The following is a 60066-nucleotide window of genomic DNA, read 5'->3' on the forward strand; positions in this document are numbered from 1 at the left end:
ATGCAAAGCTAAAAATTGGCGCTAGCAAATGCTTTTGACGCACGCCTCCGTACTGTACTGCACATCACTCAGTCCAACTCATCAATAATGCATGACCAGCCACCAGCCATGAAGCCATTCAAGTGAAGATGTTCTGCAGGTGGGACTTGGCGTTTAGACACTGACTACTAGTTACAGTTCTAGGATGCTGATTGGGCGAACTTGACTTTATCGCAGCCCCTTTCCGCCCCTGTCTTGGCAACCATTTCACCCCGAACACCCTTCAGCATCAATCTGGCAGAACACCGCAAACTCCTCACAACACCCTGCAGAACACTTGAACTGGATGCTGCACCTGCCAGCGCATGTCTTGGCATCTAGGCACACGCCAAACCCCGTGCTAACCACCCGCGCTAGCACTAGCGCGGTTTGCATTTCTATATCTACCTGCCATCTGCGCACAACTCGCAAAATCTTTTCTTTTTTCTTCTTCTTACACAACCGACCTGAGCTTTGCCCACTGCCCAGTCTTGTACTTTACTACTGACCCATAGGTGATAGTTTCTTGGTAAGCATGTCCCTCAAGCCACTCATTCACCCCCTTTCCCTTCCCAAGCTCAGCGTCGGTGGGCTGCTGGCTACGGTTGGATGTGCTAGGCCTTACACTACTGCCTGGGATGTTCTTCCGTGACTGTACCACAGCCTTTTCAGTATCCCAGGCGGGCAGACTCCCCTGAAGTCCAAAGGGTCAGATACTCGCTCTGAACTCTGCGGATGGTGAATCTCCACTCTGCTTAGCCTTGCCTCACTTCTACCTCACTTTCACCAAGTTTGGAGTTGTGGGCCGGGTCGTCTGGGTTTACTCTTTCAACAACACCATCAGCACAGTGTTTGACATCGCACGGTGTTTGGGCGGCAGTATACCCAAATCCACCTCTACCCCGAGAAACGTGATTTCAGCGTGATTGGTTCGATCCCGACACCTGGACAGTACACACTGTGATGACCCAGTGATGGCGAGCAGGCCGCTTACTTTTTGAAGGCGTCTTTGTTACGTGGCCGTCCATGGAGCGTGCTGTCCTTTTTTTAGGCTTCCCAGTCTCCAAGGTCTGGCGGGTTTCCATGACGGGGTGCGATTCCACTTGTGGGGATCAACCACGGCGGTTGCACATTTTGACGGGCGTGCCAATTCAACTTGGTGGTCTCTACGGACTTCTCTCTACGGATAGGGGTCGGCTCCTCTGGGCCGGGCCGGATCCCGGGAGCCCTGCGAGTTATGGCCTTGTATCACTGATATGAGGCCTGTGCCTTTGGCACATCGCTAATTTTTGGAACACTTTTTTTTATACCACTGTGGTGATGGATGTATTCGTACCTCTCACCACCAAAACTCTTTTTTTTTCATCATCTACTTGGGCTGGTCTCAGGATTTGGAGAAGAAATCTCGTCTTGGTAGGAAGCGTCTTTGCGCTGCCTCAATATGCTTTCTATTACTCGTTGGATCTCGTCGCTGTAACTCACAACGACCAATAGCAATGGACATGCTCCACTGCCGAAGGAGGCGCCTTCATATGATATAATAGCAATCCTCAACCACCGTCTAATAAATTTCTCACCATCATTATCTCCTTTAGGACCTACAAGTATAGCAATCCTTCGAGCAAACAATCAACACTTTCCATAAGTTATGCCTCGGAGGGAAACAGCAGGGCTCTTGTTGCACGCATTCTTGCCACGCTCATCAGTTTTCACGACCAATTCAAGGAACCAGCACCCCTGTTCCCCTCTGATATTGTCTAGTCACACATGCCCAGGAGTCGTCCGTATTTCAAGTGGCTTTAATCCCATCTTCTGCTCCAGACATTCAGGCCAGGACTGCGCATAGAAATCGTTCATCGTTATTGTCTTCTTTATCTTCAGCTGCGTCCGTGCTCTGACAAAGCATAGATCTGTTCCCAAGCCTGTATGGATAGGCCCCTCGTGATCCCAATAAACCTTCAATTGTTGAATATTTTTAGCCTTGCAGCCGAGTTTCTGAAAAAGCTCTCCCCAGCGCGTAGCAGAGGATGCACCAGAGTACGCGTTCAGGAAGACGTGGGGTTGGTTATGTAAGCGCAGTCATTCTTGTTAAGCCACCAGAGGAGGTAGTCCGGTTGGTGGAGTAATGAGGAGAGAGGTGGTTGAGAAAGACGGAGTTTGGAGTCGATGACACTATTGGATGAGAGAGAGAGAGAGAGAGAGAGAGAGGAGAGAGTCTGGTCACTGATTTATGGCCCATTGGAGAGGCATGGTGTGGAATATGGGGCTGAGGAAGAAAGGTATCAGAAGGTGTGGATCCCGCGTAGGTGTTGTGCTGGCATGGAGGATGGGCAAGAAGGGCCAGCATGTAGTACCATGAATGGATGGATGGATGGATGGATGGATGGGACTTGATGCATGGATGCATGCACACTCTGAGGATGGAAGCAGGATGGATATCGCCTCCATCGCCTCTGCTGTTTCCCGTCTTCACAGCCACGCCAACCTGCTTTCTCCCTCGCTCGCTCGTTCGGTATGCGAATGACAGGTGCGAAGTCTCTTTCTGGTGACCTACACTGCAGCAGGAAGCTCGCTTCACCATAACCCTTTTCCCGCAAATCTCCACCTCGTTTCACCCCCACACCACTTGAGACCGAGGCGGTCCTTCGATCTCTCTACGCTTTTCGCCGACTCCATCCCCTTTCCTCATCTTGACCGAAAAATCCCATATCCCACAACCGTTGTACACACGAAAGAGAGAGAGAGAGAGGTAAGAAGGAGAAGCCGATTTTTCCCCAACAGCCAGACGTGGCCCTGACATGACACGTCTCTCCGAAGCAGCGCACACCTCGCCATCAACCTCGCCTCCCTTACCGACACAGGAGCTATACCCCAGGCAAGGATGCGATTCAACCTCCTCCCAATGGAGATCCAGCTCTACATCCTTAGCCTCCTTGATGATAATATACTTGTCTTCCTACAACGTGTTCATCCATACCTCGACCGCCTGATTGGCAGCCTCATGACGCGACTGTGGGATGGATGGTGGACGTGGAAGCCGCCGTTCAAGGATTTGAAGGTTAAGCATCTGGATGAGCATGAGTCCGGGTCGGACGGTACGGGTGAAGACGATTCTGAGACGGACGATTCTGAGAATGACGACTGTGAGATCGACGACTATGGCTATTAAATGGGGAAGGGAGGTTCAGATGTAATAGCTGAAGAAGGTTCAGGGGGCAAGGAAGAGGGTGGTGAGGCGGAAGAAGCAGAGCAGGGCAGGTTCTGACGTAGGGAAGGATAGTTTTTGGGCAGATGGGGGGGGGGGCGATGGACCTGGCTGGAAAGTCGAATTGCTTTGGAAAGAGTTGCCAATACGATCAGTGCACCTAGGTCAGAGTTATAGTGCACAAAAGCATGGCTGAAGATCGCCCACAAGGTAATACGCGGAAGGAAAGGTGGTCCTAGGAAGATCGGTGAATGAAACCACGACGAGGCATCACCAAGTCCCAAGGGCACATACAATTCCAAGGAGTACTCCAAGATCATAACTGTTCTCTCGCCGTGAGATATTCGTGCACGTCTCTATTCTTCTTCGAGTTGTGACCTCTCCTGCTTTTGACCTTGATTTTCTTCTGTAGTAGGCAGCCCTCAGCGAGCAAACACATCTGCCTATCTCTTGTTGCTGGTAGAAAGGCTGCCTCACGAACTCAAGCTGCTCGTGCCGTCTTCACATCACCATAAAACCTCATGTGAACTCGATCTCCGACGAAAAAGCGTGTGAAGTGCAGATCAACATTCAGTGGTACGCCATCTGACGAACATCACTTAGAGACTGCTCGTTAATACATGCTCTTGTCGATAGTCATCTTCCGACCAGACCAAATCATGGACCACGACTCATTTTTTGACAGTTCGCAGGCAGAATCGTAAGATCTACCTTACTCTCCAGAGCCAACAAGTCGAAATCGAGCGCTGACACAATCTCTCGCAGTTGCAACATGCCGGACAGGATGGACACCACAAAGAAGAGTCTCACCTCACTTCCTGATGAGCTCCTCCTGGACGTCGTCAGCTATCTTGATTCCAAGTCTCTCAAGAATCTGCGAAGCACATGCGCGCGATTCGGGCGATTTGTCAACCGAGCAGACATCATCAAGCGCGAGAGGAAGGAGAAGCTATCACGACGTGTGAACAGAATCTATTTCATCAACTGGATGATGGGCACGGAAAACAGTCTAAAGGACATCGAAGAGCGGATTGAACAGCTGATCGAGCCAGCCAAAGCTTATTGTGAAAGGCTGATTGCGATTTGCAAGGACAAGGAGGATCTCCAAGGGGTGGAAGAGTTCACTGCATACTTGGACAATCAAAGGATAGCCGAGGCGACCTACCTACTGAATGTCTGGATTCTCCGTTTCGTTATGCAGAAAGACCCAGCGGATCAAGCAAGACTGGGACGGACGGTGGATGGTTCGTTGCGCCGAAGAATTTCAGACATCAAGCGGAGTATCAGAAAGCTTCTTGGACAGGCAAAACGTCGAGGGAAGTGCTACATGAGAAGATTGGGAGCCCGACGATCGGAATGAAGATGCGAAGGCATGGCGAGAAATGTACCAGTCTTCGTGAGTAGGGTCCAGGTGGTGCTCAAGAGGCTGTGATGTTACCCATGCAACTCTCCATGGTCGGACATTTGCTTGGCCAATCATTGTTGCAATGAAGCACTTGCTCGTGGTCCTGGCCATAACAAACCAGTGCTAGCTATTCTATCCAAAAAGATTCAACTTGGTGGTAGATTCACTCCTCTGCTTCAGTCAACCGGCACAAAGCTGCGCAATCCTCTCTCTTTACTGCCTGGCCCCTCCTGTGCGCAAGCAAGTAAATACCACATGGGTCGAGATCGGGTGCATCGTCTATGTACATCGCAGATGCTGAAGCCGGCTGCACTGTGGCTCAGATTCAGAAGCCGCAGCGTTATAGGTTCATCTTGCTCGTAGTAACACGTAGATAGACTGCTGTGGATGGATCCTGATCTCCAGTTGAATACACGTTATATACTCAGGGCAATACAAGGCAAAAGCGCAAGCGAGAGCCACCTCTTGCCTCACGCCCAAAAGTCGGCCATTACAATCTCAACTTCGTCTATCTTGAGCCGTTTCGTACTCCTCCCGCCATCGACAAACACGGTCAAGGATTGGTGGAGCGTGCCCGTCTATCGAAGGGCAATGACCAAAGCTCAAATGCAACTCTCGATGCATTGCGCAAAGCGCTTGAGAGCCATATTTCTGGTAGACTGAAAGCCACCTGGTACACTAACAAGGTCGACAACAATTGGAGCAAGCAATTAGATATCACTGATTAATCATCCCATCGCCTTATCGAGGTGTCCGGGATGGGCATCTAGAACTGTGGGGCGAAGAATTGAGGGAATCGTTCTCAGAAGTCCAGTGCTGTCTAACTCTGCCGGCCCTCAAATCTCAACGACTGACGACAAACCTCGGACGCCGACCGATGTTGACCTCTTGAACACGCTTCCTAACCAGCAACCTCTCCTTGATTGTCCGACTTTCCGGACTTGCCTTGGCAGGTAACCACGGAGAAGTTTCACCGCGTAGGCCTTCGCTGGAGATCGTGCGATATGTGATACCATCCTTGGTAATGTCTTTGGCTCTTTTCGAGGCAGGACGATTCGATCTCGATTTCCTTTGCGCGATAGAAGTGACTTTTGGCTCTGTAAAAGGCAAACGTTTGTCACTACCAGCCTTGAGATTGCCATTATGCGGGATCAGGCTGGACACTGGCTTCTCGTGCTTAATGGCTTCTGGCGCAGCGGTTTTGAGCTTCGGCTTCTTGGACTTTGGCGGTTTGGGAGTGGGAGCATGAGGCAGGCTCTGTTTGTAATTTGTACTGAGCGTCTCAGGAACACCATCGTCATCACTTGCAGCGTCCGGATTGTCATCCAATTCTAGTTGAGCATTCGCAGATTCGCGCTCGCCGGCTAGAATCGTACCCTTTGAATCTTCGCCTATTTCGGACTCAGGGCTCTCACTTCGAAAGCGTTTGTGAACAGCACGGCGACCCTCAGCTACTCCCGAAGTACTTTCACGGATAGGAAGTGGCTGGGCTGAGTCCAGCTGCTTGCTCGCATCAACAGCTCCGATAGCACCGTTCTCAGCAAGCGACGCAGAGCTTGGAAGCTCGATATCTGTCGGAGACGGGCGAGACTCCGCACCAGCACTACCCTCCGGCCTCAAAACCGTAGGCAGACAGTCCTCCCTTGGGCTGTTGCTCTTAGCATCATCCATACTATTAGTAGATTCTGCTGCAATCTCGAGCTGTTTCCGTAGAGCCTCGGATTCACCATGCTGGAAGTGAGGAGAAAGCTCTGGATGCCGTGAATCAACATCGATGGTACGAGAACGGAGGCTCAACACATTGAGATCCTCGACTGCATCTCCTGACACCATTGTGGCTTGAGTGACTTGTGGACTTTGTAGGGATCAGGAAGGTGGCAGCAATATTTAAATTGGATGTAAGGGGAAGCTACGCCTCGCCCGTGGGCCTTGAATTTTTCGGCGTGGTGGAAGACCTATCGGCACATCTTCGGGCCATAAATCGAGCACGCCTAATAGGGGAATTGAGGAATATAGAAGCAAGAAGAAAGATATATACTGGATCGATCAAGAGATACTATCCGCATGCTGAGCACATATGACTACATACTTATACCGCTTTCTTCCCTTGCGCTAGCGCTTCGAGGCTCTTGCTCTCACCCTTCTGATCCCGTGTCTCTGGTAAGAAATACCTCGACACCGGAGCTCCGATGGCCATAACAAAGGCAAGGACCATCAATATCCAGCCCAGCGATCTGCGTTTGCCAGCATCCTCCCCTGGAAACCGTACATGAGCGATAAACGCTTGACCTACAATGCTCCCTAATTTGCCAGCCGCGGCAGAGATGCCGTGGCAAGTACACCTGTACCTCGTTGGGAATATCTCGGCGGGAATGATATAGGTAGTTGTATTCGGGCCAAGGTTGAAGGCAATTTGACATAGCACGTAAAGCATGATGATGATGCCTTTGAAGTCTGAGAAGAGAAGTTTGCCGAAGGCGCCGCCAATGGTGAGGAAGAGAATGGCTAGGGCGATGAAGCCGTAAAATTGAATCGCTTTGCTGGACCAATATTTTATTGCTTTGATGATGAGAAGTGAGCCGACCATCGTGCCAATCGAAGTAAGCACAAGAGACTGTGTGGTGTTGTCTAGCAAGATGTGGTATACGGCTTTGGCGGTTGGGTCGTTAGGATTGTGCCAGAGGTTCTGACTGATTTCGGGGGTGCTAAGTCCCAAACCATAGAAGGCGAACTGATAGTGTTAGCTTCTAGACTACTCAGAATAAGATGAATTGACATACATCGAGACAGAACCACGTGGACGAGGTAGCTACAAGATAGATCCAATTCTTCTCCTTGATGAAGAAGTTGTTCGCATCCTCCCAAGATGCTTGTGGCGGTTGTTGCTCGTTCAGTGGCACAGGCTCCACGGTATGAGCGCTTAAGGGGAAGGATCCGGTACGCATAGTAACAGTACTTACCCCATTGCTGTCGATTTGGTCATCAGTAGGTGCCAACGTTGGAGACGGTAGTGTATGCGGGCGACCACCTGCATTCAGTGTAGAGCTTTGAGTCGGTACGAGCCCTTGGCTGCCGTCGCGGGCAGGCCTCGTATCTGGAGAAGGAGAAAGAGAAGGGGAAGGCGAGCCTTGGACTGTGGACTTCGGTATTGCGTGCTCAACGGGAAGTAAAACTTGCGAATTCCGTCCGTCTTCTAGCAGCTCCTGGCTTTGACCGAATACATCGCCATGGTAGTATTCTTGTGTATTCTTGGACGCGCTCTTAAACGCCCCGACAACATCGAGCAGATAGCGAGGACTCTCGGGGATGGTTAGGCGGAAGAAGAGTGCTACCACCGCTGGTAACGAGCCAAAACCGACAATCCATCGCCAGGCACTATCAAGTGTTCGTATGCACACATCGGAGCGACATTTATCGTTGTCTGTTGGTATGAAATTGTGGGATGCCGTGATCACCACAAGGGAGACAATCATACCCGAAAGTTGACCGATGGGTTGGCAACAGAAGACAGAAGCCAGCATACGAGTACGATGCCTCCGAGGAGCGAATTCACTACAGATGACAGCACTGAGAGGATAGTCCCCCCCAATACCTTTGTAAATGGATGAGCATAGGACATTCAATGCAAGGAGCGGGAGAACTCCTACCTATGCCCATCGTAAAGCGCCAGAAGAGGAGCCAACCAACGATGTCCATGCTTTTTCTCTCGCCTGTTGCACTCATCGCGACACCAAGGGTAGCAGAGATAACCACAAGCAGCTCCAGACCATACATTTTTCTTCGGCCATAAATATCTGCGAGGACTCCGAAAAGTACTTGGCCGATCAAAGTCCCGGCCAGCGTTGCACAAATCAATGCCGTCTCGTAGCTTTGTGGGATCTCGCCGTCCCAGTAGACAAACCCCAGGATTGGCAACACGACATTAACTGCAAACAGATCGTAAGCGTCGGTGAAGAAGCCGACGCCGGCAACAAAAACAACCCATTTCTGGAATGAGGAGTGGTCGATAGTCCAGTATACATAGTTCCGCCGACTAGTTATTTCCTCATCATCAGCGCCTTCAACAAAATCTTCGACGCCTGCGGTAGCCTTGTAGAACCAGCGACTCAGATTCATTGCGGTTCGAAGACCGTGTCGCTCAGACAACGGCTTTGCAAAGGTGATTGACACGAAGCCGGTCTCACGCAACGCAAATCCGAGATATGATGGGTGTCTACTTGAGCACTTGGGAGACGTTGATATATATCCATAATTCTACACGAACGTCAACAGCACGGACGCAGGGAGAATTTTGGTAATGATCAAGTCTTTTCACAGCCTTGCGAGGCAGCACCGCACAGATTTGGAGGCGAAGCAAGCTGTGCCATAGCGCTATGAATCAAGTAAGACACGCTTTGGCCTCGCTCTATTCTGGTAAATCATTCCTTGAGACCTCGGGGCCCTTCGGCCCTATCGTCACATTTCACTTGCGTCTTGGAGCCCCGACGGAAATCGAAACAGCGTCCTCTAGGGACAATTGTCAAACGAAAGGTCAACGAGGTTCTTGATGCCCGGCCATCAGAACAGGTTGTTAGGGGATCCGTAGCACTTAGCGTGTATATTAGTTGGATAAATAGCTGCCCTCGAAGAGGTTCAAAGAGGACTAATGAAGCTAGTCAATATCTCTTCACCAACAGTGAGGCTGAGCAGCGCCCCTGCTCCGGTGAACCAGGGACGGGCATTCGGCGAGCTCTCCACACGAAGTCCTTGACAGAAAACCACGCAAGTCGTACTACGGTACCTGGCATAAGTATTCGGAGTACGGCGCTAGTATATTTTGCACTAAAACAGCTTCCAAACGTAACGCCTAAGCCTTGAGCAGTTAGATGGCACTGATGTGACCAATTGACATGAATAATCATCAAAGAAGCTTGTAGATATTGCTGTGGCGCTGTATCCGAACTAGCTGCTACTAGCACCGTGTTACGAATACTTATGCCCCTTACCGTAGTATAGTACCGCATTAGTGTGCATTTATTGTGCATGAGGGGTGTCATGGCTCCGGCCCCTGTTCAAATTCCTTTGCCCACTGCCAGCAACGTGCTTCCAGGCTCGCTACCAACTGGTGTGAGCAATATGTGTATGTACAAAATGCGAATCTATTGAACCCAGAAGTCTGAGAAAAGTATGCCAACATGAAGTGCGCTCGCTCAACATCAGAAATGTACCGTTTGACTGGCTGGAATTCCTGTTTCAGCTCTGCCACAAGCTCAGGAACCTCTCCCTTTCTGCCAAAGCCATGAACTCAATTTTTATCCATTGCAGCTGTGGAGCTTCTTCTGTAGAAGTCCGCAACGACCGATCACTCCTTGTACCGGAGCCGATACTACTCCCTGAGCTGGCCCTTTCGGGCTTTTTACTAAGTTTCTGATCTAAGAAATTTAGCCGTACAGTAGGGTTTTTCTTGTCTATCTGGAATTTAACCTCAAATGAGGTTTCTGAGAAGCACAAGTCAGCAAAGAGACCACAAAAAACAGAGATATGGTAACGTACTCGGCTCTTGTATGTATATTTTGGGCGATCTTCGTCGGCTGTTGGTGTAGAATAGGATCAATGGTACCCGTGTATACCTGTCTCTCCATAGACGCAAGGTCTGAGTGACACACTCTTTTTCCCTGTTTGATTCGACAGATGTTATATCCCATGAGTCCTCAAGGTCACACCCATAAATCAACTCCTGGAATGCTTTGTGATCTGCAGAGTTCTGAAAGACGTATCTCGGCTCTCTCTCTGCACTTTCGGTAGGATGCGTTACCTTTATCAGCCTATGATTTTGTGGTTCTTTGAATGTCACCACGTTCTTCGCTTGGGGGTTAGCAACACTGTGCGATGTGTGAGGTACAGCTATCCCAAACGCGGGTAGATCATGGTAGAGATATGATCCATCTGCGCGCTCAGCTCGAAGCGACAATCCACAGTCCCTTGCTCGCCGACGTTGGCTGATCTTGCAAGACCAGGGTCTCTGCCAACCTTCGCAAGTAACTTGGGCCTCGTTGCAAAACGAACTCCAATCTATGGCCGCGGCCGGCAGTCGGATGCTAGGAAGCCTTGTGCCTGTATCAGGATCCCCGGCTGGGCTGCCGAATAGTGGCGTTGTCACAGCAGTGCTGGGACTAGTGCCTTGCCGGGTCATTGGTGAAGATGACTCCAAAAGCGGCGAGCTCATCGAACTTGCTGAGGGGCGAGGTTGAGGTGGAGCTTGACTGGCCTCTAAAGTCGGACTGAACTTTTCGATGCTGGTCCTTGTCCACGAACGGCCAACCGTGCCCACTGAGTGGGGTTGAAGGGTAGGGCTTCTGGAGGCATGTAAACTGAGTCTGGACTTCGGGCTGATAGACATATCTGAGATGCCGCTATCATTGGTATCATGGGTATCATGGGTATCACGCCTGGTAGCCTGCCGGATGACACGCCGGTTGTACTCGCGCTTTGAGCCGTTTCTGGCCCGCTCCAGTATATGCTCGACCTCTTGAAGCACTGTTTGGAGCATTGTCAAGTCCAAATCGATCGTTCTGGCTTCGTCGCTTTCGGGGAAATCCAAATCGTTTTCAACCGCACTGTTCTGATGTTGCGAGTCCAACGAAGCTTGTTCGTGCTTGAGAACATGAGTAAAGCCATCAAGCTCTTTCGCGACCTCGTCTAGCTTTAGCACCACCGTACCGTCTGTACAGCAGCCAGCTCCGAGAATCTGCGCAGTGGCGGCTTCAGGCTCCTCAGTGATACTTCGTACCCTCTGCAGCCGCCTCAGCTCGTTCAAGGTCTCCTGAGTATTTTCGATGATCTTCTCATGCACAGCTCTTCCTTCGAGTGATGCTTCCCTTTTGCCGTTAGTGTACTCTCAATAAAGTCAACGAAGACCTACTTACAAGGTCAGGTAACTGGTATAAAGCCCAATAACATGCGCATGACCGTGTACTGCGGTGATCAGCCTGCTAATGGTGCCTCTCTCCTCTGTCGTCCATCCTATGGTCTTGAAGAACTTCGCGACGGAGTTGCGACGGTCTCCAAGGACTGAGTATTTCGACAGGAACTCCTGACATTCTTCAAGAGTAACTTTGAACTGATCGTGCCCGAAATAGAGATTTTTGCCATGTTTCTTGAGCAGACTATGCAGCAACTCGAGGCACGTGTGAAACCTTCCGAATTCATCACTAAGCAGTTGAAATTGGCGTGATGAGTTCTTGCGCGCATCGTTAAAGGCCTGGTAAATTATATAGGAGATCTCAATGAGCTTGAAAAGATCCCCAGCACTCCATCCGAAGGCTGGCATAACCATGACGTGTTGAAGAATCTATGTTGTCAACAAGGACTTATGAACTGAGCTTCGACGCTGCCTGATCATGAGAGAAGTCAGCCGGGATGGGCATTATTTCTCCCACCAGTTTGAGCCATGTTGGCCAGCGCCCCGCCCTATTCCATTGCAAGGCTGTGGCGGAGTAATTAATCAAAAGGCCGTGACTTCCCATTTGCACCAATCGCATACACTCAATGTGATGCCTAGCCGAGGGTCTCCTCGTGCATCTCTGTTGTGATTCAGAATTCTTTATAATCAAATGCCTCGCTGATCTTCATGCATCACTCTGACAAGGTACGCACGGAGATTATTTTTGGCTTGACGATTTCATAACACATTAGATAATCTTCTGCTTACTACGGTATCAGGCCGAATTTTTGTACTCCCCCACTATGAAAAGGCTACTACTCATAAATAAACCTACTATGTAAAACTGGGTGTAGACGCCCACGTCATGCCCAGATAGGACTAGTTTCAAGTCTGATCTGCATCTCATTGGTGTTTGACCACTCGTTGACATCGACTCAAGCACATCAACAAGATACCTAGTAAGTACAGCATCCTATGTAGCACGTCTGATATAATGATGAGCAGAATTTGCAGATCTTGTAGAATTCGCCAGAATATGCTGGTAGAATAGCGACAGGGATGTTGCCAAGGATATGTATGTACCAAAGAGAGCGTTTTGTACTACGGTACAGAGTCGTGCACCAAAAGTAGTAGTGCAAATACGCTAAGGATATATGTGCCAAGAGGTGCACTCTTGACAACTTGGATCATGTCATTTGACTCGTCCCCTATAAGCTTTAGGCCTGCTGACGCCTTAAACAGTAGGGATTTGGATGACCTTTGGCCCCTAGGTGTTTGATTTTGGAGCTAGTATGCCCTAGAATAGTGGTTGTTTAGGGGACAGAGTAGTGGCATTTCCTTTGGCATTTAGGCTCGCTATAGGCTTCAGCCCCTGGAATGCTTAGAATGACACTACACCAATAAGTGTCAAGACAAATTTATCTTTTTATCTTGGTAAACTCTCTCTTAGCGTACTTGCACTACTTTTGGTGCACGACTCCTTACTACTAGTATCCGTGGCCCAATGGGTGGATCCCTCTGGGACCCACTTGCAGGGGGTACCCCCCTACAAGCCAACGCGCGCAGCGCGTGGCTGCCACCGTAACGAGAATATCACCGTAACGCGAATTTCGAATGGTACATTCAACTTCAAATGGTTATAGAGAGCTCAGAAATAGCCAAAATAGGAAATCAGTAGTCAGTATCTTCTAGAGGGCCATTTTCAATAGTCCACTGCAAATTTGCGTTACGCCGACGCTCATCATCCAGCTCTTTTAGTAGGGTTTGTTCCCGCTTCAGGGCCCTTTGCAGCTGTGTACCCCCCTCTTCTTCACGTTGTTTAACCATATTTCGGGCTTGTTCTGGGTATAAGACCCCCCCATTCTGTAGCTGACGTTGAGATCTACTCCTTCGTTCTTTTCGTTCTTTTTCAGCTGCAGTATATGTTGCTAAATCCTTGCGTATTTGTGTGGCTGTTTTGCTCTGAATAAGGGCTCCTTTGATGAATTTCTCTTGTAGAACTTTTTGACAGCTTGGAGTTGCGTTTTGTAATTGAATAGCATGCTTTTCGAGAGATCGAGTCGTTAGAGGCGTGCTAGTAGGCCAGACTTGAGCTTCTGGAGGTGTAGAAGGTCGAGATAGCGAATTCAGAGGAGGAAGAGGTTGATACTCTTTGATTTTTTGGAGCATAATAGCTGGGTTATAAGGAACAAGTCCGCATTCTCGAAAACCAGCTAGAATAGAGCTTTGTTTGAACGTCATTTGACGGATACTTTGAATAGCATTAAGAAATTCGATCTTATCGAATTTGCTGCATCCTTTTCGAGTTGCTTAATCTACAGCCTGCGCGTGCTAGTGCTTATAGGGTTGAAATAGAACAACGTCAAGTGGCTAAAGGATATAAGAGGTATGAGGAGGCAAGGCGAAAACGTGGATATTATTGAATTCGCAGAATTCGAGGATCTCTTGCGTAAAATGACTCTTATATCCATCACACAGTAGGATACGATGAGCTCCTATACGCGTTTGTCGACTCTGACGTTCAAAATGCCGGATATACTTATACGTAAGTTCATTATTCGTATATCCACTCTCTGAGAGGCCAACAAGGACTTCTCCTTGAAGCTCATGATAGAAACGCTCTAAATGGACCTTCCCTGGCAGAATCAACATCTGATTAATAACAGCTCCGCCAGCACTGATAGCTTCGATAGCTGTTACATAGTCACGGTTGTTATCTGAGGGTAAGTAATGCCTCTTTGCGCGTAAGGCAGTAACTATCTACTGACTCTTCCCTACTCCTATTCGAAAGCCTGTTTCGTCGAAATTCCAAATATCTGCATTCTGTACAGAGTATCTCTCTCGAAGCTGTCGAAAACGCTCAAACCAGTTTGATAACACCTCTGGATCATGAGCAAGCTTTCGTTTGAGCTCTATAGGCTTTTGCTTTACTCTATAGAGCTCAGGATGCCGATCTAGAAAGCGTCGAGCCCAATGTTGGCCTACAAAAGGCGCAGAAATATTATTGGTATGATCCTCTGCGAGAATAGCATTTGCTACACTGCTGATCTGATCATACCGCACAGAATGGCCAATTTCATCCAAAGACTTGATGTATCGCAAAAGAGAGGCCTCTTGTATTGCTGATAGCTTGTGATTAACAGGCTTTCGAGACGTACGAGGTCCTACGCCCTTGATTCGACGATATAGACGATTCTTATGCACCCCAAGTTCGCGCGCTTTTGCTGCAATGTTCAGACGCTCCCCATCCTTCTGCTCTGCAAGGAGCTCTCGTACGCCTTTGGCGACTAAGTCATCGATGTCTGCGTTCGAATTCGGCATATTGTGGAGGAGCTATACTCAAAAAACTACAATGGATATAGGGCCAAGAGCGAAATTCGCGTTACGGTGATATTCTCGTTACGGTGGCAGCCACGCGCTGCGCGTGTTGGCTTGTAGGGGGGTACCCCCTGCAAGTGGGTCCCAGAGGGATCCACCCATTGGGCCACGGATACCAGGCATAAGTATTGTTAGCGCGCTCTAGTCATAACAGCTTGGAAATGCCAAGATAGAATGCCACAGAATTGCTCGATTAAGACTAGCCAATTCTATTCAGATCGATTGTGCATTCTATTGGTATCTGCCTGGCACCTTGCTGACATTGATTCAAGCAGCTGTACGGAGTAGAAGATAAACTTCTGATAGAGCATTTTAAGCAGCTGTTATAGCCTCTCGTAGAGCATCACAACTCTGGAGACTATCATCATAATGCTCTAGAATCCAAGCCTTTATCCAATTCCAAATAAACCCGTAGAATCCAAGCGAATTTCGTCAAACTCGTTGACGACGTAGAATAAGATAGAATAAGGCTGGTAAGCTTGTACGAGAACAGTTAGCTTACAGATTACATAAAAACTTTTACACCCGGGTCTCTATGGTGAAAGACTTTGAAATTCTTCTAATTGACTGCGTGTTAATGCACCTATCAACTCTTGATGCTTACGTGAGTCTTTCTTTGAATAAATCTTGATTCAGCAAGCTTTTTGATCATGTAAATATAGTAACACAGAGGCCACCAAGACGGCAACTCCGTACCACGTCGTTTGCTTTTACAGGCATCTCGCCTCTTCTATTCAGCTTTCTTGCATGTCTCGTTTGTTGGGGTCTCAAAGTTGCTAAAGCACTGATCTGCCTCTGCTGGCAATATTCTGGCACATGATTACAACATCAATGTGGCGGACTATAACCGTCAAGCTCTATTATTTAATCATCTGCATGTTCGCTTGTACCTGCTTGTTCCCAAGCATGCCGCATGGTAACAAACAGATTTCCCACTCAGGTCATGTGTGTATCTTAGAAGGATCAAGCCTTTCGGATGGATACCGATGAGCTTCTGCAGCCTCCTCTGGGAGGAATGGGCACAATAAAGATGTCCGGGAAAAAATCAGCACGCCAAAGAATGGTGAACAAAATCAGATTGATAATGAAGTTTACTTGACAAAGGAAAGAAGCTAGGTTGCATGCCAGCTACTTAATCTTGTCAAACAGAACCCTGGACGAAGCCTGCCTATATCAATCGCAGGCTGCAGCATAAGATGCAGCGGAACTTCTTTGTGAGATGCAATCGAACAAAGCTCATGAATCATGCACTCTGCCGTGGTCTTAGGCTATGCCGATTCCCTGCTGTTGAATAACGGAATGATATGGATATATGAGTTCAAGGCTGGAAATTCAAAAAGATATTTAAGTCTACCTGCCAGTTTTGTACAGACTTTTGATTTCTCTACCACCGCATCCGACGAGTTACTCCTGATATTTCAGTCACATACGCTGCAAGCCCTGCACAACTACGAATTCTACTAGCATTCTTTCAACCACTCCTGGGCTGCTCATCATGGGTATTTGGCTTTCCACAATGAAAGCGAAGATGGCGAATGACAAGAAAGGCAACCAAGAAGAAGCAGCCGAAGCCTTACATATTATTCAGGAGCTCGTCCGTTCAACGAAGCATCAGTCCCTTAGAGAGTCATGGTGAGCCACCTGGGCCAATGGAAGCTGCATTGTACACTGCTAACGCTCGATAGTGAGAAGTATGACTTCCTCGACATACCTGCTATCTCAAAAATCTGTTGCTTTGGTTGGGCAGAATGTCCTATTTCTCCTACTCCCGAGACGATTGCTCCCATATTGAAACGCAGAATCTCCAAATTCTCGCGGGGTCGTGTCGCTGAAGGGATCTACAACTTGGCTCAACATGCAATTAGCGAGCTTCTCTCCCGGTCAGATGGGTCGTTTCAATCTCGAACTTACACGTTAGTAAAGCGTAGCGATGTGTTTGAGAGAGTCTCAGATGAGCTGACTATTGAACTTTAGGGCGCTCAACCACGATGGTTATGGTGGCGTCACCAGACTCGATATCTTCTTCTTCGTCTATCGCTTTACCAGCAAGACTCTTCGATCTAAAGCAAGTCCTGTCATTGCCTGCGAAGTCTTGGAATCGGCTACGAAGGACGATCGGCTCAACGAGAGTACGCTTCGAGTACTAGTGGGCAAATGTTTCCGCCATTCGAAACCTGAATTGGTCCAGTTCATCTATCGTGAGCTTTACAGCGCGTTGTTCCGTGCGAAGAAACATTAACTTGGTCCACGATACAAGTTGACAACAAAATTCATCGTACCCAGCCTAGTAAAATGGGAGTTGACAAAGGTGTCTCCGTTTCAAGTGCCTAGTGTAGGATGATTTGGAGGGAAGAGGTAGAAAAGGTTATAGAGTAGCGAAGAATAAGAATTTGACATCAGTAGCATTGTTGCATTGTCGTTCGCACATCCGAAATTAGTGAAGCTCATTGTGACTTTATATTCTGAGGATACAATGACCGCTTTCCCCACAGTTTGAGATCTGATGAAGGGTGCGGCACAACAGTGGAACTTCTCGCAGAGTTGTAAGCTACAGATTGCAACATCGAGCTCGAAAGGAAAATGCCAGCGGTCAAAACTTCTTGCGACTCCGAATGCCAAGAATATACACAACCCTGAGCCCTAAGCACCAATCGGCACATCAACTTTGGTGGAGTCAAGAGTCAGGACCTCAGCACACCTGCAACCCAAAGAATCTAGTTCAACAGCAAAGCTCCATTCCATCGATAAGTGCACAACCATGTAAGTAGGGCTAGATTGTCTTTCGTCGAGGCAGTATCCATCCTCGGCCGTTCCCACTACTGCACCGTTACAGGCGCTCAATCTACAGCAATCTTCATGACGTCCGCTCAGACGCTCTCATCAGCGAACTGTCACTGACCTTCAATCTCAACGTCTAGGGTGAATCTAACGACACAGAAGCGCCTCGCCGCCGCGGTGGTCGGCTGCGGAAAACGCAAGATCTGGCTCGATCCCAACGAAGTTAACGAAATCTCCAACGCCAATTCTCGCCAAACCATCCGAAAACTCGTCAGCGATGGTCTCATCATCCGCAAACCTGTTGCTATGCACTCGAGAGCTAGAGCTAGGGAATTGAATGCTGCAAGGAGGATGGGGAGACATAGAGGGTTCGGAAAGAGGAAGGGTACCAAGGATGCTAGGATGCCGAGGTGAGCGTTGCAGGACACTATGATGAAGGACCTGTTGGGCTCCTGTGGATTATCTGGCTGATGTTCTTGCTACCCTCAGCCAAGTTCTATGGATGCGTCGCCTACGAGTCCTCCGCCGTCTCCTCGTCAAGTATCGTGCCGCTGGCAAGATTGACAAGCACCTCTATCACGAACTCTACCATCTCAGCAAGGGTAACACCTTCAAGCACAAGCGCGCTCTGGTTGAACACGTAAGCTCGTTCGCTGAGAAGAATCTTTCTCGAAAACATTAACGTAATATTCTTTTTCAGATCCACAAAGCCAAAGCCGAAGCCGCCCGTGAGAGAGCACTCAAGGAGGAAATGGACGCCAAACGTGCCAAGACCAAGGCTGCGCGTGAGAGACGACAGGAGCGCATCCAGACGAAGAGGAATGCTCTGGCCGGCGAGGATGAGCCAGCTGCGAAGGAGTAGTTTAGTGAAGTCGACGACAAAGTGGGTGAGGAGGGCGTGGTTAAGGTCCCGAGCACTAAACAGGAGGCAGTAGTCTCAAGTTCGAGGATCAGCGAAGCAACCTTGGTTGTAGCGGACAATGAACTCTGTTATGAGAGAACCGTTGCTTGCGATCCGGTGTCTTCAAAATCTTTTCGAAAGCGCGAAAGGGGATAGACAGGCTAGGCTACGCTACTAGTAGTCTAATCGCAACGACAATTCAAACGAACGAATGCTTCCATGGCCAAAAGTCCTGCCTGACAGATTTTATTTCCCCTTGACACCCTTTTTAAAGAAGCCATGACGGGTGCCTTACGCGCGTCACCACCATTGGAGAAAGCTACGTCTTGAGCGAGATTACTCGACCACATGACGGTAAATGCTGGTAAGGCGGAAGGAACTCCTTCTGCCTGCTTCCAGAAAATCGCGTTAAGCATGATCCGGGCCCCCCTCCCTTCCCTTCTACTTTATATGCCCCCAACTTTTAATTCAGAAGTCACCTCCATGATCTGCATAGTACCCGTAAGTCGTTCCGAATCGTGCTCGATTGGCTTTCGACAGATATAAGAATGGCTCCCCGGGTTGGGGGATTCAAAAAAGTCGTCGTTTTCGGTAGATTAGGAAGGTAGTGCTAAAGAGAAGGAGATTGAGAGGGGAATAAGCATTCATGGTCATTCTGTACCCTTTTCAGTAGAGGTATAACTAATATGCAGTTTCCAAAATCTCAAACTACCACGATGACATCCGTCGTCCAATCCAACGCCATGACGCTCCTGGTCCGGCTTCACAACCGGAGGAACCAGAGAAATCAACCCCTCAGTTACCCATTGATACCTGCGACGGTAGAGGTTTTCAGGTTTGATGCAGATAATCAGATGACATTCTCATTCTCCATCCTGTTTCTTTCCGCCTGCTCAACCCCACTCAACCAGCTCCGCACACTCTTGACTGTTCCATCGTCCCGAGACTCCGCAGCACCAACACCACCATCATCTTCGACCTCCAGATCAAACGGATTGCTCTTCCTCGCCACACCATAAACCCTACCTCTCACAGAGGCAACGCCTACATGGGTGGAAGGCGGTCGGGGCGGATAATCATCCAAGACGCCGTTGTACATGACTTCCGTTTCACCGGGACCACTGAGTGGTCTTGTCGAAGCAGGTTGATGTTGCGAGTGATTATATTGAGCGTTGGCGGTAGTGGGTGAAAAAATCAGGGTTACGCTTTCTGTTTGTTCGTTTCTGTTGGAATTCTTTGATTGGAGATGTTTGGGTATTGCTGGCATTGCTGGGACAGCAGCGCCATTGGACGCTTCGGGTGGGTCGACGAAGGGATTGCGCATGTAGACCGAGGCATAATCTGTACGGGATGGTTTGTCATTGTGGCCGATGCCGCCGGCTGTAGGTGGTGGAGCGGGTTTGCTGGTGGCGACCGTATTAACGGTCATCCACGAGTCGCTACGCTTTGGGCCCATTTTTTTACGCGGGTTCTGCGATTTCATGGTGCCTATCTTTGCCGCGCCGAGAGGAGCGAGCGGGGAAACCATTTCATCTGAAAAGGGATCTTCGTCGATGGTCTCGGTGGTGGGGTTGAAGCGGCTGGATGCCAGCGCTGGGTCGGTAGGTGAGAAGGGATTTTCTAGGTCCGCTGTGGGAGCTGGCAGATCGGGATTAATGTCTGCTGGCAAATTTGAGAGTTTAGAAGCGGTCGATATATTTCGTTGATGAGAAGCAGCTGAACCCAAGCCTGGCACTTTTGGAGCAAAAGGTGACATGGGACCCAAGCCTTTCAATTGGAACTTGTCGGCCTCTGGCATGAGGAATTGTTGGGTCAATGGTCGTCCACTCCCATCAACAACATCTTGAGGGTATGGAGTTGTTCCACCATAGATGTCGAGGAATGACTTTCTCGAGTTCGATAGCCTTGACGCTCTGTCCATCAAAGCATTGTCCAGCTGTGATGGTTGCGATGGTCCATAATCCAATCCAGCAGAATTTCCCATTAGCTCTGCAGAAGGATCATAGTTTGCAATATCCTCTTGCGTTGTCCTATTAATCGGCCCGCTAATGTTCAATTCGCCCTTTTCTCCATCGCCTGAGGAAGGCGTATCACTAGCATTGCCCTGCTGCTGCTTCTTCCGGCGCAGGAACAACCATAGATAGACGATGAGGGCAACAACAATCAGGAAGCTGATGATAACCGCTACGAGAGTTCCAATCGCCCCTGGTCTTGTGTCTGGATTCAAGAATGCGTTGCGGATAGTAGCTAGACCACCGGCAGTTTCTCTGGTAATGGGAGCGGTGGGCGATGGCCCACCGTTTATGGTCCCAGTCGGCCTCCGTGATGCAACCGCGCTTGTGATCAGTGATGTTGCTGTGCCGATTGCAGCTGAAGCAGATGAGATAGCGCCTGGCCCATCAATGATCGTATCTGTTGGCTGTAATGATGCAGCGTCTGCGGTACCCATAAACTCCTTCCCAAGGCCAGATATACTTGGCCTGGAAGGATCTGATGCATCTGGTCCTGAATCAAGAGCGTCGCTGGGGGGAGAGTTGGAAATATCTGCCAAAGGATCCTGCGTAATCTGTGCAGAGAGAGCTGAAACAGTTTCTGCAGCATTGGCTTGATTGTTTGCACCAGAGCCTGCAATTTCGCTTTTCGCACTTGGTTCATTGTCTATAATGGCACTGCTCGTACTGCTTGCGGCAATGATATTGTTTGAATCGCTATTCTGGTTCAAGTTATTGTCTTGGGTTGCAGTTGGAGCAGTGCTACCAATAGCAGGAGGGCTAAAGGCACTTCCTATGACACGGTCCGTGGAAGAGGCATCTGTGGGCTGTGGACTAGGTGGTACAGGTGCCTGACCAGCAGTATTTGGTGGCTGTTCCTCAGCGGAACTGGTAAAGATGGCAGTGGCAGATGTCTGCGTCGCTTGTGCGCCCAGTTGACCTGAGGCTCCTGATGTCTGCTGCGAAGGTTGACCTGCATTCGTTGCAGTAAAGAAAGCTTTGCTAGTTATCGCGGCATTGGTTCTTGAGGCGGCGTTTTCCGAGATAGCTGGAGGAAAGGAGGATCCCAGGCCCGCCGGAGGAGAGCCATTTGCTGCAGTAAAGGAGCTTCCTATGCTTGGAGGAGACGCTTCCACTAGAGGTGATGATGCTATCACAGACGCAGCAGTCCCAGTCGGAGGTGCAGCATTTGCATTTTGACTGGTAGTCAAAACAGCATTCAACGCGTCGCCAGTGTTTGCAGCCACGGCGGTAGAGATAATTGACGAAGACGCGAGATTTTCATTGCGGTTGTTGCCGTTGTCCGGTACTACTGGAGGAAAAGCTACCGCTGATGCTTGGCCGCCTACTGCCTCATTGTCAACACCCAACGCATCCGTGGCAATTGCATTTACAGAGGATGGTGTAGTAGTGGGGCTGGGAGCCAGCTGAAGTAGCGAACTGGACCCATTAGCTGTATCTGCGTTGGCTGCGTCTGCGTTGGCTGCGTCTGCGATTGCTGGTTCTAAATCTGCTGCGTCTGTAGTGACTAGTTCTGCGTCGGGAGTAGCTGAGCTTGTTATGGCGGCAATATTATCACTATTTGCTAACGTTGAAGTGGCAGTACCAACTGCTACCGCTGCACTGGCAGTGGTGGAGCCAGATACAGCTGCATTCCCATTGTTAATTGAATTATCAGGAGGGAATGATATTGCTGAAGGTTGACCTCCTATTTGTTGAGCGTCTGCTGATGGTTGAGCGTCTGCTGATGGTTGAGCGTCTGCTGATGGTTGAGCGTCCACTGGTAGCTGGGTAGCTGTTGAGGGTGGTGTAGATGAACCCGAAGATTGCAGGATGGACGTGCTTGTGATTGCTGAACTCGATGTCTGCGAGGAAGACTCAAGAGCAACCACACCGGCAGCTGAAATCGATGGTGATGCTACTGCTTGTAGAATAGAAGTGAGAGCGGCTAAATCCAAGCTGGAAGGTGTAGCTGTCGCTGAAGGAGCTGCTTGTAACGAAGATTGTGGGCTCAAAATCGAAGATACTGGTGACAACGCTTGCGAGAAAGATGGGGCAATCTCCGGACTTGAGGTTGAAGTCGGTAGAAGAGGTTTTGACTCAGACGCGGATGGCACACCTGACGCACTCGACAAGACATCACTAATTGCCTGTGGGGTTGCTGCAGCCTCCAGAATTCCTGCAGCCTCTGCCTGTGCAACACTTGATGCCACTGGTTCTGAGTCCAAACCTGCAGGTAATGATGTTTGCGCTGGCTCTTGCTGGTCGTCGGAAGCTTGTGCAGACACATCGTCTGTTGGTAGACTTGAGGACTCGCCAGATGCGGGCGCTGGATCGCTCGTTGGTGTTGCCCCTGTAACCTGTCCATCACTCGATATCTGCGACGATATAGTGGCCGGGTCACTCGTGGGAAATGGAAGTGGTTGCGAGATTGAGGTATCAGGTGCGGGAGAGGCGGTAGATATTGGAGCCGGAATTGCTGATGATATCGATTGCGAATCGATTGTGGAGGCCGCTGACGGCACCGGCACCTCCGTACTCAGGATAGAGGATGGTCCCACGGGTATTCTCCCAATTCCTCCTACGTCTTGTCCATCTGAACCTTCGCTCCCCCCCTGCTGGCTAGCCAGCGTCGAATTAGAAAACGGTGAAGCTATTTTGACCTGCGTGTATTATCTATTAGATGGAGCTAAGAGAAAAGAATGACTTTATAGCGCATCTGCTCGACAGATGGCTATAATTGTTGTAAAAAGAAAGAAACATGGACCAGCCAAGGAAAAGCGAAGAGGGAAAGGAAAGAGAAACAGTTGCAGAAGCCACGAGTATGGGACGAAAAGGAACCTAGTGGTGGATTGTATGGAAGGAGTCGTAGGCATGGGAGTGGGCGTCATCATCGTTGAGTCAGTTACCGTCGATAGAGAGGGCATAACGTGGAGTGTGAGGAATGCAGAGAAGGTCTTTATGCACGTTTCAAGTTCGGCCCAGGCATAGTCGTGGGGGGACACGGCTGTTTTGGATGGTATACGATGTTCTTTCATGCTAAGAATTTTTAACTAATGTCTTGAAGAGTAATGACTCAGTCTTGTACAGTACTGAGATAGAAGTGGTCTTTTTGCAGCCAAAGACCCGGATATTAGAGGTAGAGGAGGTAGAGGAGGTGGAGAAGGTGGAGAAGGAGCAGCTGGAGTGAGCCAATAACTTTACGACGGTCGTTCTCGGCTTAAACTCCCCGGCTGGCCGAGAAGCCCTACGTAGTAAGCAGCCCTGGAAGGAATTCTATCCTCTTCTGCGCTGGCTGCCTCATGGGCCCTTGTGCCCTAAACCGTAACCAAAATTTAGGCTTCTCTTCTCAATGCTCAATTCCAATTCATATACGGAGTAATTGTGCTCTATGTTAACTACGGGACCCGGAAGCAGAGCACCACCAAGACGGCATCGCGGCAGCGGCCAGCGGGTTGTGAACCTTCTTTATTGTTGTGGTTCTGCAGGCGTAGAGCTTCGTTGAGCCCTCGTTGGAATCAGCTATGCGACCACTCACGGCATATAGTACTGATCAGACCGCAGGTCAGATGGGAGCATGAAGCCGGTGGTATATCTCCAACACTATCATCATACTTCAAGCATTTCGACCTGGTGGCCACAAGGAGAGATGGCCGTAGCTTGAAACGAGGCCACCGGACATCATCCTACACACTAAGCGTCAAACAAGTTTCGCCATGTTTGGTGGCTGGGCTCACGTAGGTAAGCAAGATCAGCCACATTCTTGACGTTCTCTGCTTCCCATCCATCTCTCACCTCGTTCCACGGTCTTGTGCTTTTGGTCGTTAGTTACCTGTATCCACATATGTTTTACGAACTATGGAGTCACGGACAGATACAGTGAGCTTATATTCCGTTGAGTATTTTCGAGATCTGCTTGAGCTACAGCTTACATTGAACATTGGCCATTTGGCTCTTCTCTTGTGGCAGAGCATGGGATGAGTCTTGTTTGTCGCTAAGTGCTCTGTTCCGAGGGAGATATTCTACTTCTTACAGGAGAACACTGGCGCTTAATTACAGATCCATTCATCTGACCCTCTTGAGACTTTCCCGACTATTTTCCTTTGGTCTTTCCTCTCGAAGTGAAAACCAGTCTCTGAATCGTCTCATGCCTCCTATCTATGCAAATACCTCCTTAATCAGACCTTCGGGGCCTTTGTTCCTGTCCGTCTTTTCTATAGTGTGCTTGAGTCTAATCTGACGAGAAACCTTCAGCCAGCCTACCGGAGGACTTGACGGGAAAAGAACGAGTCCCACCACCTGCTCCAACCCAGCTTGATTTTCCTAGCTATACCCCCCAGCATTCACCCAGTCCACTCACCACAGCTTCATCTCGAGATCTATTCCATCTTCTATGCTCTATCAAAAAACCTCAAGACATAACACCGCAATACCTCCAAATCCTAAGCCTCAGCGTCATACCCAATGCGTCCTTCCAAGACCTCTTACCACACGTTACGGAACCAGTCCACCAGGGTGGGGAACATGTTCCTCCTCCCGATCGGCTCCAGCAAACCGTTCAAGAACTCCGAATCAGCCATTCAGACGCCTTTCGCGAAGTCGTCCGTCTTCCTCCACTTCCAGGCCACGCAAAGCCTCGCTTATCACGCACTCGCAAATTCTGGACCGGTCTGCAGAGGATGTCGCAGTTCTGGGACTGCAGCATGGACAGATACTATGAAGTCGCAGACACTGAAGACGACTCATCGAGCTCGTCGGGCTCATCAGACCCTGACATAGAGATGTCACAGAGTGACCAATCCCCTCCAGACAGGCTGCCAAGTTCTTCTTCCCCCGACGGCCCGCAACCGGCAAAGACAAAGCAAGTCTATAAAGGCCGCCGCTTGAACGACGGCTCGGCCATGCCCTCTAACTTTCGTGACGAGGCTGTCTCTGCCCTCGTCGAATGCGTAGTATGGGCCTTCAACTGCCAAGTACGGGCTCCGAATCTTCCGCCTCGCCTCCAAGTACGAAACCTTCTCTTCCCAGTCCGACAGAGTTTCATTGTAGGTAGATTGCCAAGGGAGAGAGAATTGGGTAGACGAGCTGTGCTTGAGGGCCCAGTCATGGGGATTTGCTGTCGGATGGAGACGATTTTCCGACCTGACTGTATGACCGCAAATGGTGAGGTAGGTGGTAGTAGTGGCTACGGTATGAAACTCTCAGAAGTGGTGGATGAGTGGAGGGGAATTCTCGACTTGGCCCGTGAAGTTGGCGTCATGCTTCTCCTAGCCCAGGAGAGAGCCAGAGAGGGAAAGGGGGAGGTCAAGCCCGGAGAGGGGAAATGGTGGACTGCCACGCCGAGGTGGGGTGGTGGACCTGGTGGGTTGATGGAGAGCGAAATTCTTACTGCCGGGAGAGATGTTGTGGATGAGGACAAAATAGCAACACCACCACCGTCAGAGAATGCGTCTGCGGATGAATCCGTGGATGGAACCACTCCCAAGCCAAGCAGCACGGAGACCCTCTTGCCCAGGGCTGCCACACATCCTCCTGTACGGCCGAAGAGAAAAGCCATCCGAGACATCAGCGACAACAACGAACGTGGCGGCGTACAACACAAAAAAGGAAGCAAACCCACTCAAACAGAGAAATGGAAGACCTTGCGTTCCGGCCCGGGAATCTGGGATGCAAAAATGAGGTACATGCGGATTGGCGCTCCAAAGTCAATATCACAAGCGGCATCACCATCGCTGCCACCGTCCCCCGCACATGCAGAAGACAAGGCGGAGGAGATAGAAGATCAGATATTCATGGTCACATCCATCAACCACCATGTCGCTCTCACGAGCATGCAGGTCTCCGAGGCCCATCTGGCGTGGTTGGCTGGAGAGGAGCGAAAAGACGAAGAGCGCGAGCAGGGCCTGCAGCTGAAGCGGACGAGGTGGTTCGATCTGTTCGACGAGGCGGATCGGGTGGAGTTCGTGCAGGGATTGTGGGACGTGATGGCGTGGTTGATGAGAGAATGAGTTGATAAGCTGTATTCGTCTGCTTGGGATGCGGAATGGGATGGATGAGATTGAGATGGGCACGAGCATCGGGGATATTGGTAGAAACAGCAACAATATGGAGTTTTTTGTGAGTGCCGCTGAGATGGCGTTGCCGGGGTTGTTTAGTCATTGACTGCTGGGAAGGCTCAGATGGTGGAACACGAATTAATATAGAAAAGGCAAGATATAGTAGAGGTCTTAGATGAGAAATGGGTCGAATGAGTCATATTTCTTTATTGGTAGACAGCAATTCAACAGTCTCGATGGGCGGATATAAATGTTGAATGTTTGTCCATATCTCTCATTGCTGTCACGCACGACGCAATCAACTCATTACCTTCAAGTCTCATCGCATCTCCACCAACCCACCCCAACCCTCAATACAACAGCCATTTACTTGATCCACGGCTCGGCAAAAGTCCCAACCCACTCCTCCACCTCCCTCCTCAACAACAAAATCTCCCTCTGCTCCTCCCCCTCGCCCAAGTATTCCAAAAACGCCTTCACACTGCCCGGATTCTTCCTTCCCTTCGCCTCCGCCTCACTCCTAGCCGCCTTATCAACCTTCAACGTAATGCCAACCGCATGATCCACAATCTCTGCCACTCTCGCAAAATCCGGGGGTTGGAACCCTCTCGTCGTCATGGCGGGGGAACCCATCCTCAACCCGCCAGGCTTCATGGCCGATTTATCTCCGGGGACGGTGTTTTTGTTGGAGGCCAGACCGCACAGTTCGAGGACACGTTCTACCCGCGCGCCGTCGATGCTCTTGGATTTCAGGTCGACGAGCACAAGATGGTTATCCGTGCCGCCAGAGACGATGTTATACCCTAGACCGCCTGCGTATTCGCCGTTGCCAAGGCGTTCAGCCAGCGCCTTGGCGTTGGCGAGGACGGTCTTTTGGTATTCGGTAAATTCCCGGGTTTGGGCTTGTTTGAGCGCGACGGCTAGGGCGGTGATGGTGTGGTTGTGCGGACCGCCTTGATGGCCAGGGAAGACAGAGGAGTTAATGGGATTTTCTAGGTCGTAGAGTTCTGGTTGACCCTTTTTGTCAGTGCGGCGCACGCCTTTGCGGAAGAAGATCATGGCGCCGCGAGGTCCGCGGAGAGATTTGTGGGTCGTCGTGGTGACGATGTCGGAGTGGGGGAATGGAGAGGGAATTACGGACGCGGCGACTAAGCCGGAGATGTGAGCCATGTCGGAGAGAAGGTAGGCGCCTACTGATTCCGCGATGGAGCGCATGCGTTGGTAGTCGATGAGGCGGCTGTAGGCGGAAGTACCGGCGACGATGATCTTGGGGCGGTAGAGAGTTGCAAGTTCTTGGAGTTTGTTGTAGTCGATCAGGCCAGTGGTCTCATCGAGGCGGTAGGGTAGGGTTTCAAAATATTTGGAGATCATGGAGATTTTCTTGGTAGCTGTTTGATAGCCATGAGATAGGTGACCACCATGTGGGAGATCCAGACCCATTATTCTGTCATGGCTTGAACAGATGGCAGAGTAGGCATAAAGGTTTGCTGGCGAACCAGATAAGGCTGGAAGCGGTTAGAATTTGTTTCGGTCAGATTGATTTGCTGGCACCCACGTTGGACATTGACACCCCATTCTTCAGGGTTGAGTTTGAAGGTTTCCAAAGCTCGTTGCTGACAGAGTCTTTCTGACATATCGATGAATTCGTTGCCTCCATAATATCTAGCACCAGGATATCCCTCGGAGTATTTGTCTGTCACCATCAGTCTTTGTAAAGATCGAATGCAGAAGAGGCACACTTTGCATTATACTGCCAAGGGCATCCAAAACTGCTTGGGAAGTGAAGTTTTCAGAAGGAATGAGGTTTATAAAATGCTTTTGCCGCCTCTTCTCCTACTGGAAGGTCAGAAATCGGAAGATCCAGGGTTTGGCGGTCCAGTCGAACCTTCTGTAGAATCTCCCAGATGGCTGGATCTGCCTCTTCAAGAGTTGCCGATAATAGCTGCCAGTCACTCTTAGTGTCCATCATCAGGGATGGTATCTTTGTCCTCACTTTGTGCGGGCCATCCGTATATGCTGAGCTTGATGCTTGTGTTGATGCAGGACGCCGCCTTAATTTAGTGATCGCCTGACATGGTAAAGCATTGTGGTAATGGCTTATGAGCGGCCTAGCCAATGGTCTTGTCAAGAGCCTTGCCACCTTCGGACAAGCCATCTTTCTGCGACGTGAGCTACCTGCTCATTCGGCCTGCTCTGACGCACTGAAATGAGAACAAGAAATGGCAAATACGAGGATAGAAACAGGCTTCCCCCAAGAAGCGTCTTGCTCGAAATCCAGAACAGGTCGAGGGATTGAGGGGTTAGCTTCTAACGCACAACAGCAAACAACCTGTAACAAAATCAGGAGTAGGAGTAGGGATATGAATAGGAAGAAGTGGTCATATCACACAGCACCTAGCACGCAGACCGAACAATTGGCCTGATGTAGTCGATGATGTTCATGTTCGCAGTTTGTCCCGACCTCGGATGCCAAGATGCCAAGATGTCCGTGATCTGACTCGCATGACTTTCCCGATTAGGGCTCCACCCTTGGAGCAGAGACAATGACAGACCTCATCCCAACCTCCTTTTCTTCATCACAACTAAATCCAAGATGACGAGAGCCTCACAATCAGTTGCAGCACTCACTCTCTAGACCTCGTCTAGACGATGTGGGCTATGCTGAGATGTCTCAAGCCCATTCACCACCTTTGCGGGACAATATGAATGAATCTGATTGGAAAAGTTGTGGTCTGCCCCTAGTATGCTACCATGTGTGCAAAGACAATATGTTCGCTTTGTTCTTCCTTCAGCCCTGGGAATGATTTGGATCATAAAGTAGTAGTCATCCGATGGACTGTACCACAAGCACCTTTCTTTGCTATGCTTTCAAGCTAATCAAGGGTTGTTGGTCTATCGACAGCTTCCTCTTTGTTGCCGCCACAATAATCCTACACAAGAAAGAGAAGCACCATGGGAGTCTTTGTGGATATGGAGATCAAGCCCCAGCTCCTTCTTGACTGTGAGTCCATTTGATGTGGCGGCAAGAAGAATTGATGAGTCGCATGGAACATAAAATACAGAGTAAGACATTGCAAGCCACAGGCATAATGATTACCTTGCCGGTAAGTTCGTTGATGTGGTGACCATCGTCCCTTCCAATTGCAATCCTGACCTTTCCTTCCCTTCCGCTCCTCCTCCTCCTTAACCTTCACGTCACCTCATCTGTCCAGATGCATCGCAATCTTTGATGAGCCCATCACACAAGCAAAAGCCCCATTAAACTGTCCATGGCAGCTGGCAGGAAGTCACCTTGTCTTCTGAACAAGTTTGTGAACAAGCAATTCCCGAACACAGCCTGTGCCTGGAACCAACATTCACCTGTTCCTCTGAGATTTCCTCCCGGATTTCCTCCCTCAAACATGCACAAATGGCGATGCCCAGACCTCCGCACGGTCCATCCTGATCGGTCACCACTATTACTCATGGTCCTGCTTGCTGTGTTCTGCAACTTCCTCGTGAATGTATTCACTTCACTGCCTATCTAGCGTGGTCGGGTTGATCTACACCTCCTCAGCCTACTTATCTGCCTCTCCCACACCGGTAGCCTCTTCCCTTCGACGTCAATAACTCCGCCTGTCTACCTTCGTCCTGTTGATCTATTCACCATACCGCACTTGTTACTGTTGACAGTAGCAATCAACCGCTTTACACAGCACTTGAATCGTGAGTACTTCATACCAATAGCTGCCGATCTCTCGCAACACTGTTTGTCTGCGTGCCTCTTAGAGATTCGGCCCAGGGCTCACCAATAGCCCGCTGACTGCCAGCTGATAGCTCGTCCAAAACTGCCCTTCTTGCATAGCTTCACTGACCATAACAGAATTTCAGCATCATGCCTCGCAACCGTCCAACCAGAGTAGCCAAAAAGGTTAAACTCGATACCGCTGCCACCGATACTGATGTCGACGATGCCTTGCAGTCTGGCGATACCTTCGAACAAGTGTTTGGAGGATATGCTGATGTGGCTGATGAGACATCAGACGCTTCTGATGACTCCTACTATGGAACCAAGCGCAGACCGGCAGTCTTAAGGCGTGCTCGCAAACAGGCAAAACTCCGCTCTCGCAAGTTGACGTTGAACAAACCACCTGTTACCGAAGCCCCTGCAGCTGATCCAATGTCCGATATCGAATACGATTCCGAGGTTGGCGACGAAGTTCAGTGGTTGAAACCTCATCCTCGCACTCCGCCAAAATCTGCAAAAGAAGGTCGTATTCCGGACGCATCTGCCACACCTGCCAACGCTGTTGCGATTACCAAGCGTAGTCCATCGACTCCTAATATCCTCGAGATTCATGTGAACATGGGACCCAAGAGCGGCGGCTCTACTATCAACGTTGACCTCACACCCCTGCTGAACGCGTCCGGTTCTGGGGGAGCTTTGACAATCAGCCCCAACGCTGTGACTTTACCCGATGACAGCACTACAGTTGCGCTCAACTCCTCTGCAGCTGCCCCTAGCCTGCGTATGCAACGTCTCAACGAAGCGAAAGCCCGACTGCTCAAAGCAGACTCACCAAAAAAGCGCAAGACTGGGTTCACCGACCTCCCTAGCGAGATACGTATCCGTATCTACCGCTCTGTCTTTGTGACTGAATTCCAGATCAACTTACACACCCGCCAGAACTTCCAACGCTCTTCAAGCCTGCTGTCAACCTGCAAACTTGTCCACGAAGAAGGTCGAGCTGTTCTGTATGGTGAAAATGCGTTCCATCTTGAGAGATCCTACACGTCACGTGGCAGATTCTTTGACGAGGACTGGCGAGAGATCGGCTTCAAAGACATCCGTCGCTTCTTGGAAACCATCGGCACCACCAACATTTCCATGATGCGCTACATCTCTTTCGAATTTGCTGACACCAACAAAGCCAATACTCCTGTCGAAGAGGTCGAGCGCCGATGTGTCAACGATCCTGTTGTCTGGCATTGCCTAGAATTGATTGGGAACAATGCACGTCTCGAGAAGTTCGTCTTCCAGTTCTCTGGCCGCAAGAATCTTGATCGAAATGATCTGCACTTTCTTCGCGCTCTCACAACCATCAAAGCAAAGAAAGTCACCAACCTTGCCAACTTCAGTGGTGGATTCAAGGTCAAGCCGGAGTTGTTTGCTGATCTCAAGAAGCTCATGGTGCTACCGCGGGATGATGCTGACGAGGTCGACGAGACGAAGAAAAAGCCACCTACTGTTGTCATGCATCATGAGCGCAACCGTGGGACGAGATTCTACGAACTTTGTTGTCGTTAGGGGAGGAAGGAGATGGTGTGCCATGAGAGACGTTGGGATGGGGTTCTACGCACCCGGGAGTAGTGGTGTTGAATGCTTTGAAGCTCTCTTCATAATTCGCTTCGTCGCTTCTCCCGCATATAAAAAGCTATGAAGCCGGCAGAGCTTGTGCAAGCATCAAGGAAATGAGCGAAGCGGCATACCACAGTAGACCTTTGTGGATCATGTTGATCAAGGCAGCGTGTTGTTTTCCAAAAATTTCAACACTAAGAGTACGTAGATTGGAGCCGAGTCTGCAGAGGCAGAGTCCCACTTAAACCGACAGACAGACAGACACACAAAATTCCAACAAAGCTAGCAATACGAATTCTGCCTCCCATTTTTGATTGCATGAATAGGCATGAGGCAATGACCCCAGAGAGATCACATTGTGAATATTACCATATGACCTTGGAAGAGCACGTAGAGATGTATGAGTATAATACATAAGTACAGACACATGAACCAAGTAAGGATTGCCATGGAATCCCAGCATGAAAGCCTCGCTTCATTCTCGGTGTCTGGGGGTTTGTTGTAACTTCGAGCAGAAACGCAACGACGACGCTGAGTTCCGGAATTTAATTAATGTTTATTCCTGCCATATATTGCTGGACTACCTACTATCCCACATTTTGTAGACTGTGTGTGGGGACGGGGGTCAGAAAGAGTTTTCAGTATGTACAGCGCAATTGGAAGAAAAGAAGCCTAGCAATTAATCAGAGTATGAATTACGTCCTTTGGCTGGCTGTGACGGATTGAATTAGTCAATCATGCTATGCACAGCGCCTCTTCTGTTGTTTTTGATCTGTCCAGGAATGAAGAGGAGAAGAGACGCTCTCGTTGTCTCTTGCCTTTCCCTTCCCTCACTACATCTGACTGACAGGCTGGGGCACAAAAACTAACCACCATCCACCCACTCTCTCATACTTGAACTGTCTAGGGTTCTGATTTACAGCATCAGCGCAACCAAGCCCATCAGTCCTGCACCAGCGATCCCTCCCATGAAATCCATCTTGGCGGCAGCAGCACCGGTGTAGGTGGCGATGGGAGGTGAGGTTCCATTGACGCGGGAGCTGGGGCTGTAGGATGTCGAGGCGCTGGGGACTGGTGTCTTTGGTGGTGAGACGGGGCCAGATGGCACGGTACCGTTGGAGCTCGGGACGGGGTGGATGACGCTGCTTGGTTTGACTGCGCTGGAGCTCGGGACGCTGGGGATGCTGGTTGGGTAGACGGGCTTCGCGTCAGAGGAGTAGGAGCTGGGAGGAATAGGTTAGTGAGTATTCGGGCGGAAGAAAGTAGGGATACATTTGGGTAGGGGTGGAGTGGTGATCGAGAGGTGGGAAGCTTGGTGAGGAGGTGAAGAGATGCAATAAATGTGATAACTTGATAAGGACTATGCCTGGAAACATGGGGCAGGTTGTGGCAAGAGGACACCTTAGACAGGATGCCACCCAAATTAGGATACGCCCCGAATAGGATGCGCCTTAATCAGGACGACGTCTCAGAAAGGATATGCGTCACATGGGAAAATCCAAAAGCAATGTCTATAGCGGTGAAAGTAAAGTAAGGCGAAACTCACCAAGTAGTGCAGCTGGTGACGCTAGAGGTGTACACTGGAACGCTGACGGTGCAGGGGCAGTCAGAGATGGTCAAGGTAGTGGCTTCAGTGACCGTGTAGGTGTGGATGCCATGGGTGATCTTGGTGGGGGTAGGGCAGTAGGTGGTGTAGGCGGTGACAACTTGGGTGGTGTAAGTGACATTGCTGTGGGCAGAGCTCGAACTGTAGCTATCGTAGGCAGAGCTGGAGCCATGGGCGGCAGAAGCAACTGCGGCAAAGGCAAGGAGAGCGGCGCTGGTTGAGAATTGCATTTTGGTTGATTGGTTTGGTTGTTTTTGGTTTGAGGATGAAGATGAGGAGGAAGAGATCGCTGGACTGGGTTTGTTTGAATTGTTGATTTAGTCAGAGAAAACGAATGGACGATACCGAAATATCAAGTGAATAATCACAAGGTGAAAATGAGTGTACGAGTTGGGTGGGAAAGCAGAGAAAGGGAGAGTGGTTGTTTGTGACAGCTATGTGAAGGTAATATACGTAGTAGGATGTTGGTCAACACATCAGGGGCAGTGATCCACTAGCAAATAATTACTGGAATGGGCATTAACTAGTTGCTGACCATGTTCAAAACCCGAGGTCAAATTCCACCAGTGTTTGTTGTTTTGAGCCCAATCCTGGACTTCTCCCTGGCTCCGGAATTGCTTGATTGGTGAGCTGGGAAATTGTGGCTGTCGTGCTCCTGGAGCTAGCTCAGTCCAGGTCTACCTCATCCGATCAGGTCCCCGTATTCTGTGCATGGCGCACAGCCAATCTTGCTGATGCTCGTTCCTGGGAAATTGAAGGGCAGGTTGAATTTCTGTTTGACAGATGGTGTTGATCATGTTTGGATGCATCTTCACAGCTACAGCTACAGCACCGCAGGACTGGACATTGAAGCTGATGTACTACGTACCACGTAAATCTGCTATTGTCAGCAGGAGCAGCTTGCAGAATGCATTGCAGAATGCAGCTTCCTTGCCACTTAGGGGCTCTCCGATATCCAGCACTTACTTCCCTAATGACCACCGAGTACGGAGTGTAACTACTGGATTCGTATGCAAGCAAGCCACCTCAAGCCTTCACAGAAACAGAAATGAATGGCAATCTGAGCCAGTCAATATGACGGCTTCACACTCGTCCCCTACCAACACAGCAGCAAGTTTGGCCCCCGGATCTCATTCTCAAGTGTACCGCTCTATTGGACTTGAGGCTGAGGGCCCATTGACAAATTTGGTGGCCGTCTTGGCTCTTGAGTATCTGCCATAACCATTGAGAAAAATCACGGTGGAAAGCTGTTGGCAATCTCTCCCAGTCAGTTTCAACACTTGAAGTTTTGCCCAGACGGCCACAAATTGATCGATCGGTCTCGGGCCTGGGCCCTCCTGGCTGTGGCTACTTGTATTCCAGTTACACTCAGGCTGGAGGAAATAACTAGGCTTGGCGCTGACGAAGATGCGGGGAGAGCTTCTTGGAGAGCTTCTTGGAGAGCTTCTTGGAGAGGACTCCGCTCGGCCGACCTCCTGCAACAAATTGATTATATGGAGAGTTCTGGAGATGTTCCAAGTTCAGTCGGCATCAACGGATGCTGCAGGCTCGCGACAGCTCCATGGTCTTCCCTGTCTCGAAGGGTGTTCGACTGGAACCTCCACCTTGAAGAAGTCCATTGAAGCCTCGCACCCTATCCAGCTTCACCAAAATGCAGAGCAATACAGTGCAGGACGCTGTGCAGGAGAAGTCACTCTCGGATCCTGAGACATTCTGGTCTCATCATGCCGACCAACTCCACTGGCACAAGAAGTATTCTACCGTCTTGAGGAAAGGCAGGAAATGCCTCTCCAACAATGTTAGTCATGAGCACTGGAGCTGGTTTCCAGATGGAGAAATATCGACTACCTACAACTGCATTGATAGACATGTCAAGGCCGGTAATGGTGATTCGGTGGCAATCATCTGGGACTCGCCTGTCAGCCAATCAAAGCAGAAAGTCACCTACAGTCAACTTCTGGAAGAGGTGGAGACACTCGCGGGTATCATGAGGGAAGAAGGAGTGAAGAAAGGCGATGTGGTGCTAATATACATGCCTATGATTCCTGCAGCGCTGTTCGCAATCCTTGCAACCGTGCGACTTGGTGCCCTGCATGCAGTTGTGTTCGGTGGGTTTGCTCCGACATCCCTGGCACAACGCATTGAAGCAGCCAGGCCGAAGATTATCATGACCGCTTCATGCGCTATTGAAGGCGCCAAAGGTCCGTTAGATTACCGGCCTTTTGTAGAAGGTGGAATAGAGAAGAGCTCGTGGAAGCCAGAGAAGACCATCATATGGCAGCGAGACCAGAGAAGGTGGAATCCCGTATTGAAAGAGAAGGGACAGCGAAACTGGCAGCGTTTGGTCAAAAGTGCCAAGAACAGAGGTTTGAAGGCTGAGGCTGTCCCCGTGAAAGGTAACGAAGGTCTGTATATAATCTATACAAGTGGGACAACAGGTCTTCCAAAGGGCGTCCTCCGTGAAGCAGCAGGCCATGCCGTTGGATTGAATCTCTCCATCAAGTATCTGTTTGACGTCAAAGGCCCGGGAGACGTAATGTTCTGCGCCTCGGATATTGGTTGGGTTGTGGGGCACTCTTACATCGTCTACGCCCCTCTACTAGCAGGAGCCACGACGGTTCTGTTCGAAGGAAAGCCCATTGGTACACCTGATGCCGGAGCTTTCTTCAGGATAGCAGAGGAACACAAGGTTACGACTCTCTTCACTGCTCCAACAGCACTTCGAGCCATCCGCAAAGAAGACCCAGAAAACAAGTTCTTCCAAGAAATCGGCAAACGAGGAGGACTTAAGCATTGGAGAGCCCTGTTTCTGGCAGGCGAGAGAAGCGAACCCAGCATCGTATCGACCTTTCAGAAACTTCTTGATGAATATGCCGCGCCAGATGCCAGGGTCATTGACAACTGGTGGTCTTCTGAATCTGGCTCCCCTATTACGGGTATTGCACTGAGTCCTGCGGTTGGCCACGATCATTGGAGCACAGAAAAACACAAACCACTACAAATCAAACCAGGATCAGCTGGAAAGCCAATGCCTGGATTTGACGTAAGAATCGTGGATGATGAGGGCAAGGAAGTGAATCCAGGTAACATGGGCAACATTGTACTGGCTATGCCTCTTGCTCCATCAGGGTTTACAACGTTGTTCAACGATGAGGTGAGATTCTACAAGGGCTACTTAAAACGTTTCAACGGTAAATGGATTGATACTGGAGATGCTGGGATGATCGGAGATGATGGTTATGTACACGTTATGTCTCGATCCGACGACATCATTAACGTGGCTGCTCATCGTTTCAGCACCGGTAAGACCACAACGTTCTATAACTCGTATTCATTCCAACACTTCTGGCAGGCTCCATCGAACAAGCAATTCTATCCCATCCAGACATTGCCGAAGCCTGCGTGGTTGGCATTCCAGATGAGATGAAAGGCCATCTTCCATTCGCATTCGTATCTCCATCATCCGCTTCGACTGGTAAGCTACCGGCACATCCACCGCCAGAGCTCTTTCAAGCAGTCAACAAACTTGTTCGAGAACAGATCGGCTCCATCGCAAGTCTTGGCGGCATGATTCAAGGCCGAGGAATGATACCCAAGACCAGATCTGGCAAGACGCTGCGGAGAGTGTTGCGCGAATTGGTCGAGAATGGCACAAAGGGTGAGTATAATAGAGAGATCAACGTGCCTGCAACAGTGGAAGATAAAGACGTAGTTGAAGTTGCAAGAAGACTGATCAAGGAGTACTTTGAGAAGAAGAAATCCATGCAGGACGTGCCGAAATCGAAGTTGTGATGTCTTTCAGGGGAAGAGATATCTCGCTATCGAATATCCACTATCAAGAACCCCAGTATCAACGTTCAACATCAACCTTTCAAGACACAGCATGACGACCGAGAGAAGCCCGGCGCGTTCAATTTTCTGGCTCTAATGTCAAACTCTTGAAAACCATCTCGTGGTACGGCTCGTACTCGAAGTCGTATGTAGAGTCAACGCCTTGGCCGCCTGTCACGATTCATCATCCAAGAATCCCTTTATATACCTTACTTATTCGAGAATTGTCTTGCTCAAAGCAGCGAAAGGCGACTGAAGCCAGGCTACTGGCGCCGAGAACTTTCCCAACCGCCCAAGTACGACACAAATATTCAGTGACATCGAAACAACCCATACACTTCTGGATAGTGTGCCTAAACCCACGGGCCAAGAGCATGATCCAAATCAAATAATTCGAGCTTCTCGCCCCACAGCCCCAAATTCATCCATCCGTCTCATTCGGTCACCTATCTGGCCAGGCTCTGAGCCGAGACCTGCAGCACAAAGATGCAGTGCCCTCGATTTATGCTGCCAGCATCGGAAACCGAGTCCGAGTACGGATTGGAAAGCCCGGAAAACCGCACTACGCTTCATCCTTCTTTCGTCAGCCCTGGGATTAGTCAAGTCGTCCAGCAAAAAGGGTGGGAAAGTACTGCACACCGACGATTGTTGACATACTTAAGGCTCTTTTCTAGGTAGGGAGCATACATACATCTACATATCTATACATACGAAATGCACCACCACATCTCAATATTCAGATACGGTGCTTCCAGCATCTTCCTTTCAAACATCAGCAAACTCACCCCAGTGCTCTTTTCTTTTCTTTTCTTTTCTTTTCTTTTCTTTTCTTTTCTTTTCTTTTCTTTTCTTTTCTTTTCTTTTCTTTTCTTTTCTTTTCTTTTCTTTTCTTTTCTTTTCTTTTCTTTTCTTTTCTTTTCTTTTCTTTTCTTTTCTTTTCTTTTCTTTTCTTTTCTTTTCTTTTCTTTTCTTTTCTTTTCTTTTCTTTTCTTTTCTTTTCTTTTCTTTTCTTTTCTTTTCTTTTCTTTTCTTTTCTTTTCTTTTCTTTTCTTTTCTTTTCTTTTCTTTTCTTTTCTTTTCTTTTCTTTTCTTTTCTTTTCTTTTCTTTTCTTTTCTTTTCTTTTCTTTTCTTTTCTTTTCTTTTCTTTTCTTTTCTTTTCTTTTCTTTTCTTTTCTTTTCTTTTCTTTTCTTTTCTTTTCTTTTCTTTTATTTCCAAGGCAAAGAAACAGCAAGCTACCATAAAACCGTTTCGCCGGGGGACGCGATCGTGTCAGTGAAAGTGAAATCGGACACTGTCGCCCGTATCCGTCACCTTAACCTCCTGCCGAGTCAGACAAGGAGCAGCCAACTTGCCTCCTGTATTGAATCGACAGTTAATCAGATATTTTCCCCTATTGGTCCCAACCGCATGTAGGAATCGAATCACATTCGCCAGCCAGACTTGCATTGAAATGTATAGTTTTATCGAACGAACGAACGTCTTGACTTTCACGACCAGCAAAAGTGCAACGCTTTCTTTCTCGTAGGGACGGCCAGCAGGAGTCCGACTTTGCAGAAAGAGGAAGAAGAAGAAATAATTTAAAGCGTGAAGCCGCGGGTACTTCATTTTTTCTGTTAGGCATCAACGTCCATGCCACCTAACCAAACTAGTTAGACAGCAGAACATGTCGGGGTACTTCATCAATGCCACACTTCCTTCTTCCCCCCCCTTTCCCTTTAAGTCAAGTTACCTAACCCGCCCTATCTTACTTTCGTATGAAAATCTCAAAACGCCTCCTCCCCGCCACCCACCTCCACCCGTCCCACACTCCAAAGCTCCCTCTCATCCTCGAGCTCATCACTCGCCAGGCCCAACCCGCCAGCATGGCCCTCGGCCTCCCTCCTCTCCCTCGCCTGGACCCCCAACCTCAAGGCAACCCTCTTGAAATAATCCTGCATGCTCCGCTGCGTCGTGGTATTCAACAACCCCTTGCCCCCCTCCGCGCTCTTCATGTACTCCTCAAATACCGCCCCCTCGTCTTCGACGACCGAGAAGAGCTGCAAGAAGGCCGCTTCCGCCGCCAGTTTGACGGGGATGACCGCGTCGCGGACGCCGGCGAAGACGGCGGGGGCGAGCTGTGGCAGGTAAGGGCGGATGGATTGCGGGTGCTTGCGCGAGACGGTGCGCATGACGACGAGGGAGAGGCGGCGCGTGTCGATGTCTGTGCCTGGTTGGGCGGTGACGGCTAAGGAGGTGAGGAGAGGTTGGATGATTTCGGGATTGGATTCGGAATTCGGCATGACGCCTTCGGCGAGCAGGAATTTGCCCGCTGCGAGGACGCCGTTCTTTTGGATGAAGGTGCTTTTGTTGGTGAGGCCGTGGGTTATCGCGGTACAGGTTTCGGGAAGGAAGTCCTTGGTTAGGGATGCTGGACATTCGAGTAGAACGGCGTTGAGGGCGAGGATTGAGGCGTTTGTTATTGGGTGAGTGAGGACACGGCTTTTGATGAGGGATGTGGCGCTGTCGCGAGGGAGGACTCGGACCAAAGCACCTAAAAGGCGGGAGTTGGTGACCGACATGGCGTCGTCCGGGCCTTCATGGGTGGCATCGATGAGGCTCAAGATTGCATCTTTGGAGTTGTCGCTCATGTTGGATCCGACCTTCGATACGACCTCTTGCAGTGCTTTTAGCATGGCATTCCTCACTCCCGAATCTGAGGTTTTGGATCCGGTCACCAGTTCTGCGATCAAAGGATCGACTCGAGGCGTTAGTGCGATGAGTGTACTGAGAGCTTTCGTGGCGCGAAGTCTGAGATTTTCGCTTGAAGGATCTGCCAGCGATTTGGTGAAAGTCCGCTGCAGTTGTGGTAGGAAAGGTTTTAGGAAGGTGGGAATCTTCTCGAGCAACTGGTTCAATGTGTATAAAATGGCACATTTCACTTCCACAGACCTCTCAGAAACAACCCGGATCAACGGACCGGTGATCTGGGTGACAAAAGGTTTGAGCGATTCTGCACTGCTTCTGTCGATTATGTCGGATATGGCCAAGGCCGATTGCGTTCGCTGATCGACCGTGCCATTCATCAAGCCTTGGAGGAAGATCTGAAGTACCGGGAGGATGCCCTTGGGAAGAGCAAATCCTGGTAGGTTGGAACCAGCAACGCCGACCTGCAGCAAAATTTGGCGGGTTGAGATCACCAGTGCCTCCATTTCTTCCTTCCGTAAACGGGCCGTCAGCTGATTCATAGCTGTCCAGGCAGCTTTGACCACCTCGCTGTCGCGGTCGTCGAAGGAGATGAGGAGGACTCGAATAAGGTCTTGATTGTAGCGTGAATAGTCGACGGTCGCAGAAGAGAAGAATACCGCAAGATGCGAGGCGGCGACAGCCCGTCTCTGATGATCGTCATGCTTAATCATCGCCAAAACAACGCTCATTGCAGTGTTCAAGCCATCGTACTCGTCGACGGAACAGAGAACGGCATCAAACGCGGAGTTCAATTCAACCCTCAGCTCTGCATCGGTGCTCTTCGAAGTGATCCCGTCTGCAAGGTTGTTGAGGATGGAGGGAAGTCTTCGGTGCATCGACGGACCTCCGACTTCAGCCAATGAAGCAAGCGCTTTGGCATTGAAGGTGGTGATGGGAGGTGACAGCAGGGTCGGAATGAGATTGGGCAGTATCATATTCGCCCGTGTCGTTTCGGTGAGCAATGTCAGTAGCGCGGACAGAGCATTGCTGGCCTCGTCGGAATCTCTCAGAAGGTTGAGAAGATATGGCAGAACATGATCGACCGCTCTCTTCCCAAAGACCTGTTGAAAGCTGTCGAATGCTTCAGCTGCAGCTTCTCTAACCTCGCTGTCGGAATCGACCAGAGAGATTCGAAGGATCGAAACAAGCTTCTTCTCATAATCTTCAAGGGCGTCAGGAGATGCAGAGATGATAATTTCTCGAAGAGCCGTGCATATGCCTTGCCTTGTGTCTGCATCAGTTGATGTACGAAGGCCCTCTTCCAGAGAAGGTAGCAAAGCTGCCAATACCCCTTCTCCAGCCTTCCTGATCACCTCGCCAAGTGCATTACCCGCAATAACTCTCGATTCGGCGTTTGGACTTGCTAGGCGAGAGATGATCATCTGAGTCAACGTAGGCACCAATTCTCGCAAAGTCCGTGGCGTGGCAACCAGCGCCTTCCATACCGCAACAGCAGCAGTTCGAACCAACCCCGAAGTATCGCATCGGCATATGTACAGAGACGATAAAACTTTGTTCCGTTTGTCTTCTCCCAGAGCTTCCAGCAGAGACTGCCCAGCTTGAGCTGCTCCATCGTCTTCTTCCTCATCAGCGTCTGTCTTGCTGTTGATACCGGTGAGATTGAAGAGTAAGTCGCCTACAAGCTCAACGGAGCTGAGCCTAATACGATGGTTGTCATCGGCCAAGCCACGCTGTAGCTCCGGCAAGAGTAAGTCAATTGCTTTGGTAGAGAAGTTCTTAACCAGAAGACGGCCAGCTCTCAATGCGATGTCCCGAATAGCCTCTAACTCGTCCGCTAGACCCCCAAGGATTGAAGGAATGATCTGGCTCAGGTACGATGCAAAACTGTTACCAAAGCAAGCGGGAAGGAAGATAAACAGTGTCATAAAACCCTCGCGCACGGTTGGCTTGTTGCTGGCCACATTTTGCAGGATTGTAGGCATTGTCTCCTCGAGTCTGGCTGTCCCAAGTCCAGCAAGGACTTCACTGAGAGCCTGGGCCGACCCTAGACGGTCGCCCGCTCCAGTATCAGTCCTCAAAGACGCCATAAGACTGGGTATGAGATCAGGAAGAGCATCTTCACCAAGTTTCTCAACGAGGCTGCCCAGTGCTTTCGATGCTGTAGCGCGCGTCGCTGGGACCGGATCAACCGCTGCTAATCTGAGACCTGTAACGAGGATCGGTAGATGTGTGACCAAGTCTTTCCGCTCAGTCAAGTGCGCAAGACTACCGATGATTTGAGCAGACTTCCGTTTTGTAGATGATCGGTCACCAAGACCTCTTTCCAGGATTCGAACCACTAGAGCTAGTGACGGAGCATCCAGGTAGTGCACGAACGATACCTTGATCAGACCATCAAGGGCTTCCTCTGTATGTTTGGTAGGGTCACTGAGTGCTTTCAGGAGAATATCGACGCGGCCCTTAACTTCTGGATTGGTAATGACTTCCCCAAATCGTTGAAGACTGCGATTCGCGGAAAGACGTACCTCTTTATGGCTATCGTTGAGTACCGCTGCCAAAGGAGGGATGATATCGGGAAGGCTCATAGCCAGTTGTTGAGGATCAAGGTACGCCATTGCACCAAGGAGATCACAAGCGCCTTTCTTGGTCCGCCATTGCGAGTCACCCAGGCCTTCAAGCAGTCTCGGAAGAACTTGCTTGACTCCGAAAGAGCTCAAGCTGGCAAAACATGTTTTGGCGGTGTCTAGACATGCCTCACGCACGGTGGCATTCGCGTCGCTGAAACATGATAGCAGCTGAGGAAGGACTTCGATTATGTATGGCTCAAACGTTCTACCTAGACTCAGAGACAGCAATTCGTATGCAAACATCGCTCCTTGTCGTTGGTCAGGGCTCTTCTTGTTCTCTGCGGCACCTTGTAGAGCAGTCATGATTCGGTACTGACGGAGCGACGCTATGCCTCTTCCTCTAACCAATCCGGCAATCCCGTAGGCCGCACCTCGTCGAGAAGCATATTGCTTGCTTTCAAATAGTTGTTTGAGAAGCGATTCAACGTACGACGAAACCTCAGAAGCGACCAGGCGTACCAAGGGGGGAAGACAGCCAGAGACAGCCAATTGCACAGGTTCTGAGGGAGTGGACAATGATGCTAGCAGTTGTGAGATGACTGCTTTGATGCGTCCATCACCTGGCGGGAGATGACGAGCAAGTGATCCATAGAGGATAATAACAGCTTCATTGACCCAATCAGACTCGTTTGTACCCTGATCTGGTGCGTCTAGTGTGGTGTTGCACAGTTCCATGAGTGGTTCAAGAGACTCCTTTCCTCTAGTGGAGACCAGAGTAGATCCAGCGTCTAGCATTTCACTGCGAACTGAGGAATTTCTATCGGCTAGAGGTCCCTCTTTGATGAGAAACTGCAGAAACGGAACCAGCGAGTCCTTGGTGAACACCGAATGCATTTCCCGAAATGCCATGCCAATGCCGCTTCTAAGTTCCCAAGGATCGTCCGTGTTACCTTTCAGTAGCATGCCGTACTTGTCACGTTTTGGCATGACTGGAAGCGCAGCCTGAACATATGTTTCCTCCAGACGCTGTAGAGCAGAGGAGAATGTTAGTGGATTCGTAGCGATAGCTCCTGCTAACGCTCTAGCTGCACTGCTTCTCAGATGACGATCTGGATTGCTAAGATATTCCATACTGTCAAACACAAGACTTTTCTCCTCTGAAAGGCCATTTTCTTCCCACACGACAGTCGCAAGTTCTGCAATATCCTCATCTGCATCATGGCAAACGAGCCATACCTCCTTGGATGACTCCAGATTTGTCAGGTCGATTTCGGCGTGAATGGCTTGCAATACCGCGCTCCGAATTGGCGCTTCTGCAGATGTGACACCCTCCAAAAGCACCTCTATCTCAGTCTGTTGGATGTTATCAGAGATGCTAGAGCAAAGATCCACCAAGGCATCTTTGAGCAGTCTGTAGTGCTGGGTATATTTCTGCATGGCCGATATCAAGTAACGAAGTATTTGATCTCGTGGTAAATGCAACTCGGAGCATGAGCCCATGTGGAAGGTAAGAAACTCAAGGCCGAGCAACACCTGGGTGTCAGCATCGTCTCCTGGTGGGCACCCGACAGATCCTTTATCAAGAACAGTAAAGATCAATGGCAGGGTATAGCTTAATGTGACTGTGTCAAACGGTCGCTGCTCGGCAGCAAACCGGAGACGGTACAGAACCCTTGTGACCAATTCACCAAGCGGCTCAAGCTCATAATCTGGTGACAGTCGAGCATTTCCAATAGCACGTAATGTTGCCACACCGACAAATTTAGCAAGAGTGCCTAGCCGAGGCGAAATTTTAGTCGAGCAAGTCAGATAGGCCGAGGCCAGCTCCTCATCAATGAATAGGGCAGCACCCGCCTGCAGAGCATCCAACAATGTGCCGATGCACCTTGTCATCCAGGTACCAGCATCTGTTGGAGGACCCTCTGCCAAAGCTTGTACAAGTCTTGCGCCACGACGGAGGTTCTGCTGTACCCGAAAAACATTTTTGCGGGTTGCGGATTCTCGTGCCAACTGCGCATCGACTTTGGCTTGTTGATCTGCGGTGAGCTTCTTTGGCTGGCCCTTCTTCTGCGCTAGATGGGACCTCAGATCCGCCTCCCATTTCAGGATATCATGATCTTTAAGGCCTTTGCTTCCCACCTCGTTTTGGGCGTTTTGGGCCAGAACATCCACAAAAACCACACCTTCAGGAGCCCGAGCAATGGCAGCATCTAACGGACCAAGATCCTGGAATTGCGAGGGATCGAGATCTTCCGCAATCCGGTCCAGAAGTATTGGGATGATGGTGGCAGGCGCAACGAATGCAAGGTCAGCTGCGGCTTTACATGCGGCCACATGGAGTAGTGGATTGCCGGTTGTGATTCCAGTTTTACTGTGCACAAGCACCTGGTCCATCAGTTGGTCAGCCTGTTCCGCCGCAAGCGCCCCTGGATCAATGCCGGCTTTGAGGCAGGTCTCAATCCAATTGCTTCCTGCTATTAATTCATCGCGACACAATACAAGCGATTGCACGAGTTGAGTCTTGATTGCGCTCACAGGAACTAGTCGATTGTTCTCCTCACATATAGTTTTGGTGACGTTGACACAACTCAAAGCGGTATGAAGACGTTCGGTGCCTGTTCTAGATGCGACAGCAAAAGACTCCCTCTCGTTTCGATGCAATGAGTAGAGCCAATCCCACAGTCCAAGTAAGATACTTTCCGCGATAGGTAGGGGATAGTGTAGGTAGTGCGCTGCAATCGCCTCGCGAGTAGCCCGGCGAACAGAAGTAGGCACATCCGCTGCAACAAGAAAGTAGATAAGACTTTGTGCCCATGCCGATCTGGTCGCTCGACTTTCAGCAGCTAGCCCAGACCCCATGCTCGTCAACGCACGCACTGCCCACGACATCTCACTGGGTGAGGTAAGCCGCGTGATGATCTTGCTGTTAAGCATAAAAGACGGCTTTGGTGAAATGAGTAGAGACCGGGCCACGATCCGATCTCTTTTCAATGAAGAACTCATCTTGCTGTCCCATTTGCCACTTCCGACCATGGCTACTAATATGAAAGCAGCAGAAGCTTGACCACTTTGTAGACTCGCCATGGGATTGGAGCAAACCTCATCAAATGCCTGGAGCATTTCACTAGAGAAGGATTTGAGGAAGGCTGCAGAAGGAGCCTCTGTTGGAAGCAGCGGCCCGACATCCCAGAAAACTTCACTGATCTTCAAATACCAAGTCTTCCTTACGCCCGCGCGTTTGTCTCGGTATCCTTTAGAAATTGTATCGTAGACGGACTGCTCCACGTGGGAACCGTTGCAGAGCAGTACGGGAAGGTGCTTGCATAGAGCCGCTGCTTGATATTCGAGAGCGTTTTCATTGGCTTCCTTGGCAGCTATGGGCGCCACACCAAGTACGATTGAGTGAGAAGTCTTAGAGGCTGGAGGTATTGACATGAGAAATCGTGCTAACAGGCTCCGCACTTCGGGAGTAGAAGTTTTTGATGATTTCAAGGAAGCCAGAACGTTCTCGGCAATCTTTGTCAGCTCACTGACGTCTTTACACCGGTTGACGAGGACTGAAAATGCTTCAACAGCACCATCCCTGATAGCACCGTTTGTAGACCTCAGACTGGAAAGAAGGGGTTGAAGCAGATTCGCAGAAACAGGCTTCGAGAGATCGAAAGTTGAAGGCAGAGACTCAACGAAAGATGAAACAAGGCCGCTCAGGACGACTTCTGGGGAACGTAAAACAGCCTTTTCGAGTGGTGGAATGACGATTTCGGCAATGTCCTCTATGGAAACAAAAGACACAAAGAAATCATGTAAACCACTTGCGATGTGCATTGGGACGGCACTCTTACAACCAAGTACTATCTTTGCGTAGAAAGAAAGAATGTCCCTTGCCTTTTCTTGAAGGTCGGGTTTTCGTAGAGGAATCCGCACACAAACCCCAGCTATGACGCCAACGTATGGAACGTTCTCCATAACAACATTTGGGCCGGTGATGAGGCTCGGGACCATGGTAGCCAGAACTTTCCCACCAAGGCTCTCAGGTTTCAACACACTCCGCACTCCCCGTCTAGCAAGTACTAATGCAGACCGATGTACTCCAGATTTGACTTGAGGTCTAAGGCATTTCTCCAGGCTCCTGGCTGAGGCAACAGTAATGCCGTTGAGGACGGTATCGGGAGGTACATGGTTCTGCGAAATCTGCTGTTGAACGAGAACACACCACTCTAGCAAGACGAATGCATTAGTAGGCGCGATGACTGACCTTTGGGACTCGGAAAGAATGTAATCTGTGATCAGACGAGACGCTCCAGGCCTGAAAGATTCATTTCGTAGTGCGGATGTCAAGCAAGCCCGAACAGCCTCTCGTGACTGCTGGTCTTGGTATCGAGGATAGGTCTGGAGCAGAGCCTTTAACTTGTCGTAGAATGCCTCGGAGTCAAGATCTGGTGACTGGTTAGCCAAAGACATCGTTTCTGTATGCCCAGTATGACAGACCAGCACTGTCCAGATCGTGCTGCAAGCTTCTAAGGACATGTGTGCGATATTTGGTAGAACCACTTGTGAGGGCGATATGTAGGCTGTCTTCAGCACTTTTAGCTGCATTTGTGATTCCGTTCTCCATCACCAATGACTGAGACCATATTTGGAGTGAGTATCAAAGGCAAAGAAAAGACCCGACCAGCCTGTCCATTTATTGTGGTGAGCTTCGTGCGCCGGCCATTTTTTCTGTAATACAAAACTTATGCCTGCGCTGCTGCCAAGATTTCGCGGTATGATGCCAAGCGCAATCTGCAGGGCGTTTTGAGTGATGGCAATATGAGATGGTAGGTATTCGTGTTGGAATTAGACGCAGCTCACCCATAGGACCCTATATTCATGACAAACTAATTTTTAAGGCATCCGTCTCACTGGGTAAAGACCAAAGCATTTGATCAGCACTACCTACAAATGCGGAGTCCAAATTCCCATGCAGATGGCGTCTCTCAGGGTCATAAACTTCATCATGGTGTCTACAGACCAGCTGCGTCAGTACGAGAAGGGTTGCACCAGTCCAGCACTGTCTTGGAGTGCTCAGTGAATGGTATTGCCACATTGGGATGACCCTATAGACAGTACCCGAACACTAACAAGATTGAGAGAAGCAAATCCTGACGCCAAAACCATACCACATCTCCGTACCAAATGAGGCACTTAAGAACCTATCACAACAAGCTTTCTCCCATCAAATATCCAGATCAATTTGAGGACGTGGGCTGCTGGTAATTCGGGATTCCTGTCGCTCACCTACGCCAGCTGGTAGCCCGTTGGAAGGATGATTCAATTGGAGGAAGGCAGAAACGTCAACGGGTTTGGCAACATTGATGTTTACTATGTGGGCTATTCTCCAGCGTGCTGTGATGCTCAGTAATTACAGGGCCGATCAGATCGGCTTCCAGTCATCCACCAGCCAAGACCCGTTGAAGGAGCAATCCCGCTTCTGTTTTCTCATGGATGTGCATATGGCGGGCGTGAGTGCTGCTAGCAGTGACTAATTAGTTCCTTCAGGGTCCGGATGATTCATCGAAGTGAAAAGCTATTGCCTCTCCTTGAGGGTGATGGCAATAGGCCTGCCTTCCACGTTGTGGTGCCTTCCTTACCAACCCTCGGCTTTTCTACATCTACTGGTTCTCCACCGCCGAACCCGCAGCCAGCGTGCGCATGTATCATGAAGCTACCCATCCGGAGCCATAACCCACTGTAACAAAGTCTACGTTACAGGGGTGGATATCGCATATGAAGTTGGCGATTGCACATTTCCCGAGGGATCTCAACGTGGTGCTAAGGACGTGGGCGACGACGCTTGAGCCGGTGCTGATGCAGAGTCAGCATGAGAAGGGGGCCATTTTGCGGTGTGAGATGGTGCCGGAGGCTATCGTTTAAGGATTTACGGGAGATAATTGGGAACGGAGGACCTTGTTCTGGGGTTGTGGATGCAAGGTTGAGGTATTGACTGTGGACGATGTAGTAAGTGAGGTTTTAGGTAGTTTCTGTATATGGAAGATCAGATAAATATTACTTGGTAACGCGAAACTCAAAATTTAATAATATGGGAAATGCTTTTTTCTTAGTATGGCTTGAAGGCCCTCCGGCCCTGCAGCAAATCCAACCTACTGACGATGTAAAGTCATGGTGGAGAAAGACCCGAGGTCCGTGACCAGAGGAGTCAATTAATGTTGCTCTACTAAGCAGCTAGCTAGCACACAATTTTGGTGTGGAAGAGCTCAGAGCGGCATGCGTACGTCGCCAGCTTAAGGACAGACAGACGCATACTATCAACCGCACCTCCCAGGCTCTTCGATTGGGGTACTATAGAGCAGTACTGTGCTTCGATAAATCAAGCTCGGCAGCGGTAATATCCATGTCTTACCACATATGCAGAACATTTTGTATGCATAGCAAATACCGGGATTTTGTCTTGGGAGTATTCGGGCCAGGTTTCGCGTAATAAGTTACCTCCATATCTGGCTGGCTCACCCCATTGCACTGCTCTTTACTACCTTTTAATTTCCCTTGCGCTGCTAGTATGGACCCCCCTCTCTCTATTGTAGCATCTTACAGTACAGTACTACACATAAAGTCTGAGTTCAACCCCGCATTGTGCCCCACCACTGCCTCCTCCCTCTTCTCATACAAATTACTACCTACTATGGAAAACCCATTGAAATCCTATGAAACTCAAGGACACTGTTCATTTGGTTATGCTCTTTGAAGCTATACTAATTTCCTAATTAGGAAATGCGTATTTAGTATCTGGTGTACCATCCTTTTGCTGCAAGTACGCAATTCACCCTGGTATCTATACTCTTGATTAACTCGTTAATAGCTTCTTGACTAATTGCCTCCCAAACCTCGCGAATAGCTCGAAATAAGCGTTGATAATCCTCCTCACTTTTGCCCATTTGATTAAGTTTAGGATAATGCTCCTGAATCCACTGCTTGAGTTGCGCTTAAAGGTGTTTAATTGGATTCAAATTAGGACTATAGGGCGGCCAATCTATCACTGATATGCCTTCATCTTCAAACCATTTCTTAATCTTTTTAGCAGTATGAATAGGGGCATTATCCTGCATGAACGTCATACCAGGTTGCCATGTTCGAGGCAATTGGTCGTTGAGAATTACGAGATAGGAGTTGGCAGTGTATCCTGACTTCTCTGAATCAGGATCTCGATCCATTATGACTATATCTGAACGACCATCTCTATAAATTGCACCCTATATCATGACGCTGATATCCTTACCTTTCTTATAGGGTTGTACCATATCCTTATCCCACTTCTGTTGTGGTGTACGAAAGACCCAAACTCGCTGTGCCCCTGAGCCTCGTTCAAGGCTATATTCGTCAATCTATATTATCTTGCGCCATTGATCCCAAGTCCAATTCTTATGCGCTTTTGCCCATGCAAATCGTTTGCAACCACTTCCGGAGTAAGCAAGGGCCTTTTTTTGGCTATCCAATTGGTAATACCCTCATTCTTAAGTAATTTGTAGAGGGTATTTGAATGAACAGTGACCCCCGCTTGGGACTTAAGCAGGGCATAGGTAATCTTCGGATTGCTTCGTACAATACGTAGAATATTTCGTTTATCAACTCTTGATAATGCAGGGGGTCGACCAGAGCGCGGGCGCGATTGCCCTGCGTTGCGCAGGCATTCTCTTTGTAGGGTAGTACGAGGTGCCGCCCAGAAGTAATGAGATTTCGCCCTAGAGGGTATAGCGTGTAGACCAGGGTATTCGACCAATCAGAGGCCGTAGAGTCTCTCGTTTGGAGCTGAATTTGCTCTCTCTCGTTGCTATAGCTATCTCTGTACATATTTATAGATCGTTTGGAGCTCTGTGTGCAGCGTGAGGGTAATAACAACTTTCGTGGATGAGAAATATACAATTTGAGTGGTGTATAAAAGACGTAATTAATACCAAAACACTAAGGATTCTGGTGTACTAATACATGAGATAGCGTAATATGTAGTACGAGAAGCTTGTATCAAACTAATCCCAATGCAGTATCTCATTACTTCTGGGCGGCACCTCGTAGCAACAGTTGTTGGCGTACAAAAGACCTTGCCACCAATTTGCGTATTTGTCAACCCCACGGCCTTATATGCAGAAATCTGAGCTCGATCCCATATAGATAACTCTTGATTATATCCTCGATTGCCAGAAATAGCCTTAAGAGGCTCTCGTTGAGCCATAATAGTCGAATGAATAGAGTGGTGAAATTCGCGTGGTAGCATTTAGCGCGTTTTGCGACTCAGACTTTTTGTGGGGTACTGTAACTAGTATCGGTCCCAACCGGGGAAATGAAGCTTGGACAAACGCTGCTTCACGGCGTCTGTGTCGGCGCGGGCCGCACCTTCCGGGCTCAAGAATGACAGGACTTCTTACGTAGTACAGGAGAACATCAATGACTTGCTCAAGTCCTCAATGATTTCGTCAATATTATTAGCGCCTAGTATTTATAAGGAGGTGAGAGGAGTGGCTTTCGTCGACGATGAGCTGTGGTTAGCTATCCTCAGCAGGTGTGTTTCGCCCGGCTTGGAAGCTTGATAGGCATCCCAGTGGATTGCAAGGTATTTACATCTGGTCTTTTCTCCAAGCAGATAGCACATTGCTCTTGCGGAGAGCCATTATACATACACAGGTCAGTCATGGGTTTCTTGAAGGGTCTTGTACAGAGGGAAACAGCTGTTGATTATTTCTGCCATGGGGCATTGCAGATGCCCCATTAGGCGCTAAAAGCCACAGGAACGCTGTACCTACTATTCTGGCTGTTTCTCGATGAACTCTGTGTGCCAACTCTGGCCGATACAGCGAATATTTAAAGGGCAATATGACCGCTATCGGAGAGGAATTCCTATCGTGAATCTGATGCTACACCGGTGCCGAAGTCACAGCCCCGGTGCGGCAATACTCGTGGTATTGTCGTCCCATTCCACAAGCATCTGCGCCTCAACAGGCATCAGGATCTCTAGCGTACTGAAGACACAGCCCTGCGAAAAAAAAGGTAACCGGTGGTTTTATCAATAAGTACCTGATCCAACGCATTTTAATCACAGCCTCAAGAAGAAAATCGAGCAAATGAAGCCAGCATTTCTCGGACAGGGTGGGAAATGTCTGCAAAGATCATTTCGCTGATGGTCTATCACCATCATTATCATCATCAGCAGACGGAAGGCTATCATAACTTTTAACGAGCTGTGGTTGGTAGCCTGATCTTGTGGAGAGAACAGGAGGGTCCTGCATTGGTGCCCAATGCTTGGTGGCTGATATGGAAAGGATCAAGCCATCGCGGCTACTCCGCCAAAATGACAGCAGTAATAGGTTTCATTGATTGGTGTATCCGCCAACAATAAGAACATGACGAGTGACGCTAACCGCCGCTGCATATACGGGGCTGTTCGTCAGGCCTTTCTTCAGCATGTAAGACTGATGACGAGGATGCGCAGCTTGTATCCACTCAGCGTACGTGCGGTGAGTAGATCGGGTGCATAAAATAAGTCAACATTTCGTACGATCTTGGTCTTCGTCCGTTGTTCACTCGTCGTCCATGGCCTCCTCTTCACCAGACTATGGAGAGCAGGGAACTTGTGGGAGACAGCATAATAACACTGTCTGCATACCGCAAGAGTCACGAAGCTGCTGCAGTGTAAATGGGTGAGAACATTGCTCGAGTCACTGAAAACATCGCTGACAAGCATTGCATTGCGACAGTTACTGCGGAAGCACCGAGTCATAGTAAGCTGCCTCATGCGTTTCAACGCATCAGTTTGTTTTATCTGAAAACTAACTTGGGGTCAAATAGTTGCTTCACTAGCTATGGCTGCCAGTCAGGCTGCGTCGATCCGCCAGCTTTCTACCAGCCACCGAGTTCGACGCCGACTCCTACTCCTACTCCAGCACCAGTCTTGACCACAGCCCAGAAGAGTGGCATCATAGCCGGTGCCGTCCTCTTCACCCTTACCGTCATTCTTGCCATCTTGTTTTGGCAGTACAAGAAGGGGGCATTGAAACACCGAAAGATCCGATTCACATTTTCGGCGCCCAATGGGGTCTCGACCACAGCCGAATTTCCGCAAAGCTATGCGAGGCAGGCTCCGATGGTATTGGACAATGCAACAAACTTAACTCTGAATGGGCACGAAGCTGGGGCCGGCGGTCGAGTCAGGCGGTACCTTCCCAGATTTGGGACTTGGTCCACAAGGAGGGGTGCCGAAACCAATGCGATGTATAATCACGATCTTGATGACATTCGAGTGTGGGACGTGTCTAGTGAAACGGAGGTTTGATCGCTCTTTCCAGCCCTCTATACTTCGAAAGGTAGACAAAGAGGGGACTGGGGACGAATACAAATCATACCTTTTACTACCTTGGTCCATGCTTAAAGGGAGGTTTTTTTTATAATAAAGACAGAACGTGCTTGTTGAAAATTAGACTTCACAGTTTGCGTTCTTGGTGCTTCGATGATGATAGAGCGGATCATAGTCGATGCTTTGGTAGCAAGTTAGTCCGAGATTCCGTGCACCGAGCGCTTCGTGCCTCTGCGGATGCGTGGGAAGAGACTGTTCTGCCGCCTGGTTCGGTGTGGACTGGAACTTAGCCATGTAAGAACGATGCGCAAACGACCTCCGGAATATAGCCTCGCCCGCGGTGCGAGCAGCTGGTTGACCTAGCGGACACGGCCAGCGCGATCAGCTTACTACGCAATAGTACCCATCTGGAGGCTGCCCCAAATCTGCAAAACCCCGCCTGGGCCCTGGAAACATTCGTCTACCTGGTTGCGTTCAATTTTAGTGGACATGGCTGAGGCTCTCGCCATCGCGCTCGCAATCGCGACCTTGATATCTGGTTTTAGCGCCAGTGTGGTTCTTGTCGATAAGTTCAAGGCGAAATTGAAAGACCACAGGGAGGGTAGAGTTAAGCTGACGGAACTGGAGAAGCTCCAGCAGTCACTCATACAGGCGAAATCCACGGTCCAATCCACGTACGATACCCAATATCAGCTTCACGGACAAAGAATTCGAACTGGAGATGGTGAGAAATTTGTCGAACATGGCTCTGTAGACCTGACGAGCTTACACTGACGATCAATGCAGATCTAGCACGGTACATTCTCTTTGCGTTGGCTGCGCAGCAGGAGGTTCTGTTGAAGAATCTACAGAGTGTGGAGTTCGAGAGCCTGGAGGTTCAGCCTTTGATCTCGAAAATTGATAGCACCAGATCTGCGGCAACTAATTGTCTGAAAGAACTCGCTGCTCGTGCTGAGCGGCTGGATCGGCCAATGCAGCTTACTTTGCAGATGAAGGCGGCCTTGTTGAAGGATTATCAGGGCCTTTGTCCCTCGGCCGCGATGTATCGGGAGGGAAAGGCCCATCGCTCTCAGCTTGGTGCTATGTCCAGCAATAAAGGAAAGTTTTCGTGCCACTCCTGCGGAGCAACAATCACCGCAACGAAGCTCCGGATCCCGGATGCTAACGCCACGGGCTGGGTGCTGATCAATCTCTCAGGTCTGTATCGGGCTCATTGTCACGCAGGCCGCGGTTGGACCTGTATCTGGGACCCGAGAGCACCATCATGTTACAGTGTATTCCAAGATGAGAAGAGGCTACTGAAACACATGCTGGCAATACATCTTGGGAACAATGAGAATGACGTTGGTGTTACTGTGGACTGGCCGGCCGATGTTCGCTGTGGGGATTTGGAGAAGTGCGGGTTCATGGTCGTGGTGAACGGTGTGGAGATGCAAAACCTGGCAGGGAAGTTAGTTGTTCCAAGACCTAGAATCATCACAACGGCGCGCACAACCAGCGAGATCTCTCTTATGTCCGATGTGAGCACGACTGCCGCCGGCGTCAACCCTCGAGTATCAAACCTCACATCGGAGGCAACAGGGGGAATAGCCTTGTCGGGGATTGGTCCGAGAGCCCAGGAAGCTGCCGAGATGCCATGTCTCGCCGTTGATGGTAGACACCAGATGCCAGCCGGGATGAGTTCCTATGCAACTCAGGTGCGGCACGAAATGCCTGTTAATAGACGGTTCGAACTGCCCGGCGATGGAAGGTTTGAGCTGCCAGCATAATGGAAAGCGAGCACTGGGTATGTGTGAGCGAAGAAAAACCTGTAACTAGCAGTTGACAGAAAATTGCTCATTTAATTTGGTATGTGCATCGTTAAGTAAAAGTAAAATCTGCCCTGAGCTCACCTCCGGTCTGCCGCTCGAGCTCACGCTGGTCTCACCCCCTGCCCGTACCTATGCCTTCGATTTTACCTTGCTCATTGTATTGCAGAGCAACCAATGTTTTCCTCCTTCGATGCACAACACATAACTCAGTATCACAGAGTTAAACTAAACCACAGCGCCTTACTGGGCAGCCTGTCTTTACGCCTGGTAAGAACCTGCTCTGCGCAAAGGCGGAGGGGTGGCTTGTCCAAGAGCGACTTTTGGGCCCTAGAGGGATGATTGCAGGCAGCCACCGATTAGGCTGGGCGGAGCTTGAGATACTACTACGTACAGTCAATGGGGATACATCAATTAAGTGTGGTTCAAAACCCACAAGCACTGTCCTTTTGACTTTAGCATGGCTTTGCCATGCGAACCATGTATTTGACTTTTAGACGCCAATGATAACGTGTGACGGAAGCGCGTCTCGAATTGGCTTCTCTTTGCTTACGAGCCACGACACATTTGCGCGCTGGCGGAGCTGAGGCTGAGTTCATGAAGGAGCTTTCGAGACCCAGGTTCGATTCTTAAGCCTAGGTAAGAACCGATTGACCGTCGCTCATGTAGCGGTCACATTTACATTGACGGAAATGCGAGTCAGCTGGTCGATCCAGCATATTGAGACACCAAGACTGATTTCCACAGCGACAGAATCTTTTATTTGAGAATACGAAGGAGACTTGAGATGGCTGAGGCGGTCGGTGTCGCTTTGGGAGCGTTGGCTCTGTTGAGCGCGTTCAAGGACTGCATCGATCTCTTTTCAACCATTTCTGCGGCGAAGTCGCTAGGTGTCGACTGTGAAATCCTGAACACGAAGCTGGATATCGAGAAAACCCTCCTACTCCAATGGATAGATCGCGTGAGACTTCTCGATCCCTCGGATTACGACCGGCGTCTCGATGATCTAAGAATCAACAAAGCCGTTTCGTCGATCCTTACCAGTATACGGCTTCTATTAAGTGATAGTGCTAATCTCCAAAACCGCTATGGTATGAAGCCTGTGGAGAGGGAGACAGCCATCATCCCAACAATCAGCTGGCCACGAATGAATCAATTTATGCAGGAACTCGAGAACTTGTCATTGCGCTATCATGCTTCGCTATGGAGTTGGCCGATCAAGCAACGTTTCTATTGGGTCGTCAGGAACAAAGAAAAGTTCTCTGGTTTTGTCCAACAACTCTCTAGCTTCGTCAGCAAACTAAACGCTGTCATACCGGCCATCCAAGAACCTGTCGACGTTATGACCAGAAAGGATCTCGAGAGTATTCAAAATCTTCGTCAAGTGCAACTTGTCCTAGAGGCGGCTAAGAAACACGAAACGGGTGTAGCAGATCTCGCCCAGAAAAACATTTCGCAACGATGTCAAGAGCGTGTCCTCGAACGCTTGTGGTATCGTATGATTGACGAGAGAAAGAACAATGTGGCTGAGGCGCATTTTAAGATCCTCCAATGGGCTCTACACCCGCCTACGCCTGAGGTTGATTGGGATGACTTGTCTGAATGGCTGCGGTCTGGCTCAGGTATCTACTGGGTATCAGGCAAAGCTGGAAGCGGTAAGTCGACCTTAATGAAATATCTCTATCAACATCCTGAAATCCAGACCCTTCTCGAGACTTGGGTGCCTGGCCGGCGGCTTGTCATGGCCAATTTCTTCTTCTGGCATCATGGAACTCCGGAGCAGAAAACTCACGAAGGCTTGTCCCGAGGCCTATTGTACCATGTCTTGGAGGCAGATCATTCGCTGATTCCGCGAATTCTGCCAACGATGTGGCGGGAGGCACATGATGCTGGGAAAGCTAACCTAGAACTGCCATCTCCGGGAGAGATAGCAGAAGCTTTCTCAAAATTGAAGTCTGAAATCACAAAGGACAAATTCTGTTTCTTCATTGACGGTCTTGACGAGTACGCCGGAAATCCCATGACCGGCATTGCCTTCATCAACAGTCTGGCGTCAAGCGGTAACATCAAAGTCCTCGTCTCGAGCAGACCAACACCAGCGTGGGTTCAAGCATTCTCTAGCAGACCAAAGGTTCAGCTTCAAGACCTTACCAGGGACGATATCAAGACATATGTTGATGATGCAATCGGTTCTCATCCGCATGTTCAAGATCTCATGACCATGGAGCCTCAGATTATACAGAGAATCCTCGAAGATCTTGTGGACAAGGCATCAGGAGTATTTCTCTGGGTAGTTCTTGCCTGCCGGTCATTGCTGGAAGGATTTGCCGCCTTTGACTCTCCCAACGAACTTCAGCAAAGAGTGGATGAGCTACCACCCGAACTCGACAGTCTATTCAAACACATGTTAAACAAGATCGAACCGCGCTATCAGGTCCAAGCAGCAAAACTCCTGAGAATCTGCTACCAAAGGAAAGCATATCCAGAAGTAGAACCGCATACGCGGATTGGAAGTCCTTTATCTGTATGTATCTCCGAGGGCATTTACACGCTTGGTTTGGCATTGGTCGATGAGCACGACTTGGACATGAGACGTGTTCCCAGTCTGCGCCCATTATCACTTGAGGAGAAACGAATGAGATGTAAGATGCTTGAAGCACGAATGAGGAGCAGATATTGTGGTCTGCTAGAAGTTCACAGGAGCAAAGGACGAAACTACCGTTGCTTCTGCGGGCATATCAGTATGCCAACAGGCCGCTCCTTCCGTACTGGTACCGACCGGTATCGTAATGCCACAACAATTAATGGCCCGGTTGATGGCCTGGTTGATTCGATGGTAGAATTTATGCACCGCAGTGTGTTTGAATTCCTGAGCAACCCCGAAGTTTGGGGACTCGGGTGCCTTCAAATCCCAGATGACAACTTTTGACGCAAATGGTGTTCTCTCCAGAATGAACCTTTACCTAGCCTATGTCAGCACAACAGATGGGCCAGTAAAAACCACACAAGTCAACGAGTTGACCAGAGAGGCACTTCTCTGCGCCAAATATGCTGACGAAGCCTTCAGCGAAGCGACGGCATCTATACTCTACAGCTTCTCGCAAATGACTTTCGATCTCATCAAAAGTCTGTGCAAGGAAGTTGGCTTCGCTGATGACTTCCCTTTCTTTGCCGAGGTCAAGAAACATGTACGCCCCTCCGAGAAGGCCAACGGGCAACTTGCATCGGTCCTTGCTGTGGAGTTGGGCATGGTGAACATGGCTGAACACATGGGAACGCTGGGAATATTATCTTACACTCAGAAGACACCATTACTATCGCATGCCATTGACAGGCCGTTCTCCAGCTGGCTACCATCATTTGGGCTCGACGTCTCACCCGATATGGTTGCACTCCTTCTTTCGAAAGGATTTGATCCAAACATGACATTCACTGGCTCCTCATGCGCCCAGACCACCCCCTGGAAATGTTGGCTACTGTACATGCAATACTCCTTTGACCTTAGATCAGCCTCCATCGCTGCGGAAGTCACCGAGCTTTTTCTTAAAGCGAGTGCGGATGTGGACGTACAAGTTCCAGGAATCGTGTAGTCAATTGAGGCATTAATCGAGCGGCGGTTGACTGGATCGAATTCTGATGTGCCAGATTTTAACTTTGCTTTGACTCGGGACGGAAGAGCTATGAGAACCCGATGCAACGGTATCCTACGACTTATCGCCCATAAAAGGATGCACGGAAATGTTCAGACAGATGTCGCTTTGCAAGGACAACTATCAGAACACTGGCGAGCGGCTCAGGCTGTTAGCCCGGAAACATCAAATCTAGTGACAGACCATGTTGCTAAAAGAGAGCAAAGAAAGCGCCCCATCTCAGAGTCTGAGATGTCTAACGGGTTGGCCGATACACATTTTCCTGATCACCGCGCGAAGCGAACGAAATTGTATCTTGAAAAGGAGGCAGAGTCTTCGGTCTTGTGACAAACTAAGAGAGCGTCTACTATCAAGCACAGCAGACTTGATGGTAGAAAAGAAACGAAAAACAAGTTCTGAATGTGTGTGGAATGTGTTGATTCTATCTATGTTCATTTGGCGCCTTTTATGCATCAATTCCTCCTATCCTTGGCGCACTGTTAGGCTCACACGGAGATAACTCGCCTGCCGGCTTTAGACCGGCACCCTAGCGACAGATAATTAGTGTAGCACTAGCTGATCGGTCATATGGCGGTAAGCCGACCGATCAGAGACAATCAGACTTACACAACACTTTCTGTTTTCGAGGTCTCTTTGCAGTATTAAGCCGCTGGCTTACTACGCATGCTGTCCGCCTGGCAGGCGCAGGCTGCCTACTATGCAGGTGCATGACATCTACTGCAACGTTCGAATCGACAATGTTGTTTCTATCTTGATGAAAAACCTGCATATATAGCAGGCAAGCTGCAGAAACTACAACACGGAGACATCCATAGTGTTCGATCAATCAGAGCGCGTATACGCTCCCCCCCACCAACCCCAAGGGTCAAGAGCTCTCAGTTGAGCCTGCAGAAGCGAAAAACAATAAAGGAGAGCGGCATAGGGGCCCATTTCAGACATCACAAAGGGAAACAAGGCGTAGGGCCAATATAATGGGAGGCATAAAACGCTCAAAAAGCGGAAATCAATCATTCTTTCTCTCTCTTCTTTTTCCTCAGTAACCTGCTTGAGATATCCATCAAATTTCAACTGCGTAACAAAAAATTCGCGTGTCTCAGCGTTGATAAAACTTTCGATAAAAGCTGCGGACAGATATTTCAGTGGTAGACAGCTATATTTTGACTCAATTTGACATATCTGTGATCTCTACTCAAAGTTAATGTTGAGAAATATGAAAAATCTAAGCTTGTGGTTTTCTGTCATAAATCCTTCTTATTTACATGTTGTGGAAAATAGATGTCGTGAAAGGAGAAGAAGAAGAAGAAGCTTTTTGAAATGATTGAATTGCTCAGCTGTAAAAGGGGGAAAGGGAGATCATCCGATTAGAGGGGAAGGGAGGAGAGGTGAAAGAAGATTTAACGTAAATAATCTGTCTCTCTCTCTTGATTGAACAGAGTGATGCTAAACGGCCATATTAGAGGTTATTGACAAGAGGCCATTGTAAGACAAGATTATACAGCGCTCATTCATAAATCACTTGAAAACGTTGAACAGTAGTAGGTGAGTGATGGGTGAGCTGTTACTGTGCATTGCGAAAGTGTTGCAAT

The 60066-nt window shown here is 49.5% G+C and overlaps 15 protein-coding genes across 15 annotated transcripts; 9 read left to right on the forward strand and 6 right to left on the reverse strand.

Moving 5' to 3' along the window:
* Positions 1 to 2899: 2899 nt before the first annotated feature.
* EPUS_08654 (uncharacterized protein) lies at positions 2900 to 3283 on the forward strand (the record flags this gene model as incomplete). Its single annotated transcript, XM_007807931.1, has 2 exons — positions 2900 to 3161; positions 3231 to 3283. 2 exons carry the CDS (start codon positions 2900 to 2902, stop codon positions 3281 to 3283), a joined length of 315 nt encoding a protein of 104 aa, XP_007806122.1.
* A 599-nt stretch (positions 3284 to 3882) lies between these two features.
* On the forward strand, positions 3883 to 5356 carry EPUS_08655 (uncharacterized protein; the record flags this gene model as incomplete). Its single annotated transcript, XM_007807932.1, has 3 exons — positions 3883 to 3923; positions 3989 to 4467; positions 5034 to 5356. 3 exons carry the CDS (start codon positions 3883 to 3885, stop codon positions 5354 to 5356), a joined length of 843 nt encoding a protein of 280 aa, XP_007806123.1.
* A 115-nt stretch (positions 5357 to 5471) lies between these two features.
* EPUS_08656 (uncharacterized protein) lies at positions 5472 to 6461 on the reverse strand (the record flags this gene model as incomplete). Its single annotated transcript, XM_007807933.1, has 1 exon — positions 5472 to 6461. One exon carries the CDS (start codon positions 6459 to 6461, stop codon positions 5472 to 5474), a length of 990 nt encoding a protein of 329 aa, XP_007806124.1.
* A 256-nt stretch (positions 6462 to 6717) lies between these two features.
* On the reverse strand, positions 6718 to 14871 carry EPUS_08657 (uncharacterized protein; the record flags this gene model as incomplete). Its single annotated transcript, XM_007807934.1, has 7 exons — positions 6718 to 7359; positions 7409 to 8220; positions 8276 to 8882; positions 10059 to 10105; positions 10161 to 11485; positions 11534 to 11958; positions 14536 to 14871. The coding sequence occupies 7 exons, from the start codon at positions 14869 to 14871 to the stop codon at positions 6718 to 6720; spliced, it is 4194 nt and encodes a 1397-aa protein (XP_007806125.1).
* Positions 14872 to 16423: 1552 nt separating this feature from the next.
* EPUS_08658 (uncharacterized protein) lies at positions 16424 to 18568 on the forward strand (the record flags this gene model as incomplete). Its single annotated transcript, XM_007807935.1, has 7 exons — positions 16424 to 16560; positions 16614 to 16841; positions 16903 to 17057; positions 17762 to 17789; positions 17847 to 18116; positions 18196 to 18346; positions 18407 to 18568. The coding sequence occupies 7 exons, from the start codon at positions 16424 to 16426 to the stop codon at positions 18566 to 18568; spliced, it is 1131 nt and encodes a 376-aa protein (XP_007806126.1).
* Positions 18569 to 19457: 889 nt separating this feature from the next.
* On the reverse strand, positions 19458 to 23636 carry EPUS_08659 (uncharacterized protein; the record flags this gene model as incomplete). Its single annotated transcript, XM_007807936.1, has 2 exons — positions 19458 to 23220; positions 23440 to 23636. 2 exons carry the CDS (start codon positions 23634 to 23636, stop codon positions 19458 to 19460), a joined length of 3960 nt encoding a protein of 1319 aa, XP_007806127.1.
* Positions 23637 to 24314: 678 nt separating this feature from the next.
* Positions 24315 to 26606, forward strand: EPUS_08660 (uncharacterized protein; the record flags this gene model as incomplete). Its single annotated transcript, XM_007807937.1, has 2 exons — positions 24315 to 24339; positions 24853 to 26606. 2 exons carry the CDS (start codon positions 24315 to 24317, stop codon positions 26604 to 26606), a joined length of 1779 nt encoding a protein of 592 aa, XP_007806128.1.
* Positions 26607 to 27020: 414 nt separating this feature from the next.
* On the reverse strand, positions 27021 to 28809 carry EPUS_08661 (serine hydroxymethyltransferase; the record flags this gene model as incomplete). Its single annotated transcript, XM_007807938.1, has 4 exons — positions 27021 to 28159; positions 28210 to 28347; positions 28394 to 28487; positions 28540 to 28809. 4 exons carry the CDS (start codon positions 28807 to 28809, stop codon positions 27021 to 27023), a joined length of 1641 nt encoding a protein of 546 aa, XP_007806129.1.
* A 1719-nt stretch (positions 28810 to 30528) lies between these two features.
* Positions 30529 to 31941, forward strand: EPUS_08662 (uncharacterized protein; the record flags this gene model as incomplete). Its single annotated transcript, XM_007807939.1, has 1 exon — positions 30529 to 31941. One exon carries the CDS (start codon positions 30529 to 30531, stop codon positions 31939 to 31941), a length of 1413 nt encoding a protein of 470 aa, XP_007806130.1.
* A 967-nt stretch (positions 31942 to 32908) lies between these two features.
* Positions 32909 to 33828, reverse strand: EPUS_08663 (uncharacterized protein; the record flags this gene model as incomplete). Its single annotated transcript, XM_007807940.1, has 2 exons — positions 32909 to 33215; positions 33539 to 33828. 2 exons carry the CDS (start codon positions 33826 to 33828, stop codon positions 32909 to 32911), a joined length of 597 nt encoding a protein of 198 aa, XP_007806131.1.
* A 1421-nt stretch (positions 33829 to 35249) lies between these two features.
* On the forward strand, positions 35250 to 37390 carry EPUS_08664 (uncharacterized protein; the record flags this gene model as incomplete). Its single annotated transcript, XM_007807941.1, has 2 exons — positions 35250 to 36900; positions 36951 to 37390. The coding sequence occupies 2 exons, from the start codon at positions 35250 to 35252 to the stop codon at positions 37388 to 37390; spliced, it is 2091 nt and encodes a 696-aa protein (XP_007806132.1).
* A 1804-nt stretch (positions 37391 to 39194) lies between these two features.
* EPUS_08665 (uncharacterized protein) lies at positions 39195 to 47298 on the reverse strand (the record flags this gene model as incomplete). The annotated part of the gene is made up of 2 exons (XM_007807942.1): positions 39195 to 47119; positions 47172 to 47298. 2 exons carry the CDS (start codon positions 47296 to 47298, stop codon positions 39195 to 39197), a joined length of 8052 nt encoding a protein of 2683 aa, XP_007806133.1.
* Positions 47299 to 52284: 4986 nt separating this feature from the next.
* EPUS_08666 (uncharacterized protein) lies at positions 52285 to 53001 on the forward strand (the record flags this gene model as incomplete). The annotated part of the gene is made up of 3 exons (XM_007807943.1): positions 52285 to 52361; positions 52427 to 52450; positions 52518 to 53001. The coding sequence occupies 3 exons, from the start codon at positions 52285 to 52287 to the stop codon at positions 52999 to 53001; spliced, it is 585 nt and encodes a 194-aa protein (XP_007806134.1).
* Positions 53002 to 53511: 510 nt separating this feature from the next.
* Positions 53512 to 54791, forward strand: EPUS_08667 (uncharacterized protein; the record flags this gene model as incomplete). Its single annotated transcript, XM_007807944.1, has 2 exons — positions 53512 to 53746; positions 53809 to 54791. 2 exons carry the CDS (start codon positions 53512 to 53514, stop codon positions 54789 to 54791), a joined length of 1218 nt encoding a protein of 405 aa, XP_007806135.1.
* Positions 54792 to 55617: 826 nt separating this feature from the next.
* EPUS_08668 (uncharacterized protein) lies at positions 55618 to 58420 on the forward strand (the record flags this gene model as incomplete). The annotated part of the gene is made up of 2 exons (XM_007807945.1): positions 55618 to 57666; positions 57716 to 58420. The coding sequence occupies 2 exons, from the start codon at positions 55618 to 55620 to the stop codon at positions 58418 to 58420; spliced, it is 2754 nt and encodes a 917-aa protein (XP_007806136.1).
* Between the last annotated feature and the right edge of the window lie 1646 nt (positions 58421 to 60066).

This window comes from Endocarpon pusillum (genome assembly GCF_000464535.1).
Source record: "Endocarpon pusillum Z07020 unplaced genomic scaffold scaffold7319, whole genome shotgun sequence".
NCBI lineage: Eukaryota > Fungi > Ascomycota > Eurotiomycetes > Verrucariales > Verrucariaceae > Endocarpon > Endocarpon pusillum.